Raw genomic sequence first — 72089 nt, forward strand, 5'->3', positions numbered from 1 at the left:
GTCACTGCATAATGATAACCTCGTATTTCACCCCAAATTGGCATACTGGTTACCCCTTATAAGTCCCTAGTATATGGTACTAAGGAACCCGGGGCATAGGGGTTCCAGGAGATCCCTATGTGCTGCAGCATTCATTTTGCCACCTATAGGGAGCCCATGCAAAGGCTTCTGCAAGACTGCCATTGCAGCCTTTTACACTGCACCCGGTCACTTATAAGCCACCTATATGTCAGGCCTTCCAACCCTGAAGGCTGTGTTCAAAGTACCTGTGTGTGAGGGCACCCCTGCACTAGCAGAGGTGCCCTCACAATATCCGGGACCATTTTCCCATACTTCACAAGTGCACAAACGCCATCTAATGCGTGCACTGGACATAGGTCAATACCTATGTCCAGCTTCACAATTATAACTCCGAATATGGCCATGTAAAGTGTCTATCATCTTGCAATTGTACCCCAATACTGGCGGCTTCACAGTGGATTCTCAGTACTGCCAGACCAGCCTTCTGAGGTTTTCCTGGCAGCCCCAGCTGCTGCCACCTCACAGACAGGTTTCTTCCATCCTGTTGCTCAAGCAGCATGTGACCAGGAAGGCAGAACAAAGCATTTCCTTTGGGACAGGGGTGTTACATGTTCTCCCTTTGTAAATAGGTGTTACAGGCATGGGAGGGATTGCCTCACAAAGCCTCTGGAAATGCTTTGAAGGGCACATATGGTGTCCTCCTTGCATAATCCAGTCTACATCAGTTCAGGGACCGCAGTTCCTGCTCTGGCGGAAAACTGGACAAAGGAAAGGGGAGTGACCATTCCCCTGTCCATCACCACCCCAGGGTTGGTGCCCAGAGCTCTTCCAGAGTGTCCCTGGGTTTTGACGTCTTGGACTCCAAGATGGTGTGGCACTCTGGGAGCATCTGAGTGACCAGTGCCAGTGGGTGGCATCAGAGCCCTCCCCTGATAGGTGCTTACCTGAGTAGCTGACCAATCCCCCTTTCAGGGATATTTAGGGTCTCTCCTGTAGGTGTTCCCTCAGATTAAGATTGCAAGACTCCAGCAGGAAACCTCTGCATCTTTTACTTCACCTTCTACTAACAAAACTGCACCTGGACTCTCCAGGAACTCTACAAACTGCAACAAACAAGCAAACATAACTTCTGCAACATTGTATCTTCTGCTCCTTCCAGCAACTGCAACTATTTTTAGGTTGTGCATTCTCCAAGGACTGACTGTCTTCAGCCTGCACCAGAAGAATGAAGGAATCTCCCTTGAAGTGAAGGAGTCACTTCCCTGCTTCAGCAGGCACCCCTCTGCAGTGATGACCTGTGGCATGAGTCCCCTCTTCTGATAAAGTGCGTGGATCAAGCAACACGGGTGGTGGACTGAAGTGGTCCCAACGTACCTAAGGTCCCGTTGTCCAACTTTGGTGGAGGTAAGAGCTTGCCTCCCCACGCAAGACAGAACCCATGTGCACAGCATGTTTTGCAGTTGCCAAGGCTTGTGTGCAATCTTCCACAAAGTTCTTCATGCACAGCACAGCTCTGGCCCCCAGCACTCCTTCCTGTCATGCACATCTTCCTGAGTAGTTCTCCAGTGGCGTGGGATCCCTTTGTGTAGTGCTGTGTGGGCCACTATATACACTTTCTTTGTCCCCATTCTGTGGGACTCCTGCGTGCAGTGCCTGGTCCTCTGAGGGTTCTCTGAGGTTCTGAGAGCCCCCTCTGTCTCCCCCTCCTGGGTACAGGACACCAGGTTCCTCCTGGGGGGGTGCCTTTTTCCACTAACCGCAAACTTTGCGTGTGCCAAGGCTTGTTGGCAGAATCCAGCGACGCAAACCAGACTGCAATCTTCCATCTAGTGTGGGACATCATCTGCACCAATCAGGAACCTGCAGCGATCATGAGTGCAGTACTGATTGTTCTTCTTCACCAGTGTTTCTTTTTTGCACCTTTATCCGGGTTAGCAGGGGCTCCTATTCTCCCTTGACTCTTCAGTGCTTCTTGGACTTGGTTCCCTGCTTCCACAGGTCTTCAGGTCCAGGAATCCATCGCTGGTGTCTTGCAGCCTCTTCTGGTTCTTGCAAAATCTTCTACCACATGTTCTTGTGTGTTCTAGGAAACATGCTGTGATTTACACCTACTTTCCTGGGCTCTGGGGTGGGTTCTTTTACTACCTTTGGTGTTTTCTTACACTCCCAGCGCCCCTCTACACACTACACTTGCCTAGGTGGGAAACCGACTTTTGCATTCCACTATTTTAGTATATGGTTTGTGTTTCCCCTAGGCCCATTGCTTTCTATTGTGATTTTCACTATTTGCATTGTTTTCTTACTGTTTTTAGAGCTACTACTGCAACCTATGTATATACTTTGAAAATTACTTACCTCCTAAGGGAGTATAATCTCTAAGGTATTTTTGGCATTTGTATCATCAAAATAAAGTACCTTTATTTTTGTAACACTGAGTTTTTTATGTCATGTGTGTAAGTAGTGTGTGACTACAGTGATATTGCGTGAGCTTTACATGTCTCTTAGATAAGCCTTGGCTGCTCAGCTGCAGCTACCCCTAGGCAGCCTGGCTTCTGGACACTGCCTACATTTCACTAATAAGGTGTAACTGAACCTGGTATAAAATGTAAGCACCTTTGGTACCCACAAGAAACCAGGCCAGCCACCTACACGCAGCCCTGTCATGTTTAGTATGGCCAAAATAGTAATAGAAAATCCTGCTTACTATGAAGTTAGATTTAATATTACTATTTTAGAAATACCTCTTTTAGAAAGTACAAAAACAGCAGACGATGGACAGAATGCTGAACAAATCAAACATTCAACCCCAACCCACCCCCGTCACAGATCTGGGTTTAAGCCATCAGTTTTTTGCTTGTCATGCCATTCCAGTTTGGACCCAGCCATATGCAAATCAGTCTTGACCCTGTTCCCCATGGGAACAGTCTGGCCCAGCTGCTGCTAGGAGATATGTGTGTGTGTGTGTGGGTGTGTGTATATATATATATCCTAGCAGCAGCTCTGGCTGGACTGCCCCGTGTATATATATATGTATGTATGTATGTATGTGTATGTGTATATATATATATACACACACACACACACACACACACATCTGAGGCGCCGAGCATGCAGCAATAATGCTTAGTTTAATGCTGTTTAAGTTGACTATTTTAACTGTTTAAATATCCTGTTTGGCAACTCGTCGCAATGCATCAGTAGTTTTTGCGCTGAAGAGATTTTGATGTTCGGCACTCAAAAGCCCTTGACAGAATTCAGCCACCAAAGACTACTTTTGTTAGAAACATTCCAATTGGCATTTTTATAGTGTTTCTGAGGAGGAGATCACATGTAGTTCAGCACAGGGTCACATGTTTATTTCTGGAATCCAGGGGGTAACCTTTCTTATTAGGGGAGGATAAGGGTTCTGATTAAGGAAATTATTGTTTCATTCACAGTCAAATTGTGTTTTACACGTGCATGAGCTTTTTCTCAACAAGAACAATTTTATCATGACACTGTAAAGCCTTTTCAAAGAAAATATTATTTTATATACGCTGTACTGAATGCAGCGAGGTATTTCGTTTCCCATGAAGGAACACAATTTCTATGACCTACCTACACCATTTGATTGAGGAGATCATTTATTAGGTAATTGTGTAGGCACAAGTTGGTTCCTATGAAAGGATGTCTCACCATGTGTGATTGCTCCATGTGAAAATATGTTTTCCTTCAGAGAACATGCATGATTTGAGCTCATCTGAGGAGACGTAGCTCCTCATTCAGTATGCTCACATACCCCGTCATCTGGAATGAACCTTGCTACATAAATCCTGGCTAATATTTACGATGGCAGTCTGCTGTTCAGTGCTGCAAATCATTGCATCCTTATGCAAAGACTTACCGCGCTCGGCGAACCGATCAACTCCAGAGCACTTGATGTGAACGGTTTTCTAGTGGGGGTGCAGGGGGAACCTCTGGTGCTTGCATCGGAGGCTCACCCATTTGACGTATTTAATGGGGCTGAAGTGGAATAGAGAAGCTTAGACCCTTCTCCCACAAGCCCCCATCAAAGACACCAGTGTGCCGTATGAAGCACTGACATAATCAGCCCACGAAGACGACACTTTGAAAGAAGCACATCAGTGGAGCTCTGGGCATCCTGTGGTAGTCCTCCCTCTTCTGGGATGCAGAAAGATGGGAGAGGCATCATTGGAAAGAGAAGAGTCTCCTATTTCACAAATTCCTCTCACATCATGATTCCTGTTTGTTGATTGCGGTTGCACCATGATTCATGAGAAGGAGTCATGGAAATGGGAGATCTGTGTCTTTCCAGTGCTCAGGCATCACTGCTGGGACCATAATGCCCAGGCAGGAATTCCACTAGGCCACCAATGAAGTTTTTTGGGGGGAATGTGGGGTGGTGGAGGTAGGTCGGCCGTTTCGGCATGTAAGCCAGACACCAATGAGTGATATTTTGGCATTGTTCAATGGGTCAGCCCCCTTCAGCCATTTCCTAACTTTACTGTGATTGAGGCAGTGGCCCTGTCCCAGCACTAATCTGTAGCTATAATGGTGTGTCATTTATATTTGACTTTGGTTCACTGCAGCAGAGAGCATGTGGCAAAGAATCAGCCTGCTCAGCCACTAGCTAGCTTCTATGAGAGTGAGGGCATTTTGAACTTTCACAAGGAACATGTCACACAAAGCTGTTCCCTTAATTTACAAGTGACTACTATGACAATGTGTCTTTTTTAGAACAAAGGATACATTTTAGTTTGCCATAGTTTGTAGGTTTTACATTGGAAAAATGCTTTTTCGTATTTCTTCTTTTAGCTTTTGTCTACTAGTGTCTTCAAAGAAAATCGTCATATCTCACAGTAAAAAAAGCTAGTTGTTTTTTTTCTTTATATTGAACTACCTTTTGCCTCTGTGACTAATAAGACACTCTTATTTGTACAGTGTTGCATCACATTATAACTTTCAGCTCATATCACATACACAGCATTCTCAGTGCATTAACATTTCCATGAGTGCCTCTGCATTCTGCCTATCACACAGTACTTGGAGACAAATGATTTAGGACCTCATTATGACATTGGTGGTAAATCCCACTTACCACCACGTTGAAGGCCACCAACTTACCGCCGCCACAGCGGAATCTATAGACCATATTATGACACACACACGCCATTCCGTCAGTATTCAGCCACATACACAAATCCTCCAGCCCAAAGGTCAGTGATAAACTGGCGATATCAAAACCCACACTGTTACGCCAACAGAACAAGGCCCACCACATTATGAGCCACGAATCACCACGGCGGACATTCAACAGCGGTAAACCATTGACTGTACATACCGCTGTCCTAACAATGGACACCCACATACAAAACAACACCACATTGGCAATTCAAAGAACACTCACCTGACACCCATACACCCACCACACCCATACACCCACACCACTATAAAATACACACCCACATTACCCACAATCCTTTACAAACAACAATGACTGCCAGGAGATTGACACCAAGACCACTGACACAACTAGAGCCACACGCTATTCACAACTATACACCACTCACGCACTCCACATCACACACCCCAACACATTACCCAACACACTCTCACCAACTCACATCACACAACAACCATGGCACCACAAAGACACCCCCGTTTCACAGAGGAGGAGCTAAGGGTCATGGTGGAGGAAATCGTCAGGGTAGAGCCACAACTATTTGGAGCACAGGTGCATCAGATATCAATAGCCAGGAAAATTGAGCTATGGCGGAGAATCGCTGACAGGGTCAATGCCATGGGACAGCACCCAAGAACTAGGGATGACATCAGGAAGAGGTGGAACGACCTACGGGGGAAGGTACGTTCCAGAGCAGCAAGACACCAGCTCAATATCCAGCGAACTGGCGGTGGCCCCCGCCTCCTCCCCCACAACTCACAGTATGGGAGGAGCAAGCCTTGACAAAAATTGCCTCCTGGGGGCCTGGCCAGAGTCAGAGGACTGGACTCTGGTAAGTCAACTCTCTACTATTATCACCCCCCTACCGGCATGCCATCACATACCCACACCCTCACCCCCATAACTCCACAACATCCCACACACCTCACCATCACAACCCACTCATCCCAATGCCAAGCACTGCATGCTGTACCAATGCATGGACACCCCTCACAGCCCTGCATGGACATTTATCACTAAAGCATGCACACCATAAAGAATTAATCATCCCACCATACACTAGCATACACATTTGAAAGCTGGCAGGGCAAATCCAACCATAGAGAGGAAGCCAAGGATGTACAATATGTCATACACATTAACTATAACACATCATTTACATCCCCACAGGTACCCCAGCCAATGTCAGCGGAGAGGAGGTGCCAGAACTATCTAGTCCCCCAACTGAAGAGGCCCACAGTGATGACAGCAACTCTGGTCTTCAGGATTTGGATGACCTACCTGGCCCATCAGGGACCACTGGACAGCCGGTTCCCCAAGCTCAGTCACACACCACCACAGAGTCTCCCCCATCAGGAAACACCACCACAGCATCCACCCAGTGTACCCATACCTCTGTCCCCAGGACACAACGGTTAGCAGTGTGTCCACCTCTACAGGGACCCCAGGCTACACCTCACCCCCAAGACAATCAGGGACCTGGGGTCAGTGGCAGTGGGCACAATGTTCAGGGGACAGAGGCACAGGCCACCAAGGACACTGGGAGGACTGCTGTGCACCAGGGGGCGGACAGGCCCAGGGAACCGACTCTCCAGGATGCACTCTCCGAGATCCTGGTAGCCTATCAACATTCCCAGGACACAATAGGCCAGATCCTGGACAATGTGCAGGAGAACAGGCATATGCAAAAGCGACAGTACCAGGGGATTAGGGAGGACTTGCAGGTCATCAACAACACCCTGATCGCCAAAGCAGGGGTGCTGGCAGACATGGCCAACATTATGAGGGAGGCAGTCTGACACCAGTGGGCCCATGCCACTAGCCAGAAATATGAACAGCCTTCCACCTCCACTGCTGCTAGTGGCCAGGAGGCCACGCCACAGGACTCACAGGCCACCAGCACCCTTCCTCCTGCAGAAGGTGAACCACCCCGTAAACGTTCCCTGCGATCCAAACAGAAGCCAGAGACACTTGCAAAGACCCCCGCCAGGAAATGAGACTCTCCTGATTGTCACCTCTGTGTCCCACTCAGTCACCCTGTCCACCTTGAATTACCATTGCTCCCCTTCCTATGTCCCCTTGGACAATGCACCTGTGCTACAAAAAGACCCGAACAGTACCCTGGACTTTCCTCCATGATCACCCCATCCCATTGCACTTACCCCTCTATATGTTAGCACTTCAATAAAAACTCTTTGAAAAAAAACATTTGGAGTATGTCATGTACATCAAATATGTATTCAATGAAACAGGAACAAACATTACAAATCAACATTACTGACAATGAGCATAGATTAATGACCTGTACCTGGCTGTAGTGATCACACTAGGAGTATATGTCAGGTCACCAACATCTGCAAAATGAATTGCCAGAGGGAACCGTAAGTGGGCATAGAAGTGGAAAATATCAGCCTGCCATTGCCACACAAATTACAACCAAAGTCATTGAAATGTGAAGTTAAACTGTCCTACCTTTGTGCCATTGGAAGTATTGCCGGATCACATTTGTTCTGTTGTCTTCATCCTCTGCCTCCTCATCCTCTCAGTCCGCAGGGTCTACTGCTGGCACACGGGCATCTCTAGCCTCATCCTCCTGCAGGAATGGGACATGGCATCTGAGGGCCAGGTTATGCAACATGCAGCATGCCACCACTATCTGGCAGACCTTCTTGGGTGAGTAGCACAGGGAACCACCTGTTAGATGGAGGCACCGGAACCTGGCCTTCAGGAGGCCAAAGGTCCTTTCAATGTGTCTCATTATAACCTTCTTCTGCCCTTGTCCTGGTATTCCTCTCAGGGGTCAGCAGCCATGATAGTTTTGGGTAACCAGAGTCACCTGCAAATTCTAAGGGACAACATTTAGCCACACACTATCTTATGTGGCTCACACCATACCCATAGACAAACATCTACTGGGTGGGATCCAGGGCTCACCTATTAGCCACATCCTGTGCCTCTGTACTTAGCCCATCACATTTGGGATGCTGCTATTCCTCAGGACAAAGGCATCATGCACTGACCCAGGATTCTTAGCATTGACGTGGGAGATGTACTGGTCCGCCAAGCACACCATCTGAACCTTCATGGAGTGGAAACTCTTACGATTCCTGAACACCTGTTCATTCTTCCGGGGGGGGGGAACAAATGTAATATGTGCTCCATCAATCACCCCAATTATGTTGGGGATATGTACCATTGCATGAAACTCGGCCTTCACTGTGGCCAAATCCTCAACCTGGGGGAAAACAATGTAGCTGCACATGTGTTTTTATCAGGGCAGACAACACTCAGTAAATGGAGTAAAGATAGCACTTCCGCAAGAGGGGCGTCCCAGTGGGGTGACAGATAGCAGATATCAGGTCAAGCTCCAATTGGGCACACAGCTCTGTGACTGTGGCCCTGTCAAGTCTATAGGTGTGGATAATGTTCCTGTCCTCAAGTTTTGCCAAGTCCACCAGGGGTCTGTACACGGGGTATGTCTCCATCTCCTATTGATCCACAGCGGTAGGAATCTAAGGGACAAAAGAGTGAGGAGCCAGTCACAAACTGAACAATGGAGCTACAACAGTAGTTTGCATCCTGTAATCATGTAATGGGTCAGTGTGATTTGTCCAGTATGTGCTGATATCTCTTGCAACGCAGCTTTATTCCAGGGCCTGCCCCCCCTGAAGTGGCGTCCTCCCATTCTGTGTGGAGGGACAGGTGGAAGTGAGGTAATTTCGCTGAGGTTGTCCACCGTTGCAGTAGGTGGTTGGGAACCGCCAGTCAACTCCTCATTGGTTAACATTGGGACCTATGGGGTACAGTGGGCAATGGTAATGTACGCCGGTGGTGACGGTATGCACTGCTGGGGACGTGACTGCCATTTTCTATCTTATTCCTCACTTGCTAGCTGACCTTCCATAGGAGAGGACCTACACTGCATGTGCTGCTGTGACCTGTGTCTGGAACCTACCATGGTCCGTGTGACCAGGGAAAGGGCCCCAGCCTTCACGCCGGAGGAGTTGGAGACACTGGTGGATGGGATCCTACCCCAGTAAGGACTGTTATATGGGGCTCCAGACCAACAGATGAGTACACTGTGGGCACGATGTATGCGTCATGAATGCATGGAGGTGTGTGTGAAGGCCTCGTGTAAGGGGGGTGGGTGGATGTCCTCTTTGCGGTATACAGGTTGTGTGCTGGGCCATATGTGTGGCAATGGTGATTTGAACAGGTATGGTGGGCCAAAAGTGTAACAGCTAGGACTTTTTGTCTAATGGTATTTTCCTGTGTGTATTGCCTCTGCAGGTCAGCGGCCATCAAAAGAAGGGTATATGGGGGGCCATCATCAAGGAGGTGCGGACCCTGGGTGTCTATGGCAGGTGGCTCACCCACCGTTGGAAACAGTGGGAGGACATGAAACGCTGGGCACTGAAGACAGGGAAGGACCACCTGGGGATGGCATCCCAACAAGGAAGGGGTGCCCGTCGAACCCTTACCCCCCTGATGGCCTGCATGCTGGCGGTGGCCTATCCAGAGCTGGATGGGCGCTTGAGGACACCACAGCAGCCACAAGGGGGTGAGTACAGTGTCCGTCATTACAACTTATGCATAGTAGGGTGGTATCCGGGTGGCGGATGTGTGTTAGTGGGTACCCCTAGGCCAGCCCTGACATTGCAGCGTAGGTCCCCTGGTGGCTAGGGTTCTGAAGGGATGATCCTGCTGCCTTGCTCATAGGCATCCACTACTGGTCAGGGCTGCGTGGGTCCCAGGTGAGCTCCATTTGGCAGTGTTTGCCCCTCCCGATGTCTTGGTGGCAAGCTATTTCTCTGGTAGTGCAATGCATAATGCATAGGGCTGTTCCCTTTGTGAGTGTGCTGTGTATGCCAAAGGAGGTGTTGGTTCAGCCATTGACCCTGTGTATTCTTTGTCTCTTCCCAGAGGCACCGGCGACAGAGGGAGCTGCATCGCATAGGACCCAGGAGACAGAGCCCATCGACGGTGAGGGCACCAGTGGGACGGGGGGCAAGGGGAGCACCACAGCAGAGACTGGAGGGAACACTTCAGATACAGATACCTCCTCCGGTGGAAACTCCCAGGTGGTGGCAGACACTTCTGTGACCACCCCAGCTACAGGTACAGCCGCCACCCCCGAACCAGCACTGCCCTGCCAGCAGCCCCTCATCGAGTTGCCCATGCCTGCTCACCCAGGATGGTGGACACCTCCTTCCCCCCAGGCACCTCAGGCCCTGCCCCAGTTAGCCCTTCTGCCTTGAGTAAGGAGGCTATTGACCTCCTGAGATCCATCTCTGTAGGGCAGTCAACCACTGTGAATGCCATCCAGGGGCTGGCTGCCCAGATGCAACAATCTAATGCATTCCTGGAGGGCATTCACACTGTCTTGGCAGCCCAACAGAGATCGATTCAAGCTCTGGCATCCTCTCTGATGGCAGCCATTGTCCCTGTTTCTACCCTTTCTTCTCCAACTTCCACTGCCCAGTCCCATTCTCCTCAACCCCAACCTATCACAGGCACACATACAGACAAGCATGCACACAAGACAACAGCCAAGAGTGTCACAGGCAAATAAAAGAACCACACTTCATCCCACATGCACTCACACATACAATATCCAGTTGCAGACACAACACCATCCACTATTTCCACTGTCTCCCTCTCTTCCTCCTTCTCCTCCTCCCACCTAGTTACGTCCACACTCACACCTGTATGCACTACATCATCATCCCCTACCAGCATCATCACCACACCAAGCAGGACACACACCTCACAGACAGACACCTCCACAACATTCATGTATACCTCTCCTGTGTTCTCTCCTACTGTGTCAGTCCCCCCAAAGTACACAAACGCAAGCACTCAGACACCCAACAGTCATCCACCTCACAAGAGCATACAGCCCATGCACCTGCACCCAAACCCAGCAGACAGACACTTTCAACAATCACTCCTTCATCCTCCACTCTGATTCCTTCTCCCTCTTCCCGCCCAAGTGTCCTTAAAAAACTGGTCCTATCCACCATTAACCTCTTCCCTACCCCTCCCCCCATCCTACACGTATGGCAAGGGTATCACAAACCCAGCCAAGCACCTCAGCCACACAGTCCACGGGCCCAGTACTAACCACACCCACTTGTGGTGGAAAGGGATCCAAGCCAAACGTACTGAAGCCGAAGGAGCCTGCACCAGCCAGCCTAAGGGGGAAGGAGCCTGCTCCAACAGGCAAGAAGGGCAAGGAGCCTGCACCTGCCACCAAAAGGCCAAGGAGCCTGCACCTCCCACCCAAAAGGCCAAGGAGCCTGCACCAGCAGGCAGGAAGGGCAAGGGGGCTGCACCAGCAGGCAGGAAGGGCAAGGAGCCTGGACCAGGAGCTGTGACAGAGACCCTATCACCAATCATGGTTGTTCATCTGTCCGAGGGTGAAGGGGATGTGAAGGAGCCTCCCCCCACCAGCAGCACCACCACTGTGCATCCGTCTGAGGGTGCAGGGGATATGCAGGAGCCTCCCCCCACCAGCAGCACCACCACTGTGCATCCGTCCGAGGGTGCAGGGGATGTGCAGGAGCCTCCCCCCACCAGCAGCACCACCACTGTGCAGCTGTCCATGGGTGCAGGGGATGTGCAGGAGGCTCCCCCCACCAGCAGCACCACCACTGTGCAGCCATCTCCGCCGGTGTATGCAATGTAATCCTGCCTCCATGGGCTGCTGTGCGGGCTGCCCCCTCCAGAACCAGTGGGCAAGACACCAACTCAACATACTGTGGCCCATCATTCCCCAGGATCAAGCACAGGGCAGGTTGCTCCCTCCAGAGCCAGTGGGAAAGACACCCACTTGACAGACTGTGGCCCATCACTCCCGAGGATCAAGCACAGGGCAGGTTGCCCCCTCCAGAACCAGTGGACAAGACACCCACTCTACAGACTGTGGCCCATCACTCCCCAGTATCAAGCACAGGGCAGCTTGCCCCCTCCAGAACCAGTGGTCTTGTTTCATCTCCCGGCTGAGGTGCCCCCGTGCCCCTGGGGTGCCTGCCTATTTACCAACTGATGCCCCTGCAGTGTTCTCTCTGTGTTGAAGCAGGTGACAAGTGGGGCCTTGGACTTTAGCCTGTGGCCATGTGGCCCACAAAAACTGAGGACTGGGCTGTGTCCCTTTTTCTGTAAATTTGTGTATCTCTGTTATGTTGCCTAACTTATTATTTCTACTGTGTTGATCTTATTACAAACACTTTGGCGAAATCATTTTGTTCTTGCATTTTTCAGCTGATTTAGGGAGGGTAACTTGTTTTCTTTGGCAGCTGGTTGTGTGTATGGGTGTGTTGATGGGGCGTGTGTGTTGCATGTGTGTCACTTTCTTTTTCCTCCCCCCCTCCCTTGTGTGCTAGACGGCTGTACTCATCGTCGTCGTCTTCGCCGGCGTTGGTGTTCGCGGTGGAGCAGAACATAGAATATCATTGGAAAAACATGCAGTTCTGGTTCCATGGTGGCGTGGTTCTTCCCTTTGTCTCCAATGATAAGTCCTTTCACTTCTGTGCAGTGGTTCTGTCAGGCTTTTGATGTCGTTATTACCGCCCCAGAAAAAGTGGCGGTTTGCAGGGTCATAATATGGTGGGCGGAACATTGACTTCTGCCTGGCTGTAGGCGGCTACCGCCGTGCTGGCGGTTGTTTCTGCCCTGGCGGTCGGGATGATACATTCGCTGTCTTTCGGAGATCTTTCCTCTATTGCCATAATTTGGCAGTAGTTACCACCAGCCTGTTGGCGGTATTACCGCCACTTTATCACCGAGCGCCAGGGTCATAATGAGGGCCTTAGGGGCATATTTATACTCTGTTTGCGCCGGAATTGCGTTGTTTTTTTTTACGCAATTCCGACGCAAAACTAACTCCATATTTATACTTTGGCGTTAGAGGCGTCTAGCGCCAAAGTCCATGGAGTTTGCGTAATTTTTTAGCGTGGACACCTACTTTGCGTTAATGAGATGCAAGGTAGGTGTTCCCGTCTAAAAAATTGACTCCGCGGCATGTGCGCCGTATTTACACTCCCGGGCAAAATTCACGCCCGGGAGTGGGCGGGTCAAAAAAAATGACGTACGGCCGCTTTTGCGCCGTTTTGTAGCGCCTGGACAAGGAAGGCGTTAAGGGACCTGTGGGCTCGGAAGGAGCCCAGAGGTGCCCTCCCATGCGCCCAGGAACAGCCCCTGTCACCCTTGCCCACCCCAGGAGGACACCCAAGGATGGAGGGACCCATCCCAGGGACATTAAGGTAAGGTTTGGTAAGTATTTTTTTTAAAAAAAGAATTGTGGCATAGGGGGGCCTGATTTGTGCCCCCCTACATGCCACTATGCCCAATGACCATGCCCAGGGGACAGAAGTCCCCTGGGCATGGCCTTTGGGCAAGGGGGCATGACTCCTGTCTTTGCTAAGACAGGAGTCATTTCTATGGGGGTTGGGAGTCGAAAAAAATGGCGCAGATCGGGTTGAGGCGAAAAATTTGCCTCAGCCTGACTTGCCCCATTTTTTGACGCCCAAGCTCCATATCCCCCTACGCCGGCGCTGCCTGGTGTACGTTGTTTTTTTCCACGCACACCAGGCAGCGCCGGCGGCTAACGCCGGCTAACGTCATTGATTAAATACGGCACCCGCATGGCGCTTCAGAATGGCGTTAGCCGGCGCTAATTTTTTTGACGCAAAACTGCGTTAGCGCAGTTTTCCGTCAAAAAGTATAAATATGGCCCCTAGTGTCTAGTGTTTTAGGGCTTGATTTAGATCTTGGCAGTAACTGTCCCACCATCGTCTTTTTTGACTGAAAACCTATCTGTCTCTGTGACATTCCGCCCGCTGTATTTAGATGTTGGCAGTCCCAAAGACGACATCCCAAATTTTAACCACCATCTCTACCAAGAAACACTGCCTACATCAATGTGGGAGAGAGAAAAGTGGCTGATGGCAGAACCCTAAACACCCTTTCCGCTGTGCAGATTTGGATGCGCCTTATGGTCAAGAAAAAAGTGGTGGTCTGACCTCCATGTTGAGTTGGCGGATTGGGGAGGAAAGGACTGAAAACAACCTTTTTCTCCTTTCCACACCCGTCTTCCACTGGACACGACTGGGCAACACCAGCCGTCACTGCTGCCACAGACCCATAGAGAAACATGATTCCCAATTGCTGGACTTGAAGGTAGGGATGCCACATTGCCAGGGAATGTAATGGAGGTTGGGGCCACTGAAGGCTTATACATGTTACAGTAATTTTTTAGAATTACTGTGACATGCATTTGTGTGGTACACAATGAAGTAACACATGGGTTGGACACACTGACACAACATAAATATCGCACACATACACAAATGTCATTGTGGCGTCACCATTCATTGCACATTGAATGCTGGCACCACAATGATGGCACACTCACACTTGACAGTGCTGTCCAAGCGTGGGCATTGCAAGGAGACCTGTGCGGGTATGTTTGTGCTAAGTGTTGTGTATGTGTGTCTATACACGTATGTGTGTATCAGTGTGTGTGTGTGCATGGATTGGCTATTTGAGGTGGAGGGAGCTGGAGTGGATGGAGTGGTTGTGTCTGTATGTGTGCCACTTGTATGTGAGACCAATGTTGTTGTGTATGTTGTGTTTTGCTGTGTGACACATTTAGGGGAGTGTTGTGTGGCAGACATTGTTGTGCTGTGTGTGGTTGTGCCTTATGTGAGTGTGTTTCAGTAGCTGGGCATGTAGTTTTTTTTATTGTTGTGGTTGTGTCATGTGTGGGTGTAGTGTCCAGTGTGCATTCATGTTGTATCATGGAATATGTCAATTTGTGCGTTAGGCATGTAAGGGCTGTGTTGTATTGGAATGGCAATAGGTTATTGTGTATGTGGTGTGGTGTGTAATGCAGGGGTACACATATGGCTAAGGGACAGTGTGTGTGTGAGTGTGTGTGTCACTTACCTTTCTCCCATAGCCCCTGCCATTGTTCGAAGTCCATTTAGTCCCGTCTGCTCCATCAGCGATCCATCACTAGTCAGTCCGCTTGCAGAACTGTAACATCTAAATATGCCGGGTGAAACACAATTGGCTGGATGGTCTTTTCGGGACAGACATCGACGCTGCTTGGTGGTAACAGTGCCAAGATCCAAATTAGGCCCTTAGTGTCTAGAGCATATTTTATAAGTGTATAGGTTTGCGTCATACCCATATCTCATTTACTAGGCTTACCAGATGAATTGATGCATGTTGGGTACGCTATGGAAAATCATTATAAACTGCATCTCATTTGTTGGCTCTGGGTATCACATTGTTTTAGACAACCAATAATATGTCCCTGCAACTAGAATTTTCTGAGAGACATAACAGAATATTACTTTTGTAAATCACCCATCAGGACACAAACTTACAGTTGAAAAACTTATCACCAATTGCTATTTTTCCTCCTTATTTTCATTATGTTTTTATTACAATGATTAGAGTGTTTGGAAAAGCATGAGTGATCTACATGAACAATAATTAACTCCTTGCTGAATTTTAAACATTGTCTATTTTCCAGAAATATACAACTTTCTTGGTTCATCCATGGGTTCCACACCTGTTTCCACTACAAACTACAAGTAAGTATAAATCACAAAATTGAAAAATCTACTACATCCTAAAAATGCAAAAACTAAGGTAAAAATTATTTTTTGAAGTCTTCTTTTTCATGAAAATAGGAAAGATGAATATCTTATCACAGTAAATCTTTTGTTGATGCAAAAAGTACTCTTTCTTCTGCACCATATTTTTTCAATTTTCCCAAAAAGACCCACAATTATCCACAGAGTCTGGGTAACTTTAGAATCCCCAGTATGTACAATTTTGGCTTAGATAGCTTTTTATGGAAAACAACTATGAAGGCTTAAGTGCTCAAACATGTAAGAGATTTTACAACTAAGGGGTAAACCTGCAGACTCATTGTAATGAAATACCCTTTACACCGAAATATAAGTTCAGTTCCTTCATGCTCTTACCAGAGGTGCTACCTTAGATCCAGGAGAGAAAGATCCAGGATGCAGCCAGCTCTAACTACTAAAAAATCTAAAAAGAATCTGAAAAAGAGAAACAATGATGTGGAAGCTGCCAGAAAAACAGATACTGATGGTGAATTAGGGGAAGACGTTTGAGATGCCTGTTGTCCTCACATCTACCACCAAATGTGGCCCCTCATTTGAATATGGAGGGTGTTACAACAGTGAGTACTTCAGTGGCTACAGCCCCTGTTTGCCCTAATGCAAAACAGATTGAAAGACCACTATCAGTACTTCAGATGAAGAAGCCCTTACCATAAGTGCTCTGTGTGTTACTCCATCTGTTGTGACTGTTCCCGCTCCAGTGACCCAAGTTGTTTCAGCTCAGAGATTGGCAGTGCCTTTTTTGTTCTGAATGCTGTTGTTGCTGACATATGTATACCCTCCCTGGTGCAGGTCACGACCAGTAGCTGATGCCGGGTTTAAAAATAATTAAATGTTTAATCCCTTAAGGAGATGCCGAGAGCTTCCATGTCTCCCCCATCCCTCGCCCATCCTTCTGTGACCGTTTTCCCCATCATAGGTATGGAGGAACATGTAAACTCCCTCTCTTCTCTCTGGTGGGGAAAAAAGGCCAAAACGGCTTCCCCAGATGCCAGGGTCTCCCCTTTCCATTGACCCCTTCTTGACACTGTTTCTTGGCCATGGGTCGCTGCACAGGGCTCAAGGGATTGCTTTGGGGGAGTTGGCCCTTGTGTAAGTGGGCCACCCCATCCGTGGAGGCTATATTAAAAATAAAAAAGAAGGGTTCCCGCCTGGGGTGCGATCGCACCATCCAGGGGATAAAAATAAATATTTAAATTATATATATATATATAATTTTAAAAAATGGTGGGCCGACCCAGATGGGGGCATAATATATTTGTTATTTCCCTGGGGCCGCGATCAGTCCCCAGGGAGAGCATACGTATTAAAAATTAAAGAGAGAGAGAGACTGACTCTCTCTCTATATATATATATATATATATATATATATATATACAGAAAGAGAGAGAGAGAGAGAGAGAGAGGGACAGACTCATATATATATATAATATAGAGAGAGGTATTTTTGTAAGAGATATGTATGTACATATATATATGGAAGTCTATTTATCCAGCATAGATAGCTTTCAGACGGCAATATGAATGTCCAGATAACTCGTGTGATTATGTTCCTCAAAGAGAAAGAGATCAAACTTTTGTCCAGTGGCAGTTGTGATGCCATAAAGTAGTGCAGAAGGTTAATTTGGTTGCTGCAAAGAACAGATCTGTATTATATAGCAGGAGTTGAGTGGATTAGTAAAGCTAGCCGTAACATGTGCTTTACAACAAATGTAATTTATGTGCGAAGGGGCTATGGAGAGATGAAGGGTACTTTTTCTGGGTGGTAGTGAGGGAATACAAGGAGGAGGTCATGGGACAGGAGCGCCAAAAATGATTGTCGCACTGGTTGCTACTAGCACCAAAGGCTGTGATGATGTGTCTGTGGCAAGGTGAACTAATAGTGTGTCTTTTTTTTTTTTTTTAGTGTCTTCAGAGAATCTGCTGATTCAGAGAAGAAACAAAGGAAAGATGACTTACATTTACTGTTGCACACATCAGACACACCCTAAAGCAATTTTGTGACTCTATCTGCCTTCTCCTTCAGCTGGCGCTTTAGAAGGACAGTTGAGCCAGTAGTAGAGCTGGTGTCCCGTTGAATGACTGCTGCTGAAGCCATGACTAAGGTTACGACAGCCAGCTCTGAGGCAAGATCAGAGACAGAGACTGAGAAAGCAGATACCGAGACAGCATCTGAGGCAGAGGACAATGAATCAGACTTTGAGAGAGATTTTTCAGATGGAGGAGTCCCATCCGACAACTCCTCTTCCAGTGATTTTAGGGAAGGCGATGAGGATAGTCGTGCTGTCCCTTCGCAAGCACAATCTGTGCAGCAGGACAACAGCAGGTTAGCCCAACCCAGAGAGCAGGTGCATGTGAAGCACAGACAGAGTTCTCCCTTGGCAGCTTCTCTATTTAGTTCAGACCCAAATTCCACCTTTTACTGGTGACACTGGATGTAAAGTTGATACAACCAACTTTTTGCCAGTCAACTACTTTTTTGGATGTTGACTTCCTTCATTAAATTGTGCAGCAAACATATTTGCAGCAAAAAACATTTGCATGCAGAACAATTTCTGAGGGAGCATGGAGGCACTTTAGTGTCCTGTTCTAGGAGACGCCAGTTGACTCCCACTTCACTGGCAGAGTTAAAGATATTTTTGGGCCTTATGCTCAAAATGGGATTAGTGCAGAAACCCACCTTGCAGTCCTAATGGATGACTCAGTAATCCCCATCTTCACACAGAGCTGTGACAGGGAAGGGCCCAAATCATATTGTAGAGACAATCTTGAAGGATCTTGTTAGACTTGGCATCCTTGGCGTGTTCTCGCCTAACTTTTTGCCTCTGTTTCCCAGGTTGTTGATGTGTGCTGGACTCTGTTTTTGCTGTTTTTGTTACTCTGTGCCCTTTACCACTGCTATTCAGTGCTAAAGTGCAAGTGCTCCTCTACAAAATGTGTATGTAATTGGTTTATCCATGATTGTCATATCTGATTTACTGGTAAGTCCCTAGTACAGTGCACTAGAGGTGTCCAGGGTCTGTAAAGCAAATGCTACTAGTGTGCCTGGAGCACTGGTTGTGCCACCCACAAAAGTAGCTCTGTAAACATGTCTCAGAACTGCCATTGCAGTATCTGTGTGTACAGTTTTAAACTGCCAATTCGGCTTGGCAAGTGTACCCACTTGCCAGGCCTAGATTTTCCCATTTCTTACATGTAAGGCACCCCTACGATAGGCCCTACGTAGCCCCATGGGCAGAGTGCAGTGTATGTTTAAGGTAGGACATATACTAATGTGTTTTATACGTCCTAACAATGAACTACCGCCAAAATCGTTTTTCAGTGTTTCAAGGCCTATCCCTCTCATAGGTTAACATGGGGCCTGCCTTTAACTATGATTAAAGCTTAGATTCCCTTTGGGCGTGGATAGACATGTGGAGTTTAGGGTCTCTGGGCTCACAATTTAAAAATACATCTATTAGTAAAGTTGATTTCAAGATTGTGTGTTTGAAAATGCCACTTTTAGAAAGTGAGCCTTTTCTTGTTTAAACCATTCTGTGACTCTGCCTGTTTGTGGATTTCCTGTCTGGGTCAGTTTGGCAGTTGGACTGTTTGCACCTCTCTCTAGACTGTGACACAAAGGGAGCTGGGGTGTAGCCTGCATATCCTGATGAGCCATTTGTGCTAGGAGGTAGGGGAGAAGTGGTCACTCACACCTGAAAGGGCTGTACCTGCCCCCACACAATGCAGTCTCCAACCCCCTGGTGTGTGTCTGGCGCCTGGCCTAGACAAGACAGGATTTCACAAACAGGAGAGACTTTTCTTTGAAGTAAGCCTACTTCAAAGGCCAAAATGGGTATATGAAGGGCACCCCAAACCACAGACTTTAGATCACTTCTGGACATCAAGAGGAACCTGCGACTGTGCTTTGTGGAGCTATCCTGCAGTTGCTGCTTCTGCCTGGTAAAAGGAGACAAAGACTGGACTTTGTTGTGCTTTACTGCTTGTGAAGAAATCTCTAAGGGCTTGTCCTGGGCTTGCCTCCTGTTGTTGAAGTCTCAGGGCCATCAAAGAATTCCCCTGCCAGCACCTGAACTCTCTGCTGAGACTCCTGCCCTGCCGGGTGATGCCTTATCCAGTTCGTGGGGAATGACAGGTGAAGCTGGCAGACCAAGCCTAAAAATCCATGCACAGACCGCCGTGCAGGGAAAATTCTGATGCAACCTCTGAGAGCGGCTGAAGAAATTATGCACCGCCGGCTTTGCGGCTGAAATCGATACAGCACTTGCAGGGTGGCTGGGAGATTGATGCACGCGGCTTGAGAAATGACGTTCTGCATCGCTGATAGAGGCTGGTATCGTCGCAACCCACACGCCGCGGTTGTGCTATCACCGTGTGGCAGGATTTTCACTGCAAACCTTGCTGGGCGTGAAGAAATTACGCAACGCCTGCCCAAACCCAAGTGCTGCCCGGAACAACGCATTGCTCCCATGCGGGGAGGAAAAACAATGCACGCCGGCCTGACCGGAGAAGTAGAAACAACGCACAATCTCGCTTGCGGGTAAGAAATCGATGCACTGCTTACCTTTTTCGACACACACTCACCCATGTGTGTTATTTTGACGCTACCCAGGTACTTTTCAATGCTAACAGTGTTTTATCTATTTACAAAAGGATTTAAGACTCTTTTTGCTTTTTGGAAAAAAAAACATGATTTGTGAATGGTGGATTTTAGTCATTTTGGTCTTGTTTTGTTTAGATAAATATTTTCTATTTTTCTAAACCTGCGTTATGTCATTTTGTAGTGTTTTCATTGAGTTACTGTGTGTGTTGGTACAAATACTTTACACCTAGCAATCTGAAGTTAAGCCTGCCTGCTCGTGCCAAGCTACCAAGGGGGTGAGCGGAGGTTAGCTGAGGGTGATTCTCCTTTGCCCTGACTAGTGAGGGTCCTTGCTTGGACAAGGGGTAACCTGACTGCCAACCAAAGACCCCATTTCTTACATTGGTGATCAGCGGTTGGGATCGGGCTTGTATTTGTAATTGACATACAGTGATTAAGTGTACACTACTGTTTTCAGTGCAGACCACTACGTGAGCACATACTACTTGTCTTGTGATTTTTGCTTTTCCTCTGTGGGACTCATATTTTTGCTGATCCCTTGATTGGCTTTTCTTGAACTTCATTGGGAACTTGTTTTTCTTCCTTTGGAACTTTGTACTTTGTTGACTTTTCATCATGTCCCAATCTGGAGATGCATCAGCTAGAAATGCTTTTGACCTAGGGAAACTAGAGAGCTACACTGTGGCTCAGTTAAAGTAGTTCTGCAAAGATTTTGCCTGTCCCATTAAGGGCTCCACCAAGAAGGAGGAGCTTCAAAAGGCGCTGAGGGCCTGGGTGATAGCCAAAGAAGCTGAGGTGCACACAGAGGAGGAGGAGGAGGAGGAGGAGGAGAAGGACGAGGAGGAGGAGGAGGAGGAGGAGGAGGAGGTGCAATCCATTCATAATGGTATAGTGCCTGAGTCTGTTATGTCCAGGGAGAGAGTCCCCAGGGCAGGGAGCAGTGTGTCTTCCAAGGGTCTGACTCCTGAAGAGTTACAGGACAGACAAGCAGAGAGAGAGTACCAGTTGGAGCTGGAGAAGCTCAAGATGGAGAGAGAGAGGGAGGAGAGAAAGATGGCCATTGAGGAAAAGAAGATACTTCTGGCTCATGAGCTTAGCTTGAGGGAGCTAGATCACAGGAGCCAGTCCAGTAGAGATGGTGGCACAAACAGCACAGCGAGCCTGGGAGAAGGGTACACATTCCAAAAGACCTGGTGAAGGATTACAAGCTGGAGGATGACATATACTTGTGGTTCAAAGGGCATGAGTCTGCTCTCCACATGAATCTGGTCCCTGAAGCTCATTGGGGGGCAGGTCTGTGGAAGCACTTTGAGGTAGAGGGGAGGGATACTCTGACATCCTTAGGGGATTCTCAGGGGCTCACCTACTCTATCATGAAGGATGCCATACTCACAAGATATGGTCTCATCCCTGAGCAGTATAAGGACAAGTTTAGGTCCTATGAGAAGGAATCCCAAACATGGTTGGAGTATGTTGATTCATTCTGCAGGTCACTGGATGGTTGGGTGAAGGGCAGTAAGGTAACAACATCTGAGGGGCTTTACAGTTTGATTGCTTGGGAGCACTTGTACAGTTTATGTTTTCCAGAGCTGTGCCAGCATCTAATTGCCAGCAAGCTGACTGATCCCAGGAAGCTTGCACAGGAAGCGGACCGCTGGGAGAGCACCAAGGTCCACAAGAGGTATGGGGGGACCACGCCAAGGGTGTGCAGGGTCCCTCTCAGAAGAAAGGGGGAGATAAGGGTAAATAGGGGGAGTTCTCTAAAGGACCCCAAACTGATTCCCAAGGTAATGATTCCCAGCCCCCCAGTGAGAAGAAGCCATGGTTCTCCAGAAGCCAGTGGCAGGGGGTCCTCCAAGTAGGTGTTATGCATGTGACCAAGTGGGTCATGTGAGGGGGTACCCTAAATGCCCCAAGAATACACCGGCACCCACTGGTCTGCAGTCCCAGGGCTTGGCTAGTGTGGCACTTGGGAAAGAGTTGATTCCAGGTGGGTGGGAGCCAGCTGAGATGACCTTATCTCACTAGGGGACAGTGAGATGATCCAGAGATCCCTAGTGCCTGAGAACACTGAAAGGTACAGGCAGTGGGTGACCATAAATGGACAGAAGGTGGCGGCTCTGGGAGACAAAGGAGCCAGTGTGACTACAGTGAGGAGTCACCTAGTGTCTGGTGAGCAGATAGATCCTCAGGTACTTCACCAATTTGTTGCAGTGAACAATTCAGAGCACCTGTTCTGAGTGGCGCAGGTTCCCTTTGAATGGGGGGGTCTCAGGTTCCTTGAAGTTAGCTGTAAGTCCAACCTTGCTTGTGGATTGTTTGCTTGGCAATAACCTGGAGGATGCATCTTGGAAGGAGGTGGAACACAGGTCACACTTGGAGATGTTGGGTCTGCCTGGGTGGGTATGTGTATCCACCAGGTCAATGGCAGCCCGTCAGGGTGGTCAAGAGCCCCTGGAGCCTGAAACAGTGGCGCAGGAGACCGTCAAAGAGAGGAAATGCAGGGGGCATGGTAAACTGTCCCCAGAAGTTCCCACAGTCGGGGAGGAGGCAGAGCCTGAGGGTGATGCCCCTTAGACTACAGGGGAATAGGTGGCTGAACTGGGTGAGGTCCTTGAATTGTCACAGTGGCAGTAGGAAGGAAGACCCACCATGGAGGCATTCTGTGAGACACAGAAGACATGCCCTAGTCTAGTGGGTTTACAGCAGCAGGCTGCAGACCAGGCAGCTGGCAAGGAGCCAGGATCTTACCTGATTTATTGAGAGAACGGCCTCCTGTGCAGTGAGCCTAAGGTTGCTGAGCCTGGGTCAGCCTATCTGCTGGTGGTAGCCCAGTGCTTCATAGCCTTCCTACTGGGTCTGGCTCATGATGTGCCTTTAGATGGACCTTTGGTGCAGGACAAGACCTTTGAAAGGCTTGTCATCCACGTTTACTGGCCCGTAATGCGCAGGCACTCAGAAGCTCATTGCAGGTCTTGCCAGAGTTGTCAGTCAAGTGGTAAGAGTGGGGGGAAATGTAAGGCTCCCATCCAACCTTTTCCAGTGTTAGACCCTCCTTTGAGAGGGTTGGTATTGACATTGTGGTTCCTCTGGATCCCAAGACAGCCAGGACCATGCCACCAGGTACCCAGAAGCCATTCCTCTGAGGTCAATCACTTCCCCTGTGGTGGGTCGTGCATTGATAGGTGTTTTTACCCACATGGGGTTCTCCCAAGGAAGTGATATCTGATAGGGATACCAACTTCATATCCACATATATGAAGTTCCTGTGGCAGGAGTGTGGGGTAATGTACAAGTTCACCACTCCTTACCACCCACAAAGCAATGGTCTGGTTCAGAGATTCAACCGCACCTTAAAAGGCATGATCATGGGCCTGTCAAAGCCCTTGAGGCATAAGTGGGACATCCTCTTGCATGCCTTCTGTTCGCCTACAGGGAGGTGCTTTAAAAAGGTCTTGGATGTATCCTTTTGAGGTACTGTATGGCCACCCTGTTAGGGGACCCTTGAGTCTGGTGAAGGAGGGCTTATAGAAAGCCCCCACTAAGCCTCCCCAGAATGTATTTGGCTACATGCTGGCCTTCAGAAACCAGACTGCCAGCCTAAGAGCTGCTGCCCAAGAGAATCTGGAAGCAAGCCAGGCAGACATGAAACGGTGGTATGACCCGAATGCCACTTTGGTCGAGTTTTAGCCTGAACAAAAAGTGTGGGTGATGGCCACAGTGGAGCCTAGGGCGCACAAGGACAAGTGGACTGGGCCATTTATGGTGGTTGAGCGCAAGAGTGAGGTCACCTACCTTGTTGGCTTGTGGACTCCCAAGAACCCCTTAAGGATCCTGCATGTGAACCGTCTCAAGCCACACTTTGAGCGGACTGGATTGTCCATTCTCCTAGCAACAGATGATGGGTGGAGGAAAAGAGTAAGCCTCTTCCTGATCTCCTGTCTGCTGGAGAGAAAGATGGGTCTGTGGAGGAAGTGAACCTCCCCCCCTCCCTGACGTCAGAACAGCAGAGGGACTGTTGCCAGGTATTGGGTCAGTTTGCCCCCCTGTTCTCCCTGACCCCAGGGGTCACACACTTGTGTACACATGATGTGGACACTGGGGACAGTCCACCCATTAAACAGAAGGTTTACAGGGTGACTGATAAGGTCAGGGCTAGCATCAAAGATGAGGTGTCTAGGATGTTAGCACTAGGGGTGATTGCGTTTTCTAGCAGTCCTTTGGCCAGCCCTGTGGTCTTGATCGCAAAGGCTGCTGCTCCTGGTGCTACCCCAGAACTCCAATTCTATGTGGACTACCAGGGTCTCAATGTAGTCACTAAAACTGACTTGCACCCCATCCCTGAGCTGATAAGTTCATAGATCGGTTGAGAGCTGCCCAATACCTCAGAACGTTTGATTTGACATGTGGGTATTGGCTGATTTCTCTAATTGAGGGGGCCAAGGAGAGGTCAGCATTTTCTACCCCAGATGGATACTTTCAGTTTAAGGTGATGCCATCTGGGATGAAAGATGTCCCTGCCACATTCCAGAGATTGGTCAACCAAGTGTTGACTGGGTTGCATGACTTCAGCTCAGCATACCTGGATGACATTGCAGTGTTCAGTACCTCTTGGGAGGAACACTTGCAGCACCTCTACAGAGTCTTGGAGGCCCTGCAAAAGGCAGGCCTCACTATGAAGGCAAGCAAGTGCCAAATACAGCAGGGTTATATGGTGTATTTGGGACACCAGGTGGGGGGGGGTGGCCAGGTGGTACCCCTACAGCCAAAGATTGACACCATTCTGGCTTGGGAGCCTCCCAAGACCCAGACTGAGGTGAGAGCCTTTTTAGGCCTCACTGGCTATTACAGGAGGTTTGTCAAGGGTATGCCATCATTGTTACCCCCTTGATGAGTTGACTTCCAAGAAGCAACCAAAGAAGGTGATCTGCCCGGAGGCTTGCCAGACTGCTTTAGATGCCCTGAAGGCTGCACAGCACCTGTCCGTAAGGCACCTGACTATGCCAAGGAGTTTGTTGTGCAAACAGACACCTCAGAGTATTGTATAGGCTCAGTACTCCCGCAGCTTAATGAAGAGGGCCTAGATCAACCTGTAGCCTTCATTAGCAGGATGTTACTTCCCAGGGAACATAGGTGGAGTGCCATAGAGCATGAAGCTTTTGCTGTGGTCTGGACATTGAAGAAGCTAAGACCCTTCTTGTTTGTGACTCACTTCCCGGTTCAGACCGACCACAGGCCCCTCAGATAGTTAATGCAGATGAGGGATGAGAATCAAAAACTGTTGAGGTGGTCCATTTCCCTACAGGGGATGGACTTTACAGTGGAACACCGCCCTGGTACAGAACATGCCAGTTCTGATGGTCTATCCAGATTCTTCCGCCTTAGTGATGGGAACGCCCATGAGGTTGGGTAGTTGCTCCCCACTTCCAACTGGGGGGGACACGTGATTGACTTGGCATGTTTGGTGTGGTCTCCCCTAACTTTTTGCCTCTGTTTCCCAGTTTGTTAATGTGTGCTGGACTCTGTTTCTGCTGTTTTTGTTACTCTGGGCACTTTACCACTGCTATCCAGTGGTAAAGTGCAAGTGCTCTTATATAAAATGTGTATGTAATTGACTTTCCATGATTGGCATATTTGATTTACTAGTAAGTCCCTAGTCCAGTGTACTAGAGGTGCCCAGGGCTTGTAAATCAAATGCTACTAGTGGGCCTGCAGCACTGGTTGTGCCACCCACATTAGTAGCCCTGTAAACCTGGCTCAGACCTGCCACTGCAGTGTCTGTGTGTACCGTTTTAAACTGCCAATTCGACTTGGCAAGTGTACCCACTTGCCAGGCCTAATCCTTCCCTTTTCTTACATGTATGGCACCCCTAAGGTAGGCCCTAGGTAGCCCCATGGGCAGGGTGCAGTGCATGTTTAGGGTAGGACATATACTAATGTGTTTTATATGTCCTGACAGTGAAATACTGCCAAATTCAGTTTTTGCTTGTGCAAGGCCTATCTCTCTCATAGGTTAACATGGGGGCTACCTTTAAAAAGGATTAAAGTGTAGATTCCCTTTGGGAGCAGATAGACATCTGGAGTTTGGTGTCTCTTAACTCACAATTTAAAAATACATCTTTCAGTAAAGTTGGTTTTAAGATTGTGTGTTTGAAAATGCCACTTTTAGAAAGTAGGCATTTTCTAGCTTAAACCATTCTGTGACTGTTCCTGTTTATGGATTCCCTTTCTGGGTTAGTTTGACAGTTGGGCGGTTTGCACCTCTCTGTATACAGTGACACAAAGGGAGCTGGGGTGTAGCCTGCGTATCCTGAGCCATCTGTGCTAGGAGGGAGGGGAGGAGTGGTCACTCACACCTGAAAGGGCTTTGCCTGCCCTCACACAATGCAGTCTCCATCCTGCTGGTGTGTGTCTGGGGCCTGGCCTGGGCAAGGCAGGATCTCACAAAGAAGAGAGACTTTCCTTTGACGAAGGTCTACTTCAAAGGCCCAAAGGAGTATAAGAAGAGGACCCAAATCCCCTGAAAATTAGATCACTTCTGGAATCAAGAGGAACATCTGCCAAAGAGAAGAGCTGAAGAGCTGAGAAGCAGTGCTGCCATGCCTGCGACTGTGCTTTGTGGAGCTATCCTGCAGCTGCTGTTTCTGCCTGTGAAAGGAGACAGAGACTAGACTTTGTTGTGCATTCCTGCTTGTGAAGAATCTCCAACGGCTTGAACTGAGCTTGCCTCCTGTTGTTGAAGTCTCAGGACCATCAAAGACTTCCCCTGCCAGTTCCTGGACTTACTGTCGAGACTCCTACCCTGCCAAGTGGTGCCCTATTCATTTCCTGGACCCTTGAAAGGTGAAGCTGGCAGACAAAGACTGAAAATCCACGCACAGACTGCCGTGTGGGGAAATTTTGGATGCACCTTTTGTGATGCGGCTGATAAACGACACCCGCCGACTTTGCGGCAGAAATAAACTCTCCACCACCATCACGGCTAGAGATTGATGCAACATGGCTGGAGAAACGACGTGCAACAGCCACTAATGGAGGCTGATACTGACGCATACCCCACGCTGCGCGGTTTTGTGATACCGTGCAACTGGATTTTCAGCGTAACATCGCTGGGCGAAGAAAAACTATGCAGAGGCTGCCCGGACCCTAGGTGCTTGCCCGGGTCCACTCATCACTTTCTTGCAGGAAAGGAGAAATGACACATGCCAACCCGACCAGAGGAAGAACGATGCACAGTTTTGCGTGCGAGTGATAAATCGACGCATTGCTGGCCTTTTCCGACACACATTCACCCACAAGGTGATATTTTGACACTACCCAGGTACCTTTGTACGCTAACAAAGTTCTCACTATTTTCTAAAGGATTTAAGATTCTTATTATTTCAAAATTCATAATTTAACTTGTGTATGTTGGATTTTTGTCATTTTGGTCTTGTTTTATTTAGATAAATATTATCTATTTTTCTACACCTGTGTTGTGTCATTTTGTAGTGTTTTCACTGAATTACTGTGTGTGTTGGTACAAATACTTTACACATTGCTTTTGATGTTAAGCCTGCCTGCTCGTGGCAAGCTACCAAGAGGTTGAGCGGGAGTTAACTGAGGGTGATTCTCCTTTACCCTGACTAGAGTGAGGGTCCTTGCTTGGACAGGGGGTAACCTGACTGCCAACCAAACACCCCATTTCTAACACATAACTTTTTGATTCTGTAGAAAGTACCATCTTTCTTGGCATGTTACCCCCATTTTTACCTGTATGTCAGTATGTTTTTGCCTGTCTCACTGGGATCCTGCTGGTCAGGACCCCAGTGCTCATAGTTTATGGCCTAATGTGTGTGTCTGTATAGTGCTTAACTGTGTCACGGAGGCTCTGCTAATCAGAACCTCAGTGCTTATGCTCTCTCTGCTTTTAAATTTGTCACTATAGGCTAGTGACTCCATTTACCAATTTCACTTGGCACACTGGACCCCCCTTATGATTCCCTAGTCTATGGTACCAAGATACCCAGGGCATTGGAGTTCCAGGAGATCCTTAGGGCCTGCAGCATTTCTTTTGCCACCCATAAGGAGCTCAGACAAACCCTTTCACAGGCCTGCCATTGCAGCCTGCATGAAGTAGTGCACACACTATTTCACAGCCATTTTCACTGCACTTAAGTAACTTATAAGTCACCTATATGTCTAACCTTCACTTGCTGAAGGTTAGGTGCAATGTTACTAAGTGTGAGGGCACCCTTGCACTAGCAAAGGACGCCATTACACATGTGCACTACATATAGGTCAATACCTATATGTAGCTTCACAATGGTAACTCTGAATATGGCCATGTAAGGTATCTAAGATCATGGAATTTTCCCCCCACTCCAAATCAGGTATTGGGGAGGCAATTCCATGCATCCTGTGGGCTCCACTATGGACCCCCAGTACTGCCAAACCAGCTATCTGAGGCTTGCACTGCAGCTACAGCTGTTGCCACCTCAGAAACATTTCCAATTATCACAGTGGGATGACATCACTGCATTAGCACGTGATGTAGGACGTTGATCGATCCACAATGTGGAATAATCTATCAGGCTACCTGCATCATCGAATATGTGCATGACTCAAAAACCTGCACATAGTCTATCCTTGCCTCATTACTGTATACATGCCAATAGACCAGATTTAGATGGGAGACTCCTGATTTTTTAAGCCTAAAATTCTTTATTTTCCCACCGGAAATTGTCTCGTCTTCAATAAAAGTAAATGCATAGCAAGATGCCTTCATGACAAATTCACCATTAACCACATTGGTATGACTTGGGGGGACACAACACAAGACATACATTAGTGAAGATACCTGTGGCATACTTGACTATGTAACAGACTATCGCCAAGAAAAAAACAACTAGAACTTTGTATCGCTGTCTATCACTAGACCTTTGTCTGTATCCCCGTGTATGAACTCCTTTTGCCTGCTGTCAATAGGGTGGGTCTTGTGGATTTCCAACATTTGGTAATCTTTCGCTTGGAAAGAAGGAGTGCTAAGTCTGCAAAACGCGACATGGTTTTAGAAGTCTTGGGGCATTGGAGCAGACCTAATAGACAATGTTCTTCTATATTCCAGTGGGGGGGCCCTGCCAGGTCCACTGGGGGGGGTACTAAATATTAGCCCAGTAAGATCTCAGGAAGGGTTGTACCCAAGGTATGTGTAACAAATTCACTGGGTCAGCATGGTATTTGGGGCAGTTCTGAGGTACAGTGGGAAACAGTTTGTGAACATTCTGAGGTCTAAAGTTTGGCCTGAGCAGCAGAGGGAATTGAATAAATTTGAACCTAGAATTAGGGGGGATCAAACTAGGATATTCAAGGAGGAAACACCACTCTGTCGTGCATGGTGCAACCCAGGTCTTCTTCCCACTGAGCTCGGAGGGGTGCAAGTGAAATGGGCAGATGTATATGCAGGTTTTTATATAGCCATTTTACCACAAGCCTACCCATGCCCATTTTATACACTGTCTGGATGAAGGAGTGTGCCTCTTGTTCTGAACCTGTTGGCATCCAGTTTGTGTGGATGTAGTGGGAGATATTGGAGTGGGACAAAAGAAGGGAATTGGGCTATCCATGAGACAGAATAAAGTCATGGTGCGGCATAATACGTCTCCTACGCTGCGAGTTCCTGAAGACCCCAGGGTTCCAGCCAAAGTTATGTGAGCGGACTGTTGCTGTTGGCAGCCCTCTAGGTGGTATGTTGGGGGCATAACGTGTGGGAACAGCTGTGTATCTGGGCGCATGCTTCCAATGTGTAAGTGCATTGGTCAGTAGTAATGGTAGTAATGGAAGGTGGGGGGTGTGATACACTCGGCAATAACAATGTGTGTAGCCTTCCCGTATGCAGTATTTGTGGAGTGTAGTCTATCTTCGCTAAGTGGAAGCGTGCTCCACTGCAACTGACCCACGTTGCAATAAACCTGGAATTCAGGGCATCCATCCTCCAGCGGTAGCAGTAGTTTAGGTAGGCTAACTCTATGTCTACTGTGCCCCACACCAAATCTATGGGTAAGTTGTTGAGTAGCCTAAAATAAGTTGTGGGAAATACTACCAGTAAATTCACAAAAAAATATAATAGACTGGGTTTCATCACCATTTTGGTGAGTGCCAAATGTCTAGCCACACAGAGGGGTAGTGTGATCCGAAATTGTGCTTGTGAGCGAAGTAAAAGTGATTGTTTAAGTTCCATACAACAGATCTGCAGTAGACCTATAAATCTGTATACCGAGGTAGCTCAATGTTTGTGAAGTTACCGGAATGTCATGGGTGTGCATACACAAAGTATCCCCCAAGATGCTCTCCTGAAATGAAAAAGCATGGGAAATGGCATGATTAATACAAAGACCGGAAATGTTGACAAATATATAAAGCAGGGTGGCAAGGGCTTAATATCCACAGTCAGGTAACGTACATATATTATCCTGTCATCTGCGTATGTAGAAATGGCATTTGTTGTGGTCCCTGTGAGGTCACCCCCCATCTGTCTGATTCTCTATGCCTGGAGCTCCATTGCCAATACAAGGGGAGACAAGGGGCATCCCTGTCTAGTGCCACAATATATTGAGTAAGGGGACATTAGATGTGGGCATGTCTGTGCTCTCGGTAGGGTCTGTGTATAGGCATTTGACCAATCTAATGTAGGCTGGATGAATGCTGAACTTTGGCCAAGATTTAAGAAAAGTGGAACTTTGTGTAATGAAGTGCCACTTTTCTTGTGCCCCATTGCGCCCCCCTAACGCCACCGTGTGTGTTCCATATTAATGATACGGTGCACCATGGTGCACGTTAGGATCAATAGTGTCATAATTTCTGATGCTATTGTGGTACTTTGCAGGAGTAGAGCCCAAAAGATCGGCGCTAGTCCTACAAAGTACATAGAGGCTGATTATTAACAATGGTGTGCCTCAATTTAATGCTCGCACTGAGCAGACGTTAAAAATTACCAGAAAAATGGTGCAGTGGAATCTCATAGATTCCATTGCACCATTTTCTGGTCCTCCTAATGGAGGAACACCCCTCTTGCATACCTTATACCTGGTGCAGGCATTATGTGGAGCAAGGGTCTGCAAAATGGAGCAATGCGTGCATTGCACCACTTTGTGAATTTGGCATAGCTTTTTTGCAAACCTAACGCCACATGGGCATAAAACAATTATGCTAATGAGGTGCTAGGCCTTTCCTAAATCCGGGCCTTAGTTTTGCAAACATGTACTCCCACTCCAGAGTGTTGAATACCTGTTAGAGGTTGAGGAATAGGCAGCCTGCAGCAGGATGATTGTCCCTGGCCACCTCCATGACCTAGTATAGACATCAGATATTTAAGGAGGTGCTGCGACATGGGAGAAATCCATGTTAATCGGTGTGGATCAAGTCCAGCAGGATAGGGACCAGCTGCTTCATCAGCACCCTCCTCAATATCTTATATTTGGTTTTTAGTAAAGATAGAGGAATATAATAGGATATATCCTCCGGGTCTTGGCCTGGTTTAAGCAAGGACATGACCAAAGCTTGGTGAGTGGTAGATAGGAGGGAGCTGCCATCCAGGGATGTCCTATACATTATTTTTAAGCAGGGTAGGAGACGGGATGCAAAGGTGGCATTATACTTGACAAACAAGTCGTCTAGTCTGGGAGTCTTATTACAGGGAAGTCAAGTTATAGCACAGCAGATTTCTTCTTGCATCATAAGGGCCCCAACTCCACCCGGAGGGACACTGGGAGAAGGGGAAACCACATTCTGTTGAGGAAAGCAATAATTGCAGTAGGGGGCAGGGACCATAAAGATGAATATGTTAATCCCTAAAGGCCTTGTTAATATTCAGTTGGGTGATGCAATGGGTGTCCGTGGGTGTGAGCAACAAGAAGATAGGGATAGGGGATCATTGTGGTGAATCATACATGCCAATAATGCTCCCGACTTGTCACCTTAGGTATGTAACCTTTGAGTGAATGAACTGTAATCTTTGACCCTCAGGCACTCCAACAATTCTGCGTATTGGAAATCTACCCCAGATGGATACTACGCGGGGGTTGTCAAGGGTCGCCTTACATTCAAGCACCCAAAGTTGTGTTTCACTGTGCTTGATATCAGGTATCATCAAGTGTCATGTCCCCACCACAGCAGATATGGATGCCCTACAAATGATTACTTTGAAGACCTCACACTCTATCAACGGAGAGGAGGCAGTGTCAGTGTTTTCTTCAAAGGAATTTCTAATGTTTGCAGCCAGAGTATCTTTGAAAACAATTCCTTTAAATGAAGAGGCTGTAAACGCCACATGGCGACTCGAGGAGGGATCGGCCCAGGACATGATAAGCTCCAGGGGGTTGTGGTTGGTCAGGGTTTTACCCAGGTATGTGGAGCCAGTGATGTTCACTAGCATATGTGAGGGGCATAAAATGGGGTTCAGATGGTAGTGTAGCTTGTGTGGAGGGCAATAGAAAGAATATCCTCTCATTCCTTTATTACATTCCCTGCATGCATCAGCTGAAGACCATCCTAGTACCCAGTCCTGCTCCACCAATGCCTATTTGAATGATGGAGCACTGTCTATCATTCTGTCCCCCTTTGACAAGCACATAACAGTCATTTGTATCAAAATTAGACTCCATAGCCTCAAAAGGTATGTCAATCCAAAACCAAACTTCTGCTTCACAGGCAAAGGCAGAACAACTAGTGGCAAACAGCTGGCCTCTCCACTTCATACGTAATTTAAGGTAATCAGCTGTAGAGAGGTGGGGCTTGACAGTGGTTGAGCTGAAAATGGATACAGTGATTGTTGTGTGCTGAACCCATCCCTCTAACATTCCACCTTAAGATTTTAAAGTAGTTTTCAACTATCAACATTAATAGAGATAATAGGAAACATAATGAATAAAGCCTCCCATCAGACCTCCCATAGTGCATGAAACATGAACATAGAGGCCCTCATTCTGACCCTGGCGGTCGGTGATAAAGCGGCGGCCAAGCCGCCAACAGGCCGGAGGTCAAAAATATGCAATTCTGACCCTGGCGGGAACCGCCAACACAGCCCGCCAACTTAACACTCCGCCCGCCACAGCGGTACAAACAAACAGCGCGGCGGTTCCCGCCAACAGCCAGGCGGCAGACAATGTACCGCCCACCCTATTACGACCCACCAATCTGCCACCTTTTCCGGGGCGGGAGCACCGCCGATAAGAACACGGCGGAAACAGACTACGAACGGGAAAACGCTCACCTCTACGCACTCCACGCGAGATTCCGGCAGTATGGAACCAGAGTTGCAGGTCATCCCCGCACTCCTATTCCTGCTCATATACCAGGAGTACGCCCGGCGGCGCGGAAGACATCGGTGAGTACTGCACCTACGACACAGGGGAGGGAAAAGATTACCGGCACACACCCACCCACCCACACCCACTACAACACACACATCAATGCATTCCCACAGATCACTGTCACAACCCACAAACCACCCCCCTCCGAAATAATGCAAAGACCAAAAGAAGAGATCATAAACGGGCAGATATATTGAAATATGTACACCAGTAATCCCAATAAATAAATAAACTATGTACAAAATATATACAGCTACTAAATGTAGTCCAACCACTGTCCGTGGATCACAGGGGTCCTGTGCAAAGGGGCAAGGCCCAGTCCCACGACAAGAACTCCACAGAGAGAACACTGCAGGGGCATCAGAAAGAAAATAGGACAGGCACCTCAGGGGGAAGGGGGGGCACCTCAGCCACTTGAGTACACGACGCCAGATCCACGAGGGGACTCCATGACCACTGGCCCATCCTGGGGAGAGCAAAGCCACAGTCCAAACAGTCCATACAGTGGGTGGCCTGCCCACTGGGCCATCCTGGGGAGAGCAAAGCCACAGTCCAAACAGTCCATACAGTGGGTGGCCTGCCCACTGGGCCATCCTGGGGAGAGCAAAGCCACAGTCCATACAGTCCATACAGTGGGTGGCCTGCCCACTGGGCCATCCTGGGGAGAGAAAAGCCACAGTCCAAACAGTCCATACAGTGGGTGGCCTGCCCACTGGGCCATCCTGGGGAGAGCAAAGCCACAGTCCAAACAGTCCATACAGTGGGTGGCCTGCCCACTGGGCCATCCTGGGGAGAGCAAAGCCACAGTCCAAACAGTCCATACAGTGGGTGGCCTGCCCACTGGGCCATCCTGGGGAGAGCAAAGCCACAGTCCAAACAGTCCATACAGTGGGTGGCCTGCCCACTGGGCCATCCTGGGGAGAGCAAAGCCACAGTCCAAACAGTCCATACAGTGGGTGGCCTGCCCACTGGGCCATCCTGGGGAGAGCAAAGCCACAGTCCAAACAGTCCATACAGTGGGTGGCCTGCCCACTGGGCCATCCTGGGGAGAGCAAAGCCACAGTCCAAACAGTCCATACAGTGGGTGGCCTGCCCACTGGGCCATCCTGGGGAGAGCAAAGCCACAGTCCAAACAGTCCATACAGTGGGTGGCCTGCCCACTGGGCCATCCTGGGGAGAGCAAAGCCACAGTCCATACAGTCCATAACAGACCCCACTGCCACTGGAGGAGGCAAGTTGGCCAGAGGACATCCTGCAGCCCTGCCCGAGATAGATCCTGCCCTGCCACGTCTGCCAAAGGGCCAGCGGTTCTTGCCTTGAAGGGCCCAGTTCAGCGGTTCCTGAGACGGCGGGGCCCAGTTCAGCGGTTCTTGAGACGGCGGGGCCCAGCGGAGCGGTGCGTGAGACGGCGGGGCCCAGCGGAGCGGTTCTTGAGACGGCGGGGCCCAGTTCAGCGGTCCTTGCCCTGAAGGGCCCAGTTAAGCGGTTCTTGAGACGGCGGGGCCCAGTTCAGCGCTCCTTGCCTTGAAGGGCCCAGTTCAGCGGTTCTTGAGACGGCGGGGCCCAGCGGAGCGGTGCGTGAGACGGCGGGGCCCAGTTCAGCGGTTCTTGCCTTGAAGGGCCCAGTTCAGCGGTTCTTGAGACGGCGGGGCCCAGCAGAGCGGTGCTTGAGACGGCGGGGCCCAGTTCAGCGGTCCTTGCCCTGAAGGGCCCAGTTAAGCGGTTCTTGAGACGGCGGGGCCCAGTTCAGCGGTTCTTGAGACGGCGGGGCCCAGCGGAGCGGTGCGTGAGATGGCGGGCCCAGTTCAGCGGTTCTTGAGACGGCGTGGCCCAGTTCAGCGCTCCTTGCCTTGAAGGGCCCAGTTCAGCGGTTCTTGAGACGGCGGGGCCCAGCGGAGCGGTGCGTGAGACGGCGGGGCCCAGTTCAGCGGTTCTTGCCTTGAAGGGCCCAGTTCAGCGGTTCTTGAGACGGCGGCCGGTCTATGGCCAACTGCTAATTGCCTGGTGGTGCCCTCCTGGGCAGCAGGGATGGTGCTCCTTCACTGCCCACCTGGGCTGTGGGTGGTGGGGCCCTCCTGGCCAGCTGGGCTGGGTCCTCCCTGGGCAGCGGCTATGGGGGTGGTGGGATCTCCCGGGGCAGCTGTGCCGGTTCCTCCCGGGGCAGCGGCTATGGGGGTTGTGGGCTCCTCCTGGGCAGCAGGCCTGCTGCTTGACCTCTCCGACTTGCTGCCCTTGCCCTCCTTAGTCGTGGGCCTGTGGCCCTTTCCTCCCTTTGGAGCTGTGGCTGGTGACTGTCTCTGGGTGGTGTCCGGGGGGGATGTAGAAGGCGGGCTCCTGCGGCGCCCCTTCCGCCTTCTGCTCCTCTTCCCAGGGGGTGGGCTGGCTGTCCCCTTGCTGCTGGGCGAAGAACCAGACATGCGGGCTGGCGGGCTCCAATACCCCTGCACCCTTGTCAAGGGGGCTGCAGGGCTGGTGGTGGCTGAGGTGCTCTTCTTACCCGGACGAGAAGGAGGGGGGGGCTCAGGGTCAGGAAAGAAGTTAGTAGTGGCGAGGAAGAGCTTCTTGGGACAATGGAGAGTGGTAGGTACAGTGGGAATGGGAGTGGAGGGAGAGGATGTGGTTGTAGGTGAGTCACGTTTGCTGTCTTTGGGTGCAGGTGCAGGAGGGATAGGCTGTCGTGAGGTGGATGGCTGTTGGGTGGGTGGGTGGCTGCGTTTGTGTGGTGTGGAAGAGGGGGTGACAGACACAGTGGGAGAGGACACAGGGGACGTGTAAATGGCAGTGGGGGTGGTGACTGCACGTGTGCGGACTGGAGTGGAGGGTGTGCTGGGGATGGAAACACTGGCTGATGGTGAGGTGAATGGAGGTGTGAGTGTAGACGTCACAGGGAGGGAGGAGGGAGACGAGGAGGTGGGGGTCACAGAGGTGGTAGTGACTGTTGGCATGTCTGCATCGGAATGTTGCGTGTGTGAATGTCTGCGTGATCTGTGGTGCTTATGTTTGGATGAGCTTCTCTTGGGTGTTGAGGTGTGTGCAGGCTGGTCTGATGGTGTGGGTGGGACAGGCAGAGGAACAGGAGACTGGGAGGAGGGAGTTAGTAGAGGCAGGCAGGAGACAGGGACAATGGCTGCCGTCAGTGCTGAGGCCAGAGCCTGGAACGATCGCTGATGGGCAGCCTGACCCGAATGAATGCCCTCCAGGTACGCATTGCTGCGATGAACCTCCCTCTCCACCCCCTGGATGGCATTCAAAAGGGTAGTCTGCCCAACAATGAGCGTTCGGAGGAGGTCAATGACCTCCTCACTGAGGGCAGCGGGGGTAACAGGGGCAGGGCCTGAGGTGCCTGGGGCGAAGGAGATGCCCGGCTTCCTGGCAGAGCGGGCACGGGGCGAACGCTGAGGGTCTGCTGGGAGGGCGGAGATGGTGCGCTGGGTGGCGGCTGTACCTGTAATGGCGGGGGGCACGGATGGTGCCACCCCCGCAAGGGAGCCCCCTTCCGAGGACGTGTCCGTGTCGCTGCAGGGTCCAGTCGTCCCCGTCGTGGAGCTCCCCTCGCCCTCCGTCTCACTGGTCCAGTCTGACTCTGTGGCATGGCCCTCCTTGGCCCTGTGAGATGCAGCTCCCTCCTGCCCCGATGCCACTTCTCCTCCGCCTGATGATGCTGATGCACACAAGCACAGAAAGACAAACAAAAAGGGGAGGGGAGAGAGAAATAAAGGGATATTGAGTACATGGATCTCCGGTACAGTTAGCGGACATGACAGACACAGATGCCCCCTGCACTAAGTTGCGCACTTGGGGTCCGCTACGCATTCCGTGGAACATGCCCTACACGCCTAGAGTTGACAACTGCACCCATGGATGACACGGCCCAGGGATGGCTGTACTGACAAACTACTGAGGGTGGTGGCTGGGGACACAGGGGCTTACGGGGGTGCCCAGCCAACAGATATCGCCCTGGCCTAGGGGGACCCCCAGCCCTCCTCCCCCAACCAGACACCTCCACTGCGCGACAACAGAGTAGATAATGCTTGTACTCACCCCCTTGTGTCTGCTGTGCTGCCCTCACGCGCCCATCCAATTCAGGGTAGGCCACCGCCAGGATCCGGAACATCAGGGGGCTCAGTTGACGGCAGGCACCCCGCCTACGTTGGGAGGCCATCCCCAGCAGAGACTCGGCGGTCTTCTTGGTCCCGCGGCGGATGTCCTCCCACATCTTGCGGCAGTGGGTGCCCCGTCGATGGTGGACCCCCAGGGTCCGGACTTCCTTGGCGATGGCACGCCAAATCCCGATCTTCTCATGGGCGCGGACCTATGTGACAGGTACAGGGAGGGAGAAATACCACGTTCAAGTTTGTCTGCATTTTCGTTGCCAGTGGCCCAACGCCCCCCATCCCCGCCAGGCCCCCCCGCCATGCCCCCCGCCAGCCCCAACATGCCCCCCATCCCCGCCAGGCCCCCCGCCAGGCCCCCCGCCAGCCCCAACATGCCCCCCATCCCCGCCAGGCCCCCCGCCATGCCCCCCGCCAGCCCCAACATGCCCCCCATCCCCGCCAGGCCCCCCGCCAGGCCCCCTGCCAGCCCCAACATGCCCCCCATCCTCGCCAGGCCCCCCGCCAGGCCCCCCGCCAGCCCCAACATGCCCCCCATCCCCGCCAGGCCCCCCGCCATGCCCCCCGCCAGCCCCAACATGCCCCCCATCCCCGCCAGGCCCCCCGCCAGGCCCCCCGCCAGCCCCAACATGCCCCCCATCCCCGCCAGGCCCCCCGCCAGGCCCCCCGCCAGGCCCAACATGCCCCCCATCCCCGCCAGGCCCCCCGCCAGGCCCCCAAGCCAGCCAGTGGCCCCAAATCCATATTGAATTAAACTCACTTGTTGGTCTGGAGGACCGTAGAGTAGCGCATACTGGGGGAGGACCCCATCCACAAGTTTCTCCAACTCCTCTCCAGTGAAGGCAGGGGCCCTTTCCCCAGGCGCAGCAGCCATTGTCCCTTCCAGACCGAGGTCACAGCAACACTTGCAGTATAGGTCCTCTCCTGTGAAAGTTCAAGTCGCAAGTGGATAAGTAGATAGAAAATGGCGGTGACGTCCGCGGCGGTGCGTACCGCGGCGGTGCGTCCCGCCACCGCCGGCGCCCTTCGCCATTGGCTCCTGAAACCCATAGGCTTCAATGTTAACCAATGCGGCTTTGAGCCGCGGTCTTCGCCCGCCGCCCGCCGCGGTGTGCCACGCCAGCGCATTGACCTCACATCCCATTGTCACACTTCACAGGTCAGGCAGCCGCCATTTCCAGGGCCCACATGGCTCAATTTCAACTGCGTCACACAGGCCTAGGCCTTGCATAGCCACTCAGACACGCCATTCACTGCATAGAGAATCGTATACTGTGCTAGCTGTGAGTACGTACCTGTGGGTTGCTTGACTGTGTGCTCCATGTTGTCCTTCCTAGGCACCGTCCGCTGGGTTGGGCGAGGAGACGGATGAATCCTCCCGTGTACCGACCGCTGGTGGACCTGTCGACAATGGAAGAACGCCACATTATCCTGACCTACCGTCTTAACCGTGCCACTATCCATGAACTGTGTGCCCAGCTGGAGCCCGACCTGATGTCCCCCATCCGCCAACCCACAGGGATTCCCCCTCTGGTGCAGGTCATGTCAGTACTCCATTTCTTGGCAAGTGGGTCATTTCAGACAACCGTGGGAATTGCTTCTGGGATGTCTCAGCCCATGTTTTCGAAGGTGTTATCCAGAGTGTTGTCTGCCCTGATGAAATCCGTGAGGAACTACATCATTTTCCCTGAGGTGGGCGAATTGGCTACAGTGAAGGGTGATTTCTACGCCCTTGGACATATTCCCAACGTAATTGGTGCCATTGATGGGACCCATGTGGCTTTGGTTCCCCCAAGAGACAGGGAGCAGGTGTACAGGAACAGAAAAAATTACCATTCAATGAACATCCAGGTGGTGTGTTTGGCTGACCAGTACATCTCGCATGTAAATGCCAAATTCCCAGGGTCAGTGCATGACGCCTACATCCTCAGGAATAGCAGCATCCCTTACGTGATGGAACAGCTACAGAGACACCGTGTATGGCTAGTGGGGGACTCTGGGTACCCCAACCTGTCGTGGCTACTGACCCCAGTAAGGAATCCCCGGACCAGGGCAGAGGAACGGTACAATGAGGCCCATGGGCGTACTAGGAGGGTGATCGAACGCACCTTTGGCCTCCTAAAGGCCAGGTTTAGGTGCCTGCATATGACAGGTGGATCCCTAATGTACTCACCTAAGAAGGTGTGTCACATCATCGTGGCCTGCTGCATGCTTCACAACCTGGCTTTGCGCCGCCAGGTGCCTTTCCTGCAGGAGGATGGTCGAGACGGTGGTGTTGTGGCAGCGGTGGAACCTGAGGAGAGTGACGAGGAGGAAGACGACGGGGCTGAAACAGACAACAGGGACAGAATCATTGAACAGTACTTCCAATAGGACACAGGTAACATTTCAAAGATAATTTAGTAAATGTTAACTACTCTCCAGCATCTCTGCTGCCTGTCTATTTGCCCCAGTGTATGATGACTGAGTTTTGGCTTTTCCCTCCCTATTTCAGATCTGGGGTCCCCACTACGAGTCCTGTGCTTCGTTTCCCCATGGACTACAGCTTTGTGGCAGCTGTTTGTTGACTTCACCATGTACAAGGACATATTTGCACTGTCATGTCAATTACAATATATTGAAATCACAGCCAGACTCCAGATATTTTGGTGCAAAATAGGTGTTTATTGAAGTGCTCAAAATGGGATGGGTGGTTTCAAGTGGGTGGGGGCTATGGTGAAGGAATGTCCATGGCAGAGTCCAGAGTCACAGTCACACAGGTGCATTGTCCAGAGGCCTGTGGAGAGATGGAGCATGGGCAGTTCAAGGATGGACAGGGTGACAATGTGGGACAGTGGGATGACATCAGGTGGTATCCATTGCTGGCGGGGGTCTTGACATCCTACTCTGTCTTCTTGCGAGATCTCAGGGCCCTCTTGCGGGGTGGTTCTTCTCCTGCAGGAGGTGGGGGTCTGGTGGGCTGCTGCTGTGCGGGGGCCTCCTGTCCACTAGCGCCGGCGGAGGTGGTTGGCTGTTCTTGGTCCAGGCTAGTGGCAGGGGCCCTTGGGTGTTGTTCAGTGTCCGCCCTGTTGTTGACGAGGTCCTGCAGCAGCCCTACCATGGTAACCAGGGTGGTGTTGATGGCTCTGATGTCCTCCCTGTACCCCCGATAGTGTTCCTCCTGCAGTACCTGGATCTCCTGGAACCGGGCCAGTACCGTCGCCATCGTCTCCTGGGAGCGGTTGTATGCTCCCATGATGGTGGTGAGGACCTCGTGGAGAGTGGGTTCCCTGGGCCTCTCCTCCCCCCCCTGTCGCACAGCTGCCCTCCGAGTTCCCCTGTTTCCCTGGGCCTCTGCCCCCTGGCCGGTGTGCCCACTACCACTGCCCCCAGGTCCCTGTTGTTGTTGGGGTGGTGGGTTATCCTGGGTGCCCTGTAGTGGTAGACACACCGCAGATTGACGCGCCCTGGAGACAGAGGCATGGGCCCGCTGGGTGGGAGCTGTGCTGGTGTTCCCAGAGGGGTTTGGGTCTGTAGTGGCCTGGGCCTGTGTGAGGGGAACCGACTGTCCAGAGGTCCCCGATGGTCCGGGCTGGTCATCGGTGTCCAGGTCGACAGAGCTGCTGTCATCGCTGACGGCCTCTTGGGTGGGGGGTGTGGAGAATTCTGGCCCCTCCGCGGCGGTGTGTTGACGGTCGGGTCCTGCAGGGGTATAGAGGTATGGTTATAGTTTCAATGTGTGGCATATGGGTGTATCTGTGGGTTCTCGTGTCCCCAAGTGCTGGCATTCGTGTGTGGGGGCTTTGGTGAGGGTGGCTTGTGGGCGGGATGTGTATATGCATTGGGCATGCTTTGGTGATGGGTGTCCATGCTTAGTGGACGCATGCAGGCCTAGGTTTTGGGATGTGTGGGTTGTGATGGTGAGACATTGGCGGGGAATAGGTGTGCTGGGGGTGGGGGTGAGGATGGTGGTGGGGGTGAGGATGGTGGTGGGGGTGAGGGTGGGGGTGAGGATGGGGGTGGGGGTGAGGGTGGGGTTCGAGGATGGGGGTGAGGGTTGGGGTCTGATTTGGCATGCAGGTGGGGGGGAAGCAGTATTGAAGCTTCAACTTACCAGTATCCATTCCTCTGCCGACTCCTGCGAGGCCGTCAGGATGCAGGATGTTCAAGACTTCCTCCTCCCATGATGTGAATTGTGGGGGTTGAGGTGGGGGTCCTCCGCCAGTCTTCTGCACGGCGATGTTGTGCCTGGATACCATGGAACGCACCTTCCCCCGTAGGTCGTTCCATCGCTTCCTGATGTCTTCCCGATTTCTGGGGTGCTGTCCCACTGCGTTCACCCTGTCGACAATCCTCTGCCATAGCTCCGTCCTCCGGGCAATGCTGGTGTATTGTATCTGTGTGCCGAACAGCTGGGGCTCTACCCGAACGATTTCCTCCACCATGACCCTGAGTTCTTCGTCTGTGAAGCGGGGTTGTCTTTGGTGTGCCATGGGGTGGTGTGTATGATGTGTGGGGTGGAGTATGTGTATTTAAGTGAGTTGAGTGTGGTGGTGTGTGTTGTTTTGTGTGTGGATAGTGTGTGGGTGATGGTGTTGAGTGGCTGTGGCTGTTATTTTTTGGATGCTGGTGTCTCGCTCTTGCCTTCTTTACGAATTTTTTAGCGTAGGGGTTTGTGGGTGATGTGGGTGGGTGTTTTATATTGTATTGTGTGTGTGGGAGTGGTGTGTGTATGTGTATCAGGTGTGTGGGATTCAAATCGTCCAATGTGGCTGAGTTTTGTTCGTTTGTGTGTATTCTGACTGCGGCGGTGTGTCCCGCCAATGGAATACCGCGTTTGAATGACCGCCGCGTGGATTCGTGGGTCGTAATGGCATGGGCGTATTTCTGTTGGCGTGACGGTGGAGGTTTTGTCACCTCCACCTTTCCGCCGACCGCTGGTCTGGCGGTCTGTTGTGGCGGTCGGATTTTCGGAGGTTTGCCTTCTGCGGGTCAGAATGACCGTGGCGGGTTTCCGCGACTGCGGCGGGATTATGGAGGATTTCTGACCGGCGGTAGGCGCCTTTTACCGCCGAGGTCAGAATGACCACCAGAATGTATGTCAGAAGAAAAAAATCACAATTGAACCCCAATTCTTGGTTCAGTGATGAAAAGTCGTTTGACCAAAAATGTAAAATTAACTCAATGGATCATAAACTGGAGCAACCACACTGGGGAACCTCCAGATGGACCTGCATGAAGGACAACTCAGAACAATAGCATAATAAGCACAACTCACCCAAACAACCCCTCATTAAAGTACAGCATAACATATCAGATGTATCACTAAAGGCTGATGTGGGTTGGAGGACCATGTCCATGAGCTGAACCTCTGCGGCGAAGTACAGAACCTCAGGGCCGGATGCAATGATACAAAGAAAGTTAGATCACTATGTCTGCCGTTTGCAGCGTTACTGTAGGAAAGAGGGCCAGGCTTGTATTAGAGTCAGAGTTAGAGGATATGCTGTTAGACAAGCTGGTCAGGGACTGGAAGGATTGCTGTTGTCCGGTGGAAGTCAAGGTGGCTAGTACAGCACATCACTCCTCTAATGCCTGCTGAGGAGAAGAGGCAGCTCTGGAAGGAGGGAGTCGAGGGGTCCCACACTGGCAATGAAGCACGGCCACTGAATAGCTCTATGCAGCATTGCTGGAGCTGGGGGTGATGGACATTTGAACAGTGGGGCTCCATCCAGTCCCATAAAGACTCGGGGGAGTCAAAAAACAGTGTTTTCTAGTCCTGCACTACGCTCAGTTGTGACAGAACCATTAAGGCTCATGTCAGTCCCTCTGATTGGAGTTGTTTCTTTGGCCCAAGGAAGGATGCGTGCAGGCATTGCACTGCTAATGTGTAATCAGAAAAGAGGGCCACATTAGAGTTATGAAAAACAATCTGAACGTTTTCCCTGGCCTTCTGTAGCATAGCGTCTCTGCCTCTGAAGTTTAGGACGCAGGTCACAATGGGTCTGGGAGTTTACCTCAGAGGTTGATGTCATGGCGGGACCCTATGTGCTCTCTCCACACTGAAGAAGGAAGACAATTCCCTGTGGGGCTACCCGGGTTTTCAGCCAGTTTTTCAAAAAACTGTGTGGCATTGGGTCCCTCAGCACCCTTGGATAGTCCTATGATTCTCACATTGTTGCATTATGCTCGACCCTCCCCATTTTCCACTCTATCATGCAAGAGGCACAGTTAGGGGCGTAGATCATCTTATTCAGCCATGTGCGCCTTCTTTTGTGGAACCAAGGTCAGTGTTTCCATTTCTGTGACTTTGGCAGACAATTTGCACTGGTTGTCACAGAAGAGATCTAGATCTGTTGAGAGTGTTCCAATGCAGCATTCAATGGCAGCTCTGGAGTCTTCGATTTCTTGCAGGATTACATCAAGTTTGTCTGGAGCAGGGCCCTTTGTTGTTGGTGGGATGTAATGCTTTCCTGTGCAAGCCAGTGAGCAGTCAGATGGTGTCTGTCTCAGCTGAGGACTTTCAAAGCTTGGTGTAGGAGCCCATCTTGAGTCTTTGGTATGACCCATGATTGTTAAGCCCCACTTGTGGAAGCAACTGGCAGGGCACAGAGAGTGTGCAATTTCCAAGGCTAGAATACATGTCAGCAGAAGTGTTGCTCAAGCAGTGTCCAGTATTTGGGTCATGCACTGAGGAGTCTTCAAGGCCTACTCTTGGAGTACCGGAACATATCATCAGTGTGCAATGGGCACTGTGAGGGCCCCAGCAGAAGGATGAGGGTGAGGCCAATGTAGGGGCCTATTATTGGTGGCCCCACCCAGCCATCCACAGGCCATGGAAGCCCCGTGGAGGGAGATAGAGGGGGTAGCAGCTAGTCAGAAACTGGTAACAAGGAGGCATGGCAGTCTGGAACTGGTGAGTTAGTGCAAGTGGGGCCCAGTGGTGAGGTGATGAGTCCTGATATGTCAGGCCCAAGGCTGCTAATCCAGCCCATACCCTGCACCGTTCCCACCAGCTTTTGCCCAGTCTCCTCGGCTCTCACATGAGAACCCTGATACCGCTCATTGTGGCCCCCATACACCTGAAGCCCTGCAAATATAGAGGGAGGATGTCCCAGACAGGTCCCACAAGCCACTGCCACTCCACAGCAGAGTCTACCCTCAGTCCACTGTCTTCAGCTGCAAGCCCCCAAGTCCCCTGTGTTGAGGAGGAGTGTCTTCTGGAGCCTGCTTTGCCTAACTCGAGCTGATGCAAATTGGCATCAGCTACGCCGGCCGGGTGGCCACAGGGTGACCGGTACACAGAGTAGCAATTTGTAGAATGAAATCCCCCGGTGCCGGCTCTCTGCAAACTCGCAGTCCTCCTTGGGAGAGAGCTGGCAGGAATCTATGTGCATGGAGGCCACAAGTGGGCTCCCTGTGACAGTTGGAAACCTCAGGTTTCGGGCATCTGCATGATCGCTGCCATCCTGCTCCAAGATTTACACAGGGTGCCCTACACCAGAGAAGCAGCCCCACCTTCTGGGTCTTTAGCTTACAGAAGTAGGCAGACCATCACTCTGGCCATCTGCAGCGTCGATCAGGGGTTGCTCGGGGTCCCTGGCATCTGGAAAACAGGGAGGATCCAGCAGCCAACACACCTTGGTTCGTAGGGGTACCATCAGTACCCAGAAAGTGGGACGCCTCAAACCCCATGAGCATAGTCCATTCCGTCAGTTCTGCTGCACTCTCACATTAGTGCACGCCTCTGCTCCATTGTGCCTCTGGCAGTAAATGTGGCAGCCGACAAGGGCATCAAGAATATTTGTCCACTTCCTCCCAGCTATCAGGTGCTGTTTAGTGCATTGATAGTAGTTGATGGTTGATGTTTTTGGAGCATCTTGCGGACTTCTAATGGAGTCTACCGCCATCTTTGGCTGCTAGCCGTGCCCCCCCATTATCATGCATATCACTGTGAGCTTTCATTGGGCATTTGTGCATACACGGCACAGCTTCCTGTTACACTTGGACAGAATGTCAGGCATTTCTCTTTATATACTCGGCGTCCCCCATGTAAGACTAACATCTAGAGAATGTGCTTTACTGAAGGAACACAGAGTAGTTCACCCTTTGATGAAGTAGGGCCGGGACTCTTACAGGCATTATAAGGGCTTATGTATTTTAAACTCCCAATTGTTTCCTAACTTATTGTACTGTTTTCCCACTGTGTGACTACAAGGTGGCCTCCTGGTGCCACGTCCATGGGGCATTCTATTTCCTCAGTTAAGGTAAGCCCTCTTGTTAATAAGATGGTGAATGAGGTTTGTGTTTCACTTTGAGCACTACATTTCACCTCACTGTACTTTATAAACTTGTGCTGTTGCATTTTCAGAAACCACATCAAGCATGCAGTATCCAACACTACTAGCGCTTATCCAAGTAATTTTAATTTTGTCCTGTGTTCCTTTCTTTTTATTTCTATTTTGATCGCAGGTTCCCCATCAAAGCAAAGGCATTACAGTCAGCAAGTATTCTTTATGATTGAGCTGCATGATGCATGGATGAATGTATGAATAGTGTCTGTATATGGTAGGAATCCAAGTCCTGATGAATGCCACGGATCCCATTTTTGGCCACTCAGCAGAATCATGTTGATCCCTTTGGTGCTGGAGTACTAGTTCTCCTTGAGTACTGCACAAAATATGTTTCAATCATATCCTTGGTATCCAAAGTGTTTTCAGAGATACCCAGGAGATTTGTAATCACACTCTTTGGGACCCTGATTTCTCTTCTATCCGAGAGAGACTTAAGGTGCATTCTTTAACTGAGGAAGCCCATTCTCCATTTGAACAATTGTTGGTGAAGAAGAAACCCGAGGAAGAAGCATTACACCTGGGTAGGAGTCTGAGGGCTTCCCTAACATTTTTGTGACATGCTCACTTCACTTTGAACTAACATACATTATAATCTTATACTGTACCCAACTCATGGTTAAAGTGTCCTACTTTGAGCACAGAATGGACTGATAGGGTTTCGCTTTTGGTATTTTTGTCCATCTGAAACAACACCTCCAGTACCTATTCCGGTATCTGAAGATATGGCTGCTCTCATTCAACCTGAGCAAATCGTAAATTTCACAGTTCAGTCCATTTAGAAGGTGGGGCATGGATAAATATACTGGCCCATATTTATACTTTTTGACGCAAAACTGCGATAACGAAGTTTTGCGTAAAAAAAATTTGCGCCATCTAACGGCATTTTGAAGCGCCATGCGGGCGTCAAATTTATACTTTGACGTACGGCGGCGCAACCAACAGGTGGGAGTCATTATTTCGTGACGCACACAGGGTCCGTCTGTCGTAAAGGAAACCAACGTAAATGCGACGCACATCACTGTGGGTCGATTTACGACAGCGCAATTGTGAAAACGCTGTTTTTTTTCACGCTATTGCGTTACATTTTTGCGCGAAAACTGCCCTTTCAGCAGAGGAGAGCCAAAATATATCCCAGATGCCCCAACAGACCCCAGGAGGATGAGAGCAGACCAGGAACCAGCCAGAAGGATCCATACAGGAACCAGGACATTTAAAAAAAAAAAAAAAAGTGTCGCTTCAGTGAAGAGGAGCAGGAAATCCTGGTGAAAGAGGTGACGGAACACCAGCACCAACTTTTCATCTCCTCAAAATTGCCACTCAGTAGGAGAGAGGCCATCTGGAAACAAATAGTGGACAAGATTAACAGTGTGGCTGAAGAACGCCGCACAGTCACTGAGTGTAAGAAACGCTGGCATGACTGCAAACGTAGGACAAAAGAGAAAATGGCCAGGAACAGGAAGGCAGCAATGCAGACTGGAGGGGGGAGTCCAGCACAACAGGAGGCCCTGGACCACATGGAGGAGATGGTCGCAGCCGTCATCCCGGAGGAGATCGTCACAGGGATTCAAGGACTGGACAGCGCAGACTACCACGACACAACGCACATGCAGGGTAAGTCGCATGGGGAATTCAAAAGCAATAATGGGGACTGTAAGCAGGGGGAGGATACCTACTACACAATGCATGTAACTTAGCACATATATGAAGTGGCATGGGTAAAGGGGCACAGCAGGGGGGCATGCCCAGTACTGACCGAAGCTGGGGCACGACAAAATACAGCAACAACAACAGTCCCATGGGGACATCCTGTAATTACAACAAGAGAGCCAAGGGAAAGCAGTGACAGGTGGGAAGGCCACTACCTCAAATCCACATGCAGGCACTTGTAGTGCAAAATCTAATCTACATCAACTAGGTCCCTATCTGTAATGTAGTAGCAAAAACAACAACTGCAATGTAACTGCCACAACAGTTGACAATAACACCTCTCATCTCTGTGCAGCTATAGTACCAAATGGCAGGAACCCCCCCCTGGAACATACATACCTAAATTAGGGGGGGAGGATGACATCCGCAACTACTCCTAGAAATAAGACAAAGGTACCAGTACACTCAAATGCCGAATGTCCATACCTGACACATACATAAGCCTAAGTAACCAGCAATAGGAGCCACACAGCACTAACGACACACACATGCTGCATACGTCAGGGTCCCTCACGTGCCTGGCTAACAAGGCTACATCACTAATGTCATACTGCTCAGACAACAACATTGAGGAGGGGACACAGGCAACTGGTCACTGAAACACACCTGCACAGTCTGACAAACAAATAGGACATTCATACGATAAACAGGCAAATCCAGTAAGACACACATGACCCAACATCATCTTCAAACATCAGCAATGTTTACATCCATACCACATCCTAACATTGACATGCATAGGTAATGCCACGTAACATGTACAGTTCATGCAATGTGAATAAAAAGTGTATGGGGCAGGGCCTGAGAGGCAAGTGTGCTGGCAGGGCAGTCACAACACCCACAGTCAGTCAAAGTGTATTGTGGCAAGTGAAACGTATACATTGCGCATTAGCTTCAGGCTTTAGGCCTTTGTGCATCTTACCCTGAATGTACTTATACTCATTTGCTCACATCTAAGAGCCTCAGAGCACTTTGCACTAAATGATTCTCATTGCCCTTCCTATCAGTTAACGTAGCAAATAGCCAGTCTTAAGGTGTGGTCAGTTAGTCAAATCACACTGTATTGCCTACTTCTGCACTGGAGTTTGCCAGAACATATTCACTCTGTGCCCCAGTCAAGGATACAGTCTGGTATGTTGCTGATAGATGTGGTAGTGGTTAAGGTTTGGCATTCCTGCGTAGGGAAACTTCGTCATCACTATGACATATGACTTTTAAAATCACTTCCTTGTCCCAAGACACGCAAGAGGGAGTTTCCAAACAGAAAATTACAACTAGATGCTGCCTGCCTTGCTGCTGATGCACAACCAGATCACAGCCCATTCCTCTGATATGAGGGATGATGTCTCCCCTGTGATTCAGACAGGCAAGCTCCAAACTTAACATGCTGTGCTATACATAGAACAAGCAGAGGGAGAGTAGAAACTGTTAGGCACCATGATAGCTGTGTACTAATGTATTACTCTCCTGCGGACTATTTCAATTCTAACAGTGCGTATTGTTTGGGTTATTGGGGCTCACACCTAAATTTCTACAAGTCAGTTGTACAATGAAACTTCATATTAAACAAATACTGTCTTTGTCCTTTGTGTATGGGAACATACCGGAAAATACATAATTGTGTAGGATCTGAGTGGCCACGACTTCCCTGAGAAGTTCCAAAGATGTCATGCGCTCGGATGTCTAAACATTCCTTTGATGTGGGAGACCAGAGGCACTGCTAGTTAGTCTGAGCAAAATGAAATATCTGGGTGACAGAGTTATTTACAAGTGGGTCAGACTTAGTCCCCCACACCATTAGCAATCCTGCTGCTTAGAAAGCCAAGAATCACATGTAGGATAATGAGAGCACACCCAACAAAATGTCCCTCCATAACAATAGTTAAACACCGAGGGAGGAGTAGGACAAAAAAAAGCCTATTCCTAAATTATTACAAAGCAACACCTAGAGGCGACCTGGCAGACATGTCTGATAGCTCCATATCATACATGTGACACACAGGTGGGCCATAGGCCTACAACAATGCCCTATGACGGACAGCAGATACCAAGACAAACACAGAGTACAAAGTTAAGGCATCCAAAAGCTTGTATCTTAGTGCAAAATTGTCACAACACAGACACACTAAATGTACCCTGTTTCATTGCAGAGGAACACGGATCTCCTGCCGATCTGCCTGTCCATGAGTTCCCTGATGACATGGATGACGAGACCATCAACCTCCCACCAGAGACCATTCAAATGGTCCTTGAAAGCCTCCAAACCCCACCTTCAGTCACAAGGAGGAGCACAGAAGAAGCAGCCACCACAGGAGAACCACCCGCCACCCCAATTGTAAGACCTGCCAGCTCCAACACAGCTGAGGACTCTGACGACACTGGCACCAGCTTTGAAAGAACAGTCGTTGGGGTCCAGCGGGAGCTGGCCAAGGACGTGCGGGTGGGGATGCAAACTATGGCAGCCAGCCTTGAGGGGGTGCGTTCGTGCATGTTGTCAACTGCAGATCAGGCAGCTGCAATGCAAGCACGAACATCGCTCTTGGAGGAACTTTTAAAAACACAGAAGGAAATCTGCACAGCTGTCATCCAGTTGACACAACAACTCCAACTGCAAGCCAGTCAACGTGTGCACGAATGCAACTTAGAACCCCTCAGGGCCGACCTGGCTGCCTACCATCGTGATGTGGCTGCCATTCTGAAAAACCAGCAGGCCCTCCTTGCTGCAGTACTGCCCTTCATTACTCGACAGGGAGCAGCCCCCGGGATGTCTGCCTCCATGTCTTCTAACACTGAGGTGTGTGTTGCCCCTTCACAACCAACAACCACAAGGACACACCAGGCAACACACACATCAGAAGAAGAAGACATGGAACAGATTACATTCACACGCAAGAGTACCCGGAAGCCCTAGTCCCTGCACCATGGCCTACTCTGACCAAGGTCCTACGTTTTGACACATGCCAGTCTCACTACAACTACACTCAATGACTGTTCGGCAATCCACTGTATGACTTGTCCCAATTGCCAGTGAATGTCTCTCTCCTACTATTTGGCAATTCCTGTTCCTCTGCACTGTCTGTGACATCACCCCAGCATGTCAGGAGCATCATCCACACCCCGTCTGTAGGATCACCATGTAAGAATGCACCAGAACGGACTCAGCTAACATTGTGAATGGACATTTTGCACTACACCACCTATAAATAAATATCACTTGCACACCTATTGTGTCTCTGTGTTATTTCACACTTCAAATGTGCAGTACATAACTCCAAAGTGGCTGTGTGGCAACCATGTAGATTCTCTATACTACTGTCCTGATTTCATGTATACTGAAACATCTGTGCATCGGCCAGGATTGCATCATAGCCTTACTATACTGAGGAAAATAACTGATGAAGGGACTAAGCACACACAATCATGCTGTGTTGGACAGAATGATGCACCATCTATAGCTATTCTAGACAACTAATGGTGGCTGATAAATGCAGGCACCATGCAATACTAAAATTAGAATTAATGCTGTAAAATGTAAGGAATCATAAACAAATTACACTGCATCAATCACCCTTGCGGCGTATACTTCCATGAAGGAAATTCATGCTGAATCAGTACACACATGATGTAGGTCAGCAATGACAGCAACAAGACAAGAGTGTGAACCAATCCTCATCTACAAAGATCTCCCTGAACTTCACACTGCTGTCCGACCTATCTAGTTACCTACAATATCAAGTCTGGAAGCACTCTTTGTGAAGTAGGATACATGCCAACCCAAAATCTTGATGATCAATGCACACTACCAATGGTGGGTCTCCCACATGGTGGATACTTACCAAGTTAGCACACGGGTAGCTGGCATGTTAAACCTCAATAGCCTGGGGATAGCGAGCATAGGACACAAATGTCATACTAAAACATTCTGCTACACTGATGTCAAGGCCAGGATAATGTAGCACCTAACGCATCATGTAAAGGGTTAACTAAATTTTTATTTCAAAGAAGTAATAAAAGAGGCAACTAAGGGAAAGGTAAACCTACACTAATCTAACCTGACTACTACTAACCCACAACTGTCCCTAACTAACCTAAGCTAAACTTACTCTACACATATAACGAAACGATCCAAACATCAACCCCCCACCCACCATTATGAGACAAGTCACATGCAGGACAACACTTACTAACCTACACACATACTATACTATCCTACACAAACATATATATTTTTTTTTTTTTTATGTATTTTTTTTTTTTTTTAATTTAAACAGGAATCCCAACATTGCCCCCCACCCACCCACCCACACAAAAATAGAAGATAGAAAGAATAAGGACCCCCCACCCTCTTACCTAACACTAACTAAGCTAATTACCTACACTTATCCTATAACTAACCCCCCAAACCCAACTAACAGTATAAAATAGGAAAGAGGTGAGAGGGGAGGGGTAAAAGTTCAGGAGGGCAAACGTACTACAGCTTTGCCCTCTGTAGTGTGCGCCTGATGGAGCGCTCCTTCTTTTTGACCTCATTCATGTCCTCCGTCAGGTTGTCCACCTTTCTAATCAACTTGTCCAATTTCCGGGACAATGCCTGGAAGGCCGCTGGGTCGATAGGAGGGTCAGTGCTGGTTTGCGTGCCGGTGGAGGTGGATGTTGTGGCAGGAGTTGTGTGGCCACGGGACAGTCCTGCTCCCACCACACGGCTGGGTCCAGGTCTGGAGGAAGATGCTTGGCCCATTGCTGGGTCCACTTGGCCAGACCTGGTGGATGTGGTGTCGGTGGTTGTTGGTGGCATCGTTGGGGGAGCCTGTGGTGTGGCCCACCATGCCCCGGAGGCCCGATCTGAATGGTACTTGCGGGCCATCCTCCGATACCCACACTGCACCTGCAGGATGTGCCTGTATCTCATCGCACGGCGCTCAAAATGGTTGCGATCAGCGGCACTCAGGTTTGCAGCTGTGAAGAGAAAAGGCAAATATTTAGCTTTGGATTTCCAGTGGGTGGAATACCACAATGGGTCATTTGTCCATTACTAGAAATGTATTGGTTGCAGCAATTGTTACAACATAGTACACGGAAAGGCTCAGAGGAAGTACATGTGAAGCATGCATACATAAGGGCATATCACACCTAGCATATCCATGTCTCTTAATGATGTATGACATCACCCTAAACTACTCATCCAAATCATACCTAAGGCATTTGACATTATGGCACCACCTCTTCCACATACTGACTTCACTACATATGTCATTCTATGTGATAACAATCACACTCCTCACTCAATGGCATTTGGAATTAGTTGTGTGCTAAGATTGAACCCCTGGCCCAGAATCATATGTCCACACTAGGGGCCAGATGTAGGAATTTGGAAAATGCAACTAGCAATTTGCAATGCAGAACGGTGTCTCTGACACCGTCTGCGAGTCGCTATGGGGTCCCTAAGACCCACCTCATGAACATCAATGATGTGCGTTCCAAGTTGCGCCACCTTAGCGACTATGGGCACTCACGGGGATGGAGGCCTGCTGGGAACAGCAGACCTCCATGGACGTGACTGCTTTTATATAAAGCAGGTTATTTTTCCCCAAGTGTAGGCCGTTTACCTGAAAGGAAAATGAGCTGCAATTAGTTAAAAATCACAACAAATTCAATCTTGGATCATTTCACTGTAATTAGTGGTCCCTTAGACCACTGGCTGTTTTGTGCAGGATTATTTTGGTCCACTCACAAAGGTGAAGGGTTACAATGGGGACCCCTTCCAGTTAGCAAGTGGGTTACCATCCACTTCAAGTGGATGATAACAGCGACTCACTTTGCAACCACGTACTCGCTTGCAAATGGGATTGCCTACCACTGTGAGTTGCAAGTAGGTCTGGTAAACCCCTTAATATTTAGCAATTTGAGAAGCATTTTACTAATATGTTCATGACCACCAATAACAATTTGGAATCGGAAACAGACGTTTGCAACTCACAAACAGAAATTTATGCCATTTGCAACGTGTAGACATTTTGCTACATGTGGCCCTAGGTACTCACTCAAGTCACAAAAGGTGTCAAGTACGTGTAACATACTGGTTGCTACAGTCCTAGGTACCCTGTTTCATAGTAACATCCCAGTCTTTGTGGGTGGTGTGGGAAGAACAACCAACAATCCCATGTTCAATGCACACCCAGGAGTGTTTTGAAAGTTCCACAAGTACGTGCCTTCACACACAACACCTATGAAGGGCTAGCAACACGTTGTAGTCAGCCAAACATTGTCACATCCCAGGTCCACACATTTCAAAATGATATGACTTAGGCCAACATGACATACTATCAGTGAGGCATGTTTTACAACACACACAAAGGAGGTAGAACACCCATTCTGTGAATTCCACAGAACACCTAGGCCATTGCACTCAAGTCACACACACTTCTAGTTCACCTTGTGGAAGTACATGCCCCCGGAAGATCCGACCTACAGTGTACACAGTCCATCCTCAACTAGGAAGAAGCACTTGTCATCAAAGCCATGTGCCTAAGCTATCTGGGAGACTGTCAGTCTGATATGCAGACTCAGTTCATGGCAAGTCCCTGACCAAGTCTAACATTGACCAGTGTATTCCAAATGAGTCATACCATTCCCCATTGCCGCACAACTGGAATGACCTACAGCCCCTCAAACTGAGAGATGGCTAGGTATTGCTTTACAGAAACAGAAGTCCTATTTGATATCACACTACAACAACAATGCCAATGAACAGCGAGCGCATCAAATCATGAATTCTCTTGAACACACAGTAATCCATCATGCTTCTTTACCAAACAATGAAAATGGCACTCAGGCGACACTCACTGTAGGTATCGGGTTCGTCAAAATGTGCCACCTCTCCCACGGTGTACGGGGGTGGTCCACCTGTAAAGCATGAAAGGAAGAATATACTCAGACTGGGTGAACTGACAATTAATTTAAGTTACAATGACACTGTGTGAATATGACATGGTAATGATAGACTTTCAGACATGCTCATACTGCATGGATGACTTTGTATTCAACATTATCATTGGATGAGTGTCCTGCTACAGTGACACACCCTACTACACACATGCAGTGGCCAGGACAGTCATGTGTTGGCCAAGTTAATCCTCCATTAGTATGCCCCACCAATAATGTTATCCATACATCTCAGCATGTGCATCCCAGAGAGACATTCCAAAACTGGTTCCATGAGGACTGCATGACCCCTCACAATCAAACAGGCTAGGTGGACATGTTCAACACACAGCAACCACACACACATGTGACATATGTGTGGACAACATAACTAACTTCATGTGACGTGAAGCCAACACACATGTATAGCATCATCATGGGTATCTAATTTTCTGTCTAGCTATGGCGTCTACATATGTAGGTATGTTGTTTCAACATGACTTACTCACTGGCCATTATGACCAGTAGAGTACAAATAGAGCCGTTCACGTGTTGCTTTTCTGACACAAATGCAACACTACATTACATACAGCTACAGGCATCTGGTATGTGTTGCAAAAATGAGCCATTGGTCTTCATACACATTCTGCAACAAATACACATTAGGGCACATATGTATACCTTTGTAGCGCATCATTTGCATCATTTAGTTATGCAGAGAGGGGGGCTACTTAGCAAAAGACAGTTTGAAGTTGCAATTTTCTGCTGTTCTTGCGTGAAAATGTTTTTTAAAAATGGGGATATATGTGTATAACCATGGGCCTAGGTTTACCTAGCATTACACACAGTCTGCTACTTATTTAGCAGATTGGGTAACAATCATTACATGTTCCCACACAGATTTCTAATTTTCCCATGTAATTGATTAGTACTCACCAACATGGCCACCAATCCGGAGTCCCAGGTGGTCCAGCAGGTCGTGTTCCCTGGTGATCAGATCTGCCCAGCGGTGCTTGAGTTGATGGACATTTCGCATGCTCCCGTTGACCCGGACCAGGTGATGGCGCACCTTCTCCCACCGGATTTTCCTAGCCTCCGTGTGATACCCCTGTATCACACGGCCCCCAGCCTCCAGCATCAGTGGGAGGAAATGGCTAACTAGCCATATGAATCCCCCCAATTCACCTTCACCCATCCTGGACAGGCGAGCCCTACCTGACATATTTAGAGCTCGAAAAATGGACAAATGAAATATGAAAGTAAAAGTGGGAAATGGGGAAAGGTAGAGGTGTGAAAGAAAATGAAAAAGTAGAAAAATAGCCCAAGTAACCCCCCAAACTATGCTACCCACAACAGACTCCCACAGACAATACAAACTATCACAGGAATAGACAAAACAAGACTAAACAGACAGAGACAATGTTATACTACAAGAATAGATAGACAAAAAGACAAAATACAAGGGACACAGGACACAAAAGCAGTAAAACACAGGACAACACCTTTCACACAACCACACAGTCTAGATAAATCTGAGACTGCAAAGTGAAAGTGAAAGTTAACTCCCAGTACAGATTTGGTCAACAGGATATCCTATTACATCACTTCCTGCATAAAATGGCCGTCGTTTTTATTTTCCCGTTATGCGTCATATTTTCACGCATACACAATTGTGCGTCATTTTTTTTGGACGCATTACATTGTACATGATGCGGAGTCAAAAAATATGATATGAATATGAATATTTTTTATTGTACATAAGATGACCAACATATTGTCCATGTAGCGTCAATTTTACCACGCATACATCATGGGCGTCATTTCTTTTTCCACGTACAGTAGTGCACATGATGCGGAGTCAAAAAATATGATATGAATATGAATATTTTTTATTGTACATGAGATGACCAACATATTGTCCATGTAGCGTCAATTTTACCACGCATACATCATGGGCGTCATTTTTTTTCCACGTACAGTAGTGCACATGATGCGGAGTCAAAAAATATGATATGAATATGAATATTTTTTATTGTACATGAGATGACCAACATATTGTCCATGTAGCGTCAATTTTACCATGCATACTTCATGGACGTCATTTTTTTTCCACGTACAGTAGTGCACATGATGCGGAGTCAAAAAATATGATATGAATATTTTTTAATGTACATGAGATGACCAACATATTGTCCATGTAGCGTCAATTTTACCACGCATACATCATGGGCGTCATTTATTTTTCCACGTACAGTAGTGCACATGATGCGGAGTCAAAAAATTGATGATGTAAATTATACTTTGAAGGCGAAATATTAAGACACTTTTGGATGCATTCGTATTTGACTCTGCATTGTGTGCACTCATGTACGTGAACAAATTATGACGCCCATGCTGTATGCGTAGAATATGGAGCAAATTTTTCCTTATGTCTTCATGTGTTTACCTTTGGAAAGGTGATTTGTCATGGTCAAACGGTGCGATGTGATACACATTTGTGTTTGGATATGACACATGTCCGTTGTTTTATGTATAGAAGGCATTCACACTGTAATGTTTTGGAGACGTTAACTAATGTATTGACCATATTTGTCAACATATTTGGGTTAATTGCTGATGGCTAGTTTGAAATGATGGATGGGATACCATGATGTATTCCTTCTCCAAAATGTGTCCACAATTAGGATGGTGATGCTTTTATCTGTAGTCCTAACAGGGAGTGGAAGAGTCACTTACAGTTTTTATGGGGCTAACCATGTCCCATTATGATTTTGTGTTTCAGATTTGTGTTGGACTTATGACATGTAGGCCACACATGTGCCTTATGCATGTGTTTAGTTCACAAGTACATGATTCTTGTATGTTTTGGGGGCGGTAGAGGTGGACTTAGGCCCCCCAGCACCCTAGGATTTGACCATCCAGAATAGCTACTGTATCCATGGAGTATATTTATTATATCATGGCAAACCTGCAGCAGCAGGCTAATGTAAGGCCATATTGTATGAATGACTGTTGACCATTCATTCATCTCATTAGCCCATTTGACGTTTGCAGTAATGATGAATTGGAGCAAACTTGCATACCATTTTCAAATGACTATGGTGGTCATTCTGACCTCGGCGGTAAAAGGCGCCTACCGGCGTTCAGAAATCCTCCATAATCCCGCCGCGGTCGCGGAAACCCGCCACGGTCATTCTGACCCGCAGAAGGCAAACCTCCGAAAATCCGACCGCCACAACAGACCGCCAGACCAGCGGTCGGCGGAAAGGTGGAGGTGACAAAACCTCCACCGTCACGCCAACAGAAATACGCCCATGCCATTACGACCCACGAATCCACGCGGCGGTCATTCAAACACGGTATTCCATTGGCGGGACACACCGGCGCGGTCAGAATACACACAAACGAACAAAACTCAGCCACATTGGACGATTTGAATCCCACACACCTGATACACATACACACACCACTCCCACACACACAATACAATATAAAACACACACCCACATCACCCACAAACCCCTACGCTAAAAAATTCGTAAAGAAGGCAAGAGCGAGACACCAGCATCCAAAAAATAACAGCCACAGCCACTCAACACCATCACCCACACACAAAACAACACACACCACCACACTCAACTCACTTAAATACACATACTCCACCCCACACATCATACACACCACCCCATGGCACCCCAAAGACAACCCCGCTTCACAGACGAAGAACTCAGGGTCATGGTGGAGGAAATCGTTCGGGTAGAGCCCCAGCTGTTCGGTACACAGATACAATACACCAGCATTGCCCGGAGGACGGAGCTATGGCAGAGGATTGTCGACAGGGTGAACGCAGTGGGACAGCACCCCAGAAATCGGGAAGACATCAGGAAGCGATGGAACGACCTACGGGGGAAGGTGCGTTCCATGGTATCCAGGCACAACATCGCCGTGCAGAAGACTGGCGGAGGACCCCCACCTCAACCCCCACAATTCACATCATGGGAGGAGGAAGTCTTGAACATCCTGCATCCTGACGGCCTCGCAGGAGTCGGCGTAGGAATGGATACTGGTAAGTTGAAGCTTCAATACTGCTTCCCCCCACCTGCATGCCAAATCAGACCCCAACCCTCACCCCCATCCTCGAACCCCACCCTCACCCCCACCCCCATCCTCACCCCCACCCTCACCCCCACCACCATCCTCACCCCCACCACCATCCTCACCCCCACCCCCAGCACACCTATTCCCCGCCAATGTCTCACCATCACAACCCACACATCCCAAAACCTAGGCCTGCATGCGTCCACTAAGCATGGACACCCATCACCAAAGCATGCCCAATGCATATACACATCCCCCCCACAAGCCACCCTCACCAAAGCCCCCACACACGAATGCCAGCACTTGGGGACACGAGAACCCACAGATACACCCATATGCCACTCATTGAAACTATAACCATACCTCTATACCCCTGCAGGACCCAACCGTCAACACACCGCGGCGGAGGGGCCAGAATTCTCCACACCCCCCACCCAAGAGGCCGTCAGCGATGACAGCTGCTCTGTCGACCTGGACACCGATGACCAGCCCGGACCATCGGGGACCTCTGGACAGTCGGTTCCCCTCACACAGGCCCAGGCCACTACAGACCCTAACCCCTCTGGGAACACCAGCACAGCTCCCACCCAGCGGGCCCATGCCTCTGTCTCCAGGGCGCGTCAATCTGCGGTGTGTCTACCACTACAGGGCACCCAGGATAACCCACCACCCCAACAACAACAGGGACCTGGGGGCAGTGGTAGTGGGCACACCGGCCAGGGGGCAGAGGCCCAGGGAAACAGGGGAACTCGGAGGGCAGCTGTGCGACAGGGGGGGGAGGAGAGGCCCAGGGAACCCACTCTCCACGAGGTCCTCACCACCATCATGGGAGCATACAACCGCTCCCAGGAGACGATGGCGACAGTACTGGCCCGGTTCCAGGAGATCCAGGCACTGCAGGAGGAACACTATCGGGGGTACAGGGAGGACATCAGAGCCATCAACACCACCCTGGTTACCATGGTAGGGCTGCTGCAGGACCTCGTAAACACCAGGGCGGACACTCAACAACACCCAAGGGCCCCTGCCACTAGCCTGGACCAAGAACAGCCAACCACCTCCGCCGGCGCTAGTGGACAGGAGGCCCCCGCACAGCAGCAGCCCACCAGACCCCCACCTCCTGCAGGAGAAGAACCACCCCGCAAGAGGGCCCTGAGATCTCGCAAGAAGACAGAGTAGGATGTCAAGACCCCCGCCAGCAATGGATACCACCTGATGTCATCCCACTGTCCCACATTGTCACCCTGTCCATCCTTGAACTGCCCATGCTCCATCTCTCCACAGGCCTCTGGACAATGCACCTGTGTGACTGTTACTCTGGACTCTGCCATGGACATTCCTTCACCATAGCCCCCACCCACTTGAAACCACCCATCCCATTTTGAGCACTTCAATAAACACCTATTTTGCACCAAAATATCTGGAGTCTGGCTGTGATTTCAATATATTGTAATTGACATGACAGTGCAAATATGCCCTTGTACATGGTGAAGTCAACAAACAGCTGCCACAAAGCTGTAGTCCATGGGGAAACGAAGCACAGGACTCGTAGTGGGGACCCCAGATCTGAAATAGGGAGGGAAAAGCCAAAACTCAGTCATCATACACTGGGGCAAATAGACAGGCAGCAGAGATGCAGGAGAGTAGTTAACATTTACTAAATTATCTTAGAAATGTTACCTGTGTCCTATTGGAAGTACTGTTCAATGATTCTGTCCCTGTTGTCTGTTTCAGCCCCGTCGTCTTCCTCCTCGTCACTCTCCTCAGGTTCCACCGCTGCCACAACACCACCGTCTCGACCATCCTCCTGCAGGAAAGGCACCTGGCGGCGCAAAGCCAGGTTGTGAAGCATGCAGCAGGCCACGATGATGTGACACACCTTCTTAGGTGAGTACATTAGGGATCCACCTGTCATATGCAGGCACCTAAACCTGGCCTTTAGGAGGCCAAAGGTGCGTTCGATCACCCTCCTAGTACGCCCATGGGCCTCATTGTACCGTTCCTCTGCCCTGGTCCGGGGATTCCTTACTGGGGTCAGTAGCCACGACAGGTTGGGGTACCCAGAGTCCCCCACTAGCCATACACGGTGTCTCTGTAGCTGTTCCATCACGTAAGGGATGCTGCTATTCCTGAGGATGTAGGCGTCATGCACTGACCCTGGGAATTTGGCATTTACATGCGAGATGTACTGGTCAGCCAAACACACCACCTGGATGTTCATTGAATGGTAATTTTTTCTGTTCCTGTACACCTGCTCCCTGTCTCTTGGGGGAACCAAAGCCACATGGGTCCCATCAATGGCACCAATTACGTTTTGAATATGTCCAAGGGCGTAGAAATCACCCTTCACTGTAGCCAATTCGCCCACCTCAGGGAAAATGATGTAGCTCCTCACGGATTTCATCAGGGCAGACAACACTCTGGATAACACCTTCGAAAACATGGGCTGAGACATCCCAGAAGCAATTCCCACGGTTGTCTGAAATGACCCACTTGCCAAGAAATGGAGTACTGACATGACCTGCACCAGAGGGGGAATCCCTGTGGGTTGGCGGATGGGGGACATTAGGTCGGGCTCCAGCTGGGCACACAGTTCATGGATAGTGGCACGGTTAAGACGGTAGGTCAGGATAATGTGGCGTTCTTCCATTGTCGACAGGTCCACCAGCGGTCGGTACACGGGAGGATTCATCCGTCTCCTCGCCCAACCCAGCGGACGGTGCCTAGGAAGGACAACATGGAGCACACAGTCAAGCAACCCACAGGTACGTACTCACAGCTAGCACAGTAAACGATTCTCTATGCAGTGAATGGCGTGTCTGAGTGGCTATGCAAGGCCTAGGCCTGTGTGACGCAGTTGAAATTGAGCCATGTGGGCCCTGGAAATGGCGGCTGCCTGACCTGTGAAGTGTGACAATGGGATGTGAGGTCAATGCGCTGGCGTGGCACACCGCGGCGGGCGGCGGGCCAAGACCGCGGCGCCAAGCCGCATTGGTTAACATTGAAGCCTATGGGTTTCAGGAGCCAATGGCGAAGGGCGCCGGCGGTGGCGGGACGCACCGCCGCGGTACGCACCGCCGCGGACGTGACCGCCATTTTCTATCTACTTATCCACTTGCGACTTGAACTTTCACAGGAGAGGACCTATACTGCAAGTGTTGCTGTGACCTCGGTCTGGAAGGGACAATGGCTGCTACGCCTGGGGAAAGGGCCCCTGCCTTCACTGGAGAGGAGTTGGAGAAACTTGTGGATGGGGTCCTCCCCCAGTATGCGCTACTCGACGGTCCTCCAGACCAACAAGTGAGTTTAATTCAATCTGGATTTGGGGCCACGGGCTGGCTTGGGGGCCTGGCGGGGGGCCTGGCGGGGATGGGGGGCATGTTGGGCCTGGCGGGGGTCATGGCGGGGGGCCTGGCGGGGATGGGGGGCATGTTGGGTCTGGCGGGGGGCATGGCGGGGGGCCTGGCGGGGATGGGGGGCTTGTTGGGCCTGGCGGGGGGCCTGGCGGGGATGGGGGGCATGTTGGGCCTGGCGGGGGGCATGGCGGGGGGCCTGGCGGGGATGGGGGCATGTTGGGTCTGGCGGGGGGCATGGCGGGGGGCCTGGCGGGGATGGGGGGCATGTTGGGCCTGGCGGGGGTCCTGGCGGGGGGCCTGGCGGGGATGGGGGGCATGTTGGGCCTGGCGGGGGGCATGGCGGGGGGCCTGGCGGGGATGGGGGGCGTTGGGCCACTGGAAAGGAAAATGCTGACAAACTTGAACGTGGTATTTCTCCCTCCCTGTACGTGTCACATAGGTCCGCGCCCATGAGAAGATCGGGATTTGGCGTGCCATCGCCAAGGAAGTCCGGACCCTAGGGGTCCACCATCGACGGGGCAGCCACTGCCGCAAGAGGTGGGAGGACATCCGCCGCGGGACCAAGAAGACCGCCGAGTCTCTGCTGGGGATGGCCTCCCAACGTAGGCAGGGTGCCTGCCGTCAACTGAGCCCCCTGATGTTCCGGATCCTGGCGGTGGCCTACCCTGAATTGGATGGGCGCGTGAGGGCAGCACAGCAGACACAAGGGGGTGAGTACAAGCATTATCTACTCTGTTGTCGCGCAGTGGAGGTGTCTGGTTGGGGGAGGAGGGCTGGGGGTCCCCCTAGGCCAGGGCGATATCTGTAGGCTGGGCACCCCCGTAAGCCCCTGTGTCCCCAGCCACCACCCTCAGTAGTTTGTCAGTACAGCCATCCCTGGGCCGTGTCATCCATGGGTGCAGTTGTCAACTCTAGGCGTGTAGGGCATGTTCCACGGAATGCGTAGCGGACCCCAAGTGCGCAACTTAGTGCAGGGGGCATCTGTGTCTGTCATGTCCGCTAACTGTACCGGAGATCCATGTACTCAATATCCCTTTATTTCTCTCTCCCCCCCCCTTTTTGTTTGTCTTTCTGTGCTTGTGTGCATCAGCATCATCAGGCGGAGGAGAAGTGGCATCGGGGCAGGAGGGAGCTGCATCTCACATGGCCCAGGAGGGCCATGCCACAGAGTCAGACTGGACCAGTGAGACGGAGGGCGAGGGGAGCTCCACGACGGGGACGACTGGACCCTGCAGCGACACGGACACGTCCTCGGAAGGGGGCTCCCTTGCGGGGGTGGCACCATCCGCGCCACCCGCCATTACAGGTACAGCCGCCACCCAGCGCACCATCTCCGCCCTCCCAGCAGCCCCTCAGCGTTCGCCCCGTGCCCGCTCTGCCAGGAAGCCGGGCATCTCCTTCGCCCCAGGCACCTCAGGCCCTGCCCCTGTTACCCCCGCTGCCCTCAGTGAGGAGGTCATTGACCTCCTCCGAACGCTCATTGTTGGGCAGACTACCCTTTTGAATGCCATCCAGGGGGTGGAGAGGGAGGTTCATCGCAGCAATGCGTACCTGGAGGGCATTCATTCGGGTCAGGCTGCCCATCAGCGATCGTTCCAGGCTCTGGCCTCAGCACTGACGGCAGCCATTGTCCCTGTCTCCTGCCTGCCTCTACTAACTCCCTCCTCCCAGTCTCCTGTTCCTCTGCCTGTCCCACCCACACCATCAGACCAGCCTGCACACACCTCAACACCCAAGAGAAGCTCATCCAAATATAAGCACCACAGATCACGCAGACATTCACACACGCAACATTCCGATGCAGACATGCCAACAGTCACTACCACCTCTGTGACCCCCACCTCCTCGTCTCCCTCCTCCCTCCCTGTGACGTCTACACTCACACCTCCATTCACCTCACCATCAGCCAGTGTTTCCATCACCAGCACACCCTCCACTCCAGTCCGCACACGTGCAGTCACCACCCCCACTGCCATTTACACGTCCCCTGTGTCCTCTCCCACTGTGTCTGTCACCCCCTCTTCCACACCACACAAACGCAGCCACCCACCCACCCAACAGCCATCCACCTCACGACAGCCTATCCCTCCTGCACCTGCACCCAAAGACAGCAAACGTGACTCACCTACAACCACATCCTCTCCCTCCACTCCCATTCCCACTGTACTTACCACTCTCCATTGTCCCAAGAAGCTCTTCCTCGCCACTACTAACTTCTTTCCTGACCCTGAGCCCCCCCCTCCTTCTCATCGGGGTAAGAAGATCACCTCAGCCACCACCAGCCCTGCAGCCCCCTTGACAAGGGTGCAGGGGTATTGGAGCCCGCCAGCCCGCATGTCTGGATCTTCGCCCAGCAGCAAGGGGACAGCCAGCCCACCCCCTGGGAAGAGGAGCAGAAGGCGGAAGGGGCGCCGCAGGAGCCCGCCTTCTACATCCCCCCCGGACACCACCCAGAGACAGTCACCAGCCACAGCTCCAAAGGGAGGAAAGGGACACAGGCCCACGACTAAGGAGGGCAAGGGCAGCAAGTCGGAAAGGTCAGGCAGCAGGCCTGCTGCCCAGGAGGAGCCCACAACCCCCATAGCCGCTGCCCCGGGAGGAACCGGCACAGCTGCCCCGGGAGAGCCCACCACCCCCATAGCCGCTGCCCAGGGAGGACCCAGCCCAGCTGGCCAGGAGGGCCCCACCACCCACAGCCCAGGTGGGCAGTGAAGGAGCACCATCCCCGCTGCCCAGGAGGGCACCACCAGGCAATTAGCAGTTGGCCATAGACCGGCCGCCGTCTCAAGAACCGCTGAACTGGGCCCTTCAAGGCAAGGACCGCTGAACTGGGCCCCGCCGTCTCAAGAACCGCTGAACTGGGCCCTTCAAGGCAAGGAGCGCTGAACTGGGCCCCGCCGTCTCAAGAACCGCTGAACTGGGCCCTTCAGGGCAAGGACCGCTGAACTGGGCCCGCCGTCTCAAGAACCGCTGAACTGGGCCCTTCAGGGCAAGGACCGCTGAACTGGGCCCCGCCGTCTCAAGAACCGCTGAACTGGGCCCCGCCGTCTCAAGAACCGCTGAACTGGGCCCTTCAAGGCAAGGAGCGCTGAACTGGGCCCCGCCGTCTCAAGAACCGCTTAACTGGGCCCTTCAGGGCAAGGACCGCTGAACTGGGCCCCGCCGTCTCAAGAACCGCTCCGCTGGGCCCCGCCGTCTCACGCACCGCTCCGCTGGGCCCCGCCGTCTCACGCACCGCTCCGCTGGGCCCCGCCGTCTCAAGAACCGCTTAACTGGGCCCTTCAGGGCAAGGACCGCTGAACTGGGCCCCGCCGTCTCAAGCACCGCTCCGCTGGGCCCCGCCGTCTCAAGAACCGCTCCGCTGGGCCCCGCCGTCTCACGCACCGCTCCGCTGGGCCCCGCCGTCTCAAGAACCGCTGAACTGGGCCCCGCCGTCTCAGGAACCGCTGAACTGGGCCCTTCAAGGCAAGAACCGCTGGCCCTTTGGCAGACGTGGCAGGGCAGGATCTATCTCGGGCAGGGCTGCAGGATGTCCTCTGGCCAACTTGCCTCCTCCAGTGGCAGTGGGGTCTGTTATGGACTGTATGGACTGTGGCTTTGCTCTCCCCAGGATGGCCCAGTGGGCAGGCCACCCACTGTATGGACTGTTTGGACTGTGGCTTTGCTCTCCCCAGGATGGCCCAGTGGGCAGGCCACCGACTGTATGGACTGTATGGACTGTGGCTTTGCTCTCCCCAGGATGGCCCAGTGGGCAGGCCACCCACTGTATGGACTGTTTGGACTGTGGCTTTGCTCTCCCCAGGATGGCCCAGTGGGCAGGCCACCCACTGTATGGACTGTTTGGACTGTGGCTTTGCTCTCCCCAGGATGGCCCAGTGGGCAGGCCACCCACTGTATGGACTGTTTGGACTGTGGCTTTGCTCTCCCCAGGATGGCCCAGTGGGCAGGCCACCCACTGTATGGACTGTTTGGACTGTGGCTTTGCTCTCCCCAGGATGGCCCAGTGGTCATGGAGTCCCCTCGTGGATCTGGCGTCGTGTACTCAAGTGGCTGAGGTGCCCCCCCTTCCCTTCCCCCTGAGGTGCCTGTCCTATTTTCTTTCTGATGCCCCTGCAGTGTTCTCTCCGTGGAGTTCTTGTCGTGGGACTGGGCCTTGCCCCTTTGCACAGGACCCCTGTGATCCACGGACAGTGGTTGGACTACATTTAGTAGCTGTATATATTTTGTACATAGTTTATTTATTTATTGGGATTACTGGTGTACATATTTCAATATATCTGCCCGTTTATGATCTCTTCTTTTGGTCTTTGCATTATTTCGGAGGGGGGTGGTTTGTGGGTTGTGACAGTGATCTGTGGGAATGCATTGATGTGTGTGTTGTAGTGGGTGTGGGTGGGTGGGTGTGTGCCGGTAATCTTTTCCCTCCCCTGTGTCGTAGGTGCAGTACTCACCGATGTCTTCCGCGCCGCCGGGCGTGCTCCTGGTATATGAGCAGGAATAGGAGTGCGGGGATGACCTGCAACTCTGGTTCCATACTGCCGGAATCTCGCGTGGAGTGCGTAGAGGTGAGCGTTTTCCCGTTCGTAGTCTGTTTCCGCCGTGTTCTTATCGGCGGTGCTCCCGCCCCGGAAAAGGTGGCAGATTGGTGGGTCGTAATAGGGTGGGCGGTACATTGTCTGCCGCCTGGCTGTTGGCGGGAACCGCCGCGCTGTTTGTTTGTACCGCTGTGGCGGGCGGAGTGTTAAGTTGGCGGGCTGTGTTGGCGGTTCCCGCCAGGGTCAGAATTGCATATTTTAGACCGCCGGCCTGTTGGCGGCTTGGCCGCCGCTTTATCACCGACCGCCAGGGTCAGAATGAGGGCCTATGTTTGCAAGACTCTCAGCGTTCCAGATGTGATAATGAGAATAATTTTGTTGTTGTCTGTGTCCCTTTCTGCATAAACTGGTTTAGTGGCATGTTACAATCTTCCTGCTAGGTTCAAACTGGGACACAACTGTGATGGTCTACTTTCAATTATTAGGTTGATTGTATGACATATGTGTACATGTGTGTGGGAATGTGGATCCACTATCACCTGTCTGGGTGTATGTTGTCACTGTGACTTCAAGGTCTCCTCCTGAGTTAGTGGCAGCTGATGTTGTACCAATTGGGTATTGCTCATATCACACACTTGAGAGAAGCCATTGATGACATGGTCACGTACACATGGATGGTCCCACCCTGTCTCTGAACACGTGTGATGTGACTTTCAAATGATCTCCAATTTTGGCCTGGATGAGAGACTGTTTCAGTTGTTTGGATCCGGCATGTGTAATTGCCACATTTGTACTCCTGTTGTGCTCTGTGTATGGTAATGTATCATGTCACATCCTACCCTCTGTGCATACATTTGTGATGTTTTTTTTTGGTGTGATGAATGTTATAGCATTCTTGCTCAATGAGACGACATTCATCTTCAGCAATTTCAAAATAAAGGTGGTCAGAAATGAATAGGCCAAAGCATGATGTGGTGTCTCTTATCTGTGTTTATTTACAAGTGTGGGATACAAGTGATTATAATAAATTATGAAAAAAAATTATTGACTATCTGTTGGCACCTACGCACTCCTGCTGCCGTGTTAGGTTGTTCCCCCTCCTGTTGCAGGCCAGCATCCTCCTCTTCGTCATCCTCAGGCATTACTGGTTCTGGTTCAAGGAGGGGAATGTTCCTTTTTACACAAATATTGTGTAATATGGCACAAGTGAGTATGATCTTACAGACCATATCTGGGGAATAGAGTAGAGCACCGCCAGTGATGTCAAGGCAGCGGAAACTTGACTTTAGGATCCCAAAGGTCCGCTCCACAATGCTGCGTGTCCTCTTGTGGGCGTCATTGTATGCCCGCTCAGCAGCAGTATTTGGGTTCCCATATGGTGTCATTATCCAAGGCTGGATGCCATACCCCTGATCAGCTGAAAGAGAAACACAGAATGGTATCAATTAGATGTAGGAGGCACTGTTGTACGTATCTTTGATGGCAGTAGTTGTGTTGTGTTGTCTGTGACTATTTTGTGTACTAATGTGACAACCTATGGTTGTTGGTGAAAACTTTGGCATTGTTTTTTTCCCTTGGCTGAGCAAGTGTTTGTTGGCTAACTGTTTGTCAGCAGGATGTATTGGTTTCTCCAGTACAGTGTGCCCTCCCTTGCATTGTGACTTGTGATACAGGTGTCCGTGTGTCCTCACTGGGGGTGTGATGATAGTTCCATGCAGAGTTGAAACATGAAAGTGTATTAGTAACGTTCATATGAACATACCCAGGCCATCCCATCCCTTTAAACTTATGCATTGTATTAGTGTACAGGTTATTGTGAGCCTTCAAATTTGCAAGGTGACATTTAGGCAACCACAGTCATTAATGTCTTCACACTAAGCTGTAGAGTAAATTCCAATGTGTGAGAGGTTCAATGGTGCCTTGTGAAACATGGCTAGTGGTGTGAGTACCTCAGTGTGTTCCTGTCTAGGTGTTGCTATTGTGGTGTATGTGTTGTTTATCCTAGAGGGTTTCTGGGCAGTGTGTATAAGAGTTTGTTTTTTGTCCTTACCAACAAGTAGTCCATTGCCATACCGTCCATCCTGGAAGTGTTGGTTGATGGTGGAGTGACGGAAGATGAATGCGTCATGTACACTCCCAGGATATTTAGCCACAATGTTGGTGATCAGTCCTTGGTGATCGACTATGGCCTGCACGTTGATTGAATGTGTGTGCTTCCTGTTGCGGTAGAGGTGTTCACTCGCAGCAGGTGGCACAAGGCGTACGTGTGTGCAGTCGATTGCACCAAGGATGTGCGGAAAGCCACTGATGGCGTAGAACCCCTGTTTAGTTTCCTGCTGCTTCTGCACTGTGTTAGGGAAGCTGATGTGGCGGGTGTCTGGCGAATATTGGCATCCAGTACTTTGGGTAAAAAGGCGGAGAATGAGGGTTGTGATATTCCACCAACAAGGGCACCAGTTGTCTGAAAGGAGCCACTTGCCAGCAGGTGAAGTACGGCAAGCAGCTTTGTTTCGGTTGGGATAGTGCGTGGAGTCACTAAAGTGGGGGCCAATTGCTGTTCAATAGTTGTCAGCAGCTGCTGAATGGCCTGCCAGTTCAACCGGTACCTCTGGATGATGTCCCGTTCCCTGAGGCCATGCAGGGTTGTTCTTGGGCGGAATATCCTCTCCTGCCTTCTGCGCTGTCTTTGGGGTCCCTGCTGTTGTTGTTGTAGCTGCTGTTGTTGCTGCAGGGCTCTGCGTCTACGTGCACGCTGAAGAAAAAGCACCTCCATGTCTCCCTGTTGCTGCTCTGCTGCTCTGCTACTCTGTTGTTTGTTCTGTGTGTTCTGATTAAGTACAGGTGTGTTTGCCCCATTTTAACGCCTGCCCTGACCCAGGCGTTGAAATTTCACGATATTCGTGCTTTGCGCCATTTTTTTGCTCCGCCTGCCGCGCGGGAGTGATTTTTGCCCTGAAGCATAAATACGACGCAACGCTGTGTGCGTCTGTTTTTGGACGGGAACGCCTACCCTGCATGTCATTAACGCAGGACGGGGTGCCGCTTCCAAAAACTGGTGCACATAGCGCCAGTTTCCTTGTGCGCCGGCTCGGGCGTCAGGGTTTAAATATGGGGCAACGTTTGCGCTGAAAGTGCGTCTAAATTTTTGGCGCACATTCGGCGCAAACTGAGTATAAATATGCCCCACTGTGACGCCAAGGGCGCATCGGGGATCCAGTGCAGTAGGAGCCGAGGTAATGGGCGCTGAATATTAGGAAAGGGCAAGCAACACTTATACGCCAATCAAGTTAATCGCCTACCTGCCATTCCTAAACTGACAAACTGGAAGAGGAGATGGAGCACTTGCACAGTCAGAACAGTCAGTGTTCCAAAACAGAAAAGAACTTCACCCACTCAAATCTTGGTGCTCTGAGTGGGCCACCAACATCAGTTCTAACCTATTTTCAACCAATAGTGAACGGAAATGGTTTGGGGGGACTGGAAGCAGGTGATGTAGTTAAAAGCTGGGGTAGAGGGTGAGGTCTCTGGCGCTCTTTTCACACAGAGGAAAAACAATCTCAAAGATTCAGATGTGTCGTGGGGAGGCACAGTGCCCGCAGGGACCACGAAGAGAAAATCATAGTCACCCTGAGATTATGCTAAGGTCCCAGTCAACCATAAACAGAGACTTTAGGTTTGAACTTTATATTTTTCTAGGTGCTTTTTGCTCTAAAAGGTTACAAGTTCCTATGTCTGGTTCCCCAGGCCTGATTTTGATCGATTTGGTGTCTTTTTGCTTCTTACATCTTTTTTCTGCATTTTGTTATATTTTTTTAAATCGTTTTGAGAATTGTGTTTTGAGGATCTGAAATTGCTGGTAGTGCTCAAACTTAGCATGCTTTTGAGCCGGCGTAGTTGCAGGGGAGCGACGGCTGCAGTTTGCACCCGTCGCGTATTTCAGTGTCTGCATGGCAGACACTGAAATACTTTGCGGGGCCCTCTTACGGGGGCCCCTGCAGTGCCCATGCCATGGGCATGGGCACTGCAGGGGCCCCCAGGGGCCCCGCGGCACCCCCTACCGCCATCCTGTTCCTGGCGGGAGACCCGCCAGGAACAGGATGGCGGTAGGGGGTGTCAGAATCCCCATGGCTGCGGAGCACGCTCCGCAGCCATGGAGGATTCCCCCGAGCAGTGGAAAGTCGGCGGGAGACCGCCGACTTTCCGCTTCTGACCGCGGCTGAACCGCCGCGGTCAGAATGCTCGTGGGAGCACCGCCAGCCTGTTGGCGGTGCTCCCGTGGTCGGTGGCCCTGGCGGCCACCGGCCGCCAGGGTCAGAATGACCCCCAATATGTTATTCACCCTTTGGTACTGATGTTGGGGCATATGTGTTAAAGCCTTCATGTCGAAAGATTCATATTGGAAAGACATAACGAAAATGCAAAACAAGAACAAATATATACAAAGATAAGATTAAGAGAATTAAGATCACATGTTGTGATGACTGTCAATTTCAATTCCAGTTTTTTGGAAGTGGTACCTAACCTGCAGCAATGAAGAGACAGATCACAGGTTCTTTTTCAAAGAGAAGTTTATTTGATTGATTGTTTGGATGCAAGGATTCTGAAAAGTATTAATCAGTGTTTGATCACGGTAGTTTTATAAATAAACTACCCTAGGCATAAATGTATATTTCCAGTCGCAAACGTTTCTACACATCCTGTGGAATAGAGATGAATAAATAAATAGCAGTCAACACATTGATAAATTGAGGGAAACTGTTTATTCTGTTGTACCGCTGTTCCGTCTATACCCTGTGTCAGATCTCTTGTGCAGACAGATGTAAAAAAGGAAAATATAAACCCCAAGTCCAACAGGAAATGTGAAGAGCACAACCAAAGGAGAAAGGGGAACCACAAGTGCTACCCTCCCAAATATGGACAAGGGCAAACATGCAAATCCCTTCATAGAAACTGCAAAGTCGGGGGGCACAGGTCAGATGACCCCCAACAACCCAAAGGGTGAAAAAGGGCTAAGTGTGAGTCAGACACTCAATCAAGAAAGCAGAATCAAACCCCCTTAGCAGTGAGGTGGGAGAAGACAACTCCAACCTAAAAACACCTGGAGAAAGTAGAGAAACACATGAGAGAGATCAAACTGTATTAATGTTTTAACCGCATGTAAATTAGCATATGGTGATTAATTAACTAGCATTTAAAATTTAAGGGCCTAACAGA

Source organism: Pleurodeles waltl, chromosome 3_1 (genome assembly GCF_031143425.1).
Source record: "Pleurodeles waltl isolate 20211129_DDA chromosome 3_1, aPleWal1.hap1.20221129, whole genome shotgun sequence".
Classification (NCBI taxonomy): Eukaryota; Metazoa; Chordata; class Amphibia; order Caudata; family Salamandridae; genus Pleurodeles; species Pleurodeles waltl.